Raw genomic sequence first — 72089 nt, 5'->3', positions numbered from 1 at the left:
TCTATGACCACCTCCAAATAACTTGCCTCCTTCACTATTAACAAACTCAGCTCCATAACATCTTTAGTCGTTATTTCATCCCCACCTCCACCTCCACCTCCACCTCCAAAAGACCAACGACCACCTTCACCATAAGAAACTCTTCTCAATGTCCAAAAAACTCACCTCCACCCTTAATATCACCTACATCACCATCTCCACCTCCAAAGGACTCGTGACACTTCCACCTCCAAGAAACTCACCTCTAGTAACATCACCCTCACCTCTAACAACATTTCCACCGATAACGTCACCTTCACAACCAAGAAACTCATTTCTTTTGCTGCTAACAAACTCACCTCTAACAACATTTCCACCGATAACATCACATTCACAACCAAGAAACTCACCTCTAGTAACATTACCCTCACCTCTAACAACATTTCCATCGATAACGTCACATTCACAACCAAGAAACTCACCTCTAGTAACATTACCCTCACCACCACCTTTACCATCAAGAAATTCACATCCATCTCCAACAAACATATCTCCACCAACATGTACACCTTTAGCATCATCTATGATACCATTTCCACCTCAAGGAATTTGCGATCACCTCCACCTCTAGGAAACTCACCTTCTCCACTACTAACAAACTCACCTCCACCAACATCTTCGTCCATAAAGTCACCATATCCACTATCTCCAGCTCCACTTCAACAAGCCAACAATCACCTCCACCGCCAAGAATCCTGCTTCTTCCACTGTTAACAAACTTACATCCTCCAACATCTCCATTAAAAGTACCATCTCTACCAACATCTCCATATCCTCCTCCAAGAAACTCAACTTTTCCTCCAATGAACTCACTTCCATTAACATCACCTCCACCACCTTCACCTCTAAAGAACCAACAACCATTTCCAATGCCAATAAACTTGCCACCATTTCCAACAAATTCACCTCTACCCTCAACATCACCTTCACTACCACCTCTAAGATGCATACCTCCACCATCACCTCCATCTTCAAGAAATTCACCTTTGCCTCTAATAAACTCATCTCCACCTCCACCACTAATAAGATTATCTCCACATTTCCTTCCATTTTGCATGCCTTTAGGTTTACTGATTTGTAACAACTAAACATATCCAACATACAACTACTTCCCACAAGTCATTCTTATGGCAAAATATTGTTTAACATACAAAGATTTGAATAAGAGTCCTCCATCAACATGCAATAGAAAACATCATAGTAACTTTGAACATGTGGTGTTATTATCATTAAGATGGTATAATGAGCGATCAAGATGCAAGCAAACAATAAAAAATTCCATTAGAAGAAGAAGCACAACTGCTAAGGTGGTAGATGAATGCAGTTATATGGGCATTGGGGCTTTGTCTAGATGTTCTTCTCTCTGTGAATGACACTTGATCCATAGTTTAATAAGGTTTCATGTTAGGCTTTGAAGGAAAAATTTGAAATAAGATGATGTAGCGACGTAAAAAAAATTTAGTTTCGCTTGGTCGCTAATTGTGGCGATTTATTAAACATTTGAAAACCAACTTTCTATTTTATTAACAAAGGGAGTCGCCACCGATCCTTTTTTATAGGTGTGATCGGACACCTAATAAAATTATTTTAAAACAAAAAGAAGGCCAAATTTAGGTCTACATGAAAGTCCAGAGAAAAATTGGGGTTCGGGAGTCAGTTACGCGTGAGGAAGGTATTAGCACCCTCGCGACGCCCAAAATTGGTATCTCATAAACATGTGTTGACTTGATTTTCAAAAATACGAGTTCAATATAATATTTAATCGTGATTCGATTGAAAAATGAGAATTTTTAGTTTTCGATTTTTTTTAGAAAGGGTGTCCCGTTTTTTAACACAAGCCGACGAATTTCACCCAACATAGCGATGAAATCGATGGCTTAATATTAAATCGGTACATTGCCTTATTTTTTAAATTAATTAAAACATGAGAAAAAATATTCCTAAAGTGAGAAATTAAAAATAGATAAAGGACGCAAAAAAATGATATCATTAATGAAAAATATTAACATGGAATACTAGAATATTAGAATAACAATAATAATGATATTTACAAAATAAAAACAAATCATGTACTAATAATAAAATAGGAAAAATGATATATTTGGTAATAATAATATAAAATAATAATATGTACATAAAAATACATATATATATATATGAATATAATAAAAGTATGTAATAATAATATCTACAATAAAAGAAAATATTAGGAAACGTACATAAAAATATATACATAAAAAATTTACAACAATAATATAAAATAATGATATGTGCAAAAATATATATATACATATGTACATAAAATATACACTAATATAATAATAGTTATAATAATACTAGCAATAGTAATAATTTGTAATAATAATATATACACAATATGGTATTTAAAATATATATATGTATATAATAGTATTTAAGAATATATACATAAGAAATATATAACTAATGGCATTAAAAAATATATACATAATATATATAAAATACCTAAAAAAAGAAGGGGGAAAGAAGAGAGAAGGGAGGGGGAAAGGAAATCCGGCCAAGGGGGGCCGGTCACTGGTCGATCGTCGGTCGCCGCCCGTCGCCGGCCACTACCGGCCACCGTGGAAAAGGTAAATCTTTTTTAACAATATATGTATATATAAAGAAAGAAAAAAACAACACAAAAAAAAAGAAAAAAAGATTCGAAAGAAGAGGAAAAAGAAAAAGATGCAACCTTTTTATTGATGTTTCTTTTGTGTTCAAAATTTGAAGGGATTTTTGTGTTTTTTTCCAATCTTTGTAAAAATCCCCCTTACATGATTGTGAATGGCTTTTTATAGCCATCTTTTACATGATTTTCTATTATTTCTTTTTCTATTTTGTAGGTGGTGGTGGTAGACAATGGATATCAAAAATGGGAGGAAAAATGGGGCAAGTGGGAAAGTGGCTAGGTGGCTAGGGTTTCTTGGTTTTTTTTGGGGGTTAGGTTTTTTTTTTGGGGTTAGGTTTTTTTGGGAGGGCTTAATAGGCTTTTGAATTGGGTTTAATATTTGGGTTTTGTAATGGGTTTGGGTAGATGTAAATGGGTCATGGGTTAAGGGATTTAGTGGGTTTAGAGGTTTGGTTGGGTTTTGATATAATCGGGCCCGGGCAATTTGGGCTTCTATAGATGAATATTGGTTTCTGCTAGCATATCTTATGTAAGCTTAATGTTGAAATAAGAAAATAATAATATGAAATATATAATATAAATGTAAGCTAGATTAGATTGCCACCTTTTCTTAATTTTTCTAAAAATATACATAAAAAATAAAAAAGTATTTATCTTATAATAATATTAATATTTTCTAAACATGTTTGATAATATCTTTACTAATTTTAAAAATTAATTTCTATTACATTTTTCCAATAGTTTAATAAAACAAGTATAATTAATTTTTATGAAAATTCAAGCATTTGGATTGAACAAATATGTCGTATTTTCATGACATAAAGACAATTCTACATCATATGTAACACCCCTCACTCGACCCAATCATCGGGTCCTAGTTATGGGATGTTACAGTCGTTGTCGAAGAAAATACGGACAACTAACATTCAAATTAAATATAAACCATACAATCATAGGTAATTCAGTTCATAATCACCAAACACGACCTTTTTCGGGTCTTATACAAGCTTATGTATGCTTTAAAATCAACTCAAAATTCAACAATGACTAATTTACAACATTTTTGAAATTTCAGATCAATCATATCATAAAGAAATCCTTCAAATATTCAATCATGACATAAACACTTAGATATTATGAGATACAATTAAATTCAAGTCTTAACAAGCTTAGGAAAGCCCTTTTATTGACTTGAGCATGAAATAAGACCAAATTCCAAAGTTTTGAAATTTTGGGCCCGACGTCATGACGTCACTTCCTCCATGTCGTGACGTCGCCAAATAGTTTGTCATGTCACGACATCAGACCACTCGATGTTGCGATATCACTCACTTCCGACTAACATTGTGACGAGGACTCTGTTATTGGTAAAAATTAGGCCTTTTGATACCTATTGCAAGTTAACCTTTCAACCCAACCAATTGGTGCATTTTGCACAACATTTACCTGTACAAAACCATTCTAAGATGTGCCAAAACATCATTTTTAAACCAAGTCACACTAATCAATTCATCATACCACATTTGGTTCCAAAACATGCCAATTTAACCTAATCAATCTCATTCTATACAATCATTTCTTGTAACCATTCAAATCAATATTTTCCCATTCTGATTCATTCCCATAAATTTCATTCATACATTACACCATATTACTAAGAACACATATCCACATTAGCATTAACTTTTTCAAAACTAAGCATTAGGTAGGGTTTAACAAGTTAACATACCAAGTTAACACATATAAACACTTATGTACATGCCACATAACCGGAATTAAAATGAGCAAAAGTCTACTGAATTACTGATGGGATAATGTGAGCCTCTCTATATCCTAAACTGTTACCGCGCACCACTTAACCTTGGCAGAGCTTGACTTGGTCCCTTTTAATTTCCAAATCTTTATCTACCCTGTATTTCAAGTAGAAATTTTGTAAGTTCTGAAGAACTTAGTGAGATCTATATATGTACATAGTTCATGTGAAACTGCAAAATAAATCTTAGGAAATTTAAGATTCAAGCTTAGAGTTTAACTCAGTAATTTTCCATAGGAGAATTTGCAAACTCAGTTGGCAAGGCCGATATCTTATTCACCCTACGTCGTTTATTGACGGACATAAACCTTGATACTTGTATTTGTCACTTTTAACTGTCAACGCTTAGTGTTTTTTGTAAATAATTACTGAACTTGTGGGTCCTTAAAGAATACGACCTCTTCATAGTACCTCATTTGTCTTTGGAGAACTAACGCCTACAATATAATTCTTTTAGTACCTGCTCTTCCAATCCCTTCCTTACGGCAACTTCATTAGATAGGCGGTTCCTACCTTTAGTAGTTCCTCAAGGATTTCACTATTTTTTATGGTTTTGATAGACCTTCGCTTTCCTCTATTTTCTAGCTGACTTTATTGGTCGTTCAGCCTTAAGCAAGCATTTCCTCCCACGAGACTTTTATTGACCTTCCCAATCTTTCGATTAACTCTTATCGGCTTACCATTTATGGCTGTATACTATTTTATACCATGTAGGACCAGCAGCTTCCTAGGCGGACTCATTTTAATGTACATTACATATACCTCATCATCTGAGGAGCCCTATTCTTTTTCACCCTAACTGGGTTGAGACGTTTTGTTGGACCTATTTATCATCGCTTTTGGTGAATTCTCTCATTATTACAGTAGTCTGTGTTCTTTAGACGCACCAAGTTCATTCATTCTTGTGACTTGTTGCACCAGTTACCTCACAAACTCTACTTTAAACCTCGGCGACTCCACTAGTATACTAATCCGCGAACTTCCCAGTGTAACCTTAAATTTTTACGTCTTGGCGGATTACCTCGAGTTTACTGTCTCGATGAACTCTTGATAAGTGCTGAAAGTAACATGCTTTAACTTCATTCTTAATGCATTTCTGGGTGATTATTTATTGTTAATTGTGAATTTTATGCTCTTAATCCTTTAAATTCATGTTTTGATATTTAATAAAGTACTTTGGAGCAAAAGGAGAGAAAAACGAGTGAAAACTAGAAAATTGGAGTAAGCTATAGGAGCCACACGAGCTGACCTATTCCACATGGCCATGTGGTAGATCATGTTGATTGTGCGGATTTGCACACTGAATAGTTGAAAAATACAATTTTTAGGTTTTCAGGCATTTTAAGACGTATATATTACAAAAATAAGAAGATAGGAGAGAGTCGTCATAGAATATTCAAGAAAACATTTCGAAAAATACTATTGAAGTTGATTCTAAAGCAGATTTTTGTCAAGATTGAAGATTCTCATTTGATTTCTTAGGAGATTATCATGTGTTCCATGGGTTAAAAGTGTTAAAATACGTGGTTATGAAAAAAGCCTTATTGACTAATAATGTGTTATGGAAATTGGTTTTTATAAAATGGTTAATAATTTAATATTAATATGAGAAATTTATGAAACATGGAATTAAAGTGATGAAATGTGAATTATTTCTAAAACAAGCTAAAATTTGTGAATGGTAAATGGTAACTTGATGGAAAGCATAAAAAGCACAATGTGTGTGTGCTTGGGCATGCGTGTGTGTGTGAAAATCATGTTGGGAGCACTAAGTGCTCAAATGCTTTAATAAGTGAATGTGTGACTTGAATTTAAAATATGAGGTATTGAATGGTTACAAAGAGCTTTAATGATGTGACTCGAAAATGTGCCTTGTATCTAATGGAAAAATCGGTTTAGCAAACAGTGTTTTTGGGCACAACTGAAGTTTAAATTTTTTTTCTTAAAATTAAGCATTGTGATATTTATAGTAATAAACTTTTAACTGAAATTATACATGTCTTTTGCACAAAGGCAGTCTAGGTTGTTTCCCAGCTTTCAACCGATCAATCTTCTTTGCTATCCTTGAACCTCGAATTGCTTTGAGTGTGGGCTCAAACAAATCTAACCAAGTGCATAGAATGAAAACTTTTCTTTCAATGAGAAAAAACCAAAAACTATGAGTATTTTCCCGAAAAATAGAATTTATTCTTTAAAATAAATTGCCACTATTTTTCAACAGAATATCGATGTTCTCAAAGTTATGTCAATAGGTTAACTCATAGTTCTTATTTATAAAGAAACGTATAGGAGTTTTATTAAAATAAGGTCTAATTAAATAATAATATTTTAATATAAAACATGATGTTCTATTAGAATTGGAACACAAGGGGCAGCACGACACACCCTAGGGAATACTAGGGTTTGCCGCCCCTCTCTTTTAACTGTGGCTAAAAGGCTTTTTGTGTATTGGTTGCAATTATATTTGTTAGTTGGATTTTTTTCCAACACTTATAATTTACCCAATCCAATAATATTTATTTTCTATTTTCAAAAATATTAATTATTTAAATTAATTATCCAATTAAATTATTTTCTCAACCTAATTTTAATTTCGTTAAAGTCATGACAACTTTATGTATTAGAATTCATAAGGAAACCAATTTAATTACCTTATTCAACAAATCTATGATGACTAATTAATTTAATTCTCACTTCAAACTTTCAATTATTTAATTACAAGCAATTAAATAATAATTCGAAGAAATTAAATTAATTTCTAAATCATCTTTTGTACTAAGTAAGAAAACACATTCACTACGGATAATAATACATGTGATCTATTTCTCTTACTTATCATTTTCATTCATTTCACAATTTATCGGTTCTATATGCAATTTGTTTTGGGTTGTCTTAAGCTAGTAGAGGGACTAATTGGACATATCTAATTAGGGTTCAAATAATTTGAAATTAAGTTCTGAATCTTCGTCTATTAATTACAACTTATTTAACCATGGAGTCATTTCACTATAGTACCATATTTGAACTCTCCTTTATCATATATCATTACAAACTCTACTTTATTAATTGTTTGTCCAATGGTCTTATTATAAGCATGTTACCCTCATAGGATATATTTAATCTCTTTGGGATAAAATCCAATCTCTCAATATAATCTTATTTTATATCATGGTTTCCATTAAATCTTCCAATATAAAAAAGTCAATTACTAACACATAGTAATTAAATTATTTGTGTAACATTCCGAAATAGGGCCTAAACGGAACAGTGGTTGCGAAACCACAAATCCAAGGTAGAAAAAAATTTATTTTATTATTATTTTGAGGTTCATGGTATGATTACATTATTGTGCGAAAATTTCGTGATAAAATTCTATGCATAAAGTGCTTAAGTTGTGGTTAGGGACTAAATCGAATAATTTGCAAAACTTGCATTCTAGAAGTTTTTAGTATGAAATTATTTTGGAATATTAATTAGGAGATCTTAAATGGTAATTTGACCAATTTTAAGTTCATGGACAAAATTAGGACATGGAAGGAATTTTTGAAAGTTTAGTAAGGAGGGGTATTTTAGTCATTTGGTTATTAACATTAATAAAAAGGTAAAAAGATGATAAAATTGTATCATCTTCTTCAAGTTACCAGCCGAACCTTACCTCTCTCCATAGCTGGGGTTTCTTCAACTTTCAAGCTTTATAGTAAGTGATTCCAAGCTCCGTTTTTAATGATCTTTACTTTTTTTAAGTTCCGGTAGCTCGATAAAGCTTATGCTAGCAATAATTTAAGTTAGGAATCAAATTTGGAAAAATACCTAATAGTCATAAGTACATGTTAGTGTGTGAATTTGATGTTGTCATAGAAGGGAAAAATGATCAGTATGTCATAAAACATAAGAAAATAGGATGAAGTTTAATTTACGAGCCTTGAGGCAAGAGTGCAAATATGTGAAAGTTTAGGGGCAACAATGTGATTTTGCCAAAGTTTGAGTAAAGGGTTGTTTTGATAAATGTTGATATTAAATAAGCTAAATTTGCTATTATAGATCAAGAAGAGCGAAATTCGGGAGTAGATCGGGGAAAAGAAAAAGTAAAGGACTAAATTGTAAACTTTAGTCACATTTTGTATCAAGGTAAGTTTACAGTAAATAAATGCAATATTCTTTTATTTTACATTATTATTGTCAATTTCCAACATTTATATATTTATGTTATGAAAATATTTAAAGTCGAATTTAAGGTGAAGTGACAGAGGAAAAGTGTTAGAAAGCCCCGGTTGAACCCTAGGAATGTTAGGATATTAGGGTTGACAGGATAGAACAGAAATGAGCCATGTAAGTCCATATTAGAAATATGGCTTTGGAGACAGGATTGAGCCATGTAAGTCCATATTATATATGGCATTGGAGACAGGAATAATTCATGTAAGTCCATGTCAAAGACATGGCATTGGCAGGGTATTGATAGACAGGAATGACCCTAGTATCCTTAGTATTCCGAGTGGTTTAACGGGTCAGAATACGAGTTAAATTACAATGAATTAACAGCAAAGGAAAAGTAGATTATATTTATGAAAAAGGAAAGGTCAGGTAAGAAAGAAGGTAAGGGAATAAAGAAGAAGATAGAAATTGAGAAGTAAAGAAATTTATGATGTTAGATGATATTATGCATAATTATCCATTATGTTGAATGCTGTGATTTATTTGCTTGTAGGCTTACTAAGCCTAGTGCTTAATCTCTTTATTTTCTTCTTCTTATAGTACTTATCTAGCTACCCGGGGATCGAAGGAAACGTCAGAGGCCGATCACACTATCAAAGAAATAACTAGGTATAATTAGACGTTTTGTTTTGTGTATGGCATGTATAGAAACTTAGCTACTTTTGGTATAATATGAACAATGAATGATGTGTAAATACTTGCTAGTGATTAGCTAATAAAAATGGCGGATGATATGCATGTTTATTAATATGTATGATTGAATGGTGATTATCACATGAAAATTATGAAAAATGTGAAAGTAACCTAAAAACAGATTCAAGTAACAGAAATGACGTAACTTTGAAAAATTACTAAAAATTGTAGAAACATAGTTTGAAGATGAATAATATATTCAATTAAATATTATTATGTCTATTTTCTTATGGAATAAGAAAAATAGGTAAAGGTATTATATTATATGATATATCTGAGTTTTAGTGAAACAGGGTCAGAGCGATTTTTGGATCCCCTATTTCAACTTTGGAAATTCACCATAAATTGTAAAAAACTAATTAGAAGGTTTACTTTATATGGTTATAATCCTTGTTGAGTCTAGTTTTAAGAGAAACAAACGGCTTAGTGATATGAATTTTGTACAGGAAGAAACATGGTTCGTAGCAAGAAGAGGTTAGTGCAGTCGAGTTTTGAAACAATGGAAACTTTAACTAATAAACTGTACTAATTGGCCAAGTCAAAAATCTATGAAAAAAATTAGTGGATATATATATGAGTCTAGTTTCAGGAAAAATTTACGGATCTTAATTTTGAGTTTTGGAACTCAAGATATGAATTTTTAGGCGACTACGACGCAGAATGGCAGCACATTCCGAAAAGCTTAAATAAACAATTTAAAACTATTTAAGTGATAGATTAAGTTTAGTAATGCCTCGTGCTCGATTCTGGCAACAGTCTCGGGTAAGGAGTGTTACATTTATTGGTATCAGAGCAGTTTTAGTCGGTTTTCAGAACAGTTAGTGTGAGAAAAAGTCTAGCTATACATGCCATACTTGTATTTTGATAGTGTGACGACTCCTGACAATTTTTTTTAATAAACATTTTGTTTTATAGTAATAGATCCCGGGCGAGCTGGTGATGATGATGTAGAAAGTAATGCGCCTGCTTCCACAGAAGGGACAGCGCCATCTGAGAATAGGCTAGTAATAGTTGATCAGGGAGGAGTGACTCGAGAAGCTCTCTTCCGAGCTTTGAATGATTTGTTTGCCGAGTTCGTTCGTACGAATCCGGCAGTTAGACCTCCACCCCCTCATGATTCTCAGGCTACCCATGCAGCTCAAGCTTCCCCAGTCACAGGTACAGTGGTAAGAGAAAAGCCACCAGTTGATAGAATCAGGAAACAAGGGGCAGAAGAGTTCCGAGCAACAAAAGATGATGATGCAGAAAGAGCAGAATTTTGGTTAGAAAATACTATCAGAGTCTTTGACGAATTATCTTGTACACCCGAGGAGTGTATGAAATGTGTAGTATCACTTCTTAGAGACTCAGCCTACTACTGGTGGAAGACACTTGTATCAGTTACACCGAAAGAGAGGGTCACTTGGGATTTCTTTCAGGAAGAATTTCGTAAAAAGTACATCAGTCAGAGGTTTATTGACTAGAAAAGAAAGGAATTCCTGGAATTGAAACAAGGCAATATGACGGTGACCGATTATGAGCGTGAATTTGTCAGGCTCAGTAAATATGCTCAAGAATGTGTGTCCACAAAGGCTATCATGTGTAAAAGGTTTGAGGATGGGTTAAATGATGATATCCGACTGTCAGTGGGTGTCCTAGAAATAAAAGAGTTCGTTATTTTAGTTGAGAGAGCCAGTAAGGCAGAGGAGCTATTAAAAAGAAAAGGCAAAGTTGAGACAGAGACACAAGATACAAAGAAGAGACAGATGAGCAGATCATTTCAGGCTACATCCAAGAGGCCCAAAGAGTTTTCTACCAGATCTAGCTTTTCGGCAGGGCAATCTAGTCAGAATAGAGGTAGCAGATTTAAGGATCCGAAGGCTCAGACCACCTCGACTACGAGTGTAGGTAATGTCAGACAGGGTAGATCAGGGTGTCCACGGTGTGGTAGACTTCATTATGGTCCTTGTCGAGCAGGCGAAAATGTTTGCTATAAATGTGGTGCTCCAGATCATTTTGTACGAGAATGTCCAGAAGTGGCTAGCCGAGAGGTAACACAGAGTGCTAGATCCGGAAATGCTCCTACTAGAGGCAGATCACCGAGGCAACTAGGAGTAGGAGCAAGTAACAGAGGTACCTCTAGAGATTCGGCTGTGAGACCAGATGTTAGAGCCCCTGCAAGGACTTATGCTATTCGTGCACGCGAAGAGGCATCCTCCCCCGATGTGATTACGGGTACATTTTCTCTACATGATATTAATGTCATTGCTCTGATTGATCCGGGTTCGACTCATTCTTATGTTTGTATGAAATTGTTGCCTAGTATAAGTATGCCTATAGAATCTACAAAATTTGTGATTAAAGTATCGAATCCATTAGGCAAGCATGTATTAGTAGATAAAGTATGTAGAAATTGTCCTTTAATGATTAGAGGCTACTGTTTTCCGGCCGATCTCATGCTATTGCCATTTGATGAGTTTGATGTGATTCTTGGTATGGATTGGTTGACTACTCATGATGTGATAGTGAATTGTGGAAAGAAATTCATTGAGTTGAAGTGTGAAAATGGTAAAATTCTTCGGGTTAATTCAGAAGAGTCAGATAGTTCATTTCCCATAATTTCTGTTATGTCTGCTCAGAAATACTTGAGAAAAGGGTATGAAGCTTATCTTGCTTTTGTGTTGAACACTAAAGATCCAGAATTGAAAATTGAATCAGTGCTTGTGGTATGTGAGTTTCTCGATGTGTTTTCGGAAGAACTACCAGGTTTGCCTCCTGTTAGAGAAGTTGAGTTTGGTATTGAGTTGATTCCAGGTACCACACCCATTTCTATTGCTCCTTATAGAATGACTCTATTAGAATTGAAAGAATTGAAAGCTCAGTTGCAGGAATTAACAGATAAAGGCTTTGTAAGACCCAGTAGTTCACCATGGGGTGCACCAGTGCTATTTGTGAAAAAAAGACGGATCGATGAGATTGTGCATAGATTATCGGCAACTTAACAAGGTAACAGTAAAGAACAAGTATCCATTGCCTAGAATTGATGATTTGTTTGATCAATTGAAGGGAGCTACTGTGTTTTCCAAGATAGATTTGAGATCCGGATACTATCAGTTGCGAGTTAAAGAGTCAGATGTCCTGAAGACTGCTTTCCGGACTAGGTATGGTCATTATGAGTTCCTTGTGATGCCATTTGGCTTGGCTAATGCTCCTGCCATTTTCATGAACTTAATGAGCCGAATTTTTAGACCATACTTAGATAAGTTTGTAGTTGTGTTCACTGATGATATTTTGATTTATTCTCATGATGAGACTGAGCAGGCAGAGCATTTGAGAACAGTTTTACAAATTCTGAGAGATAATCAGTTGTATGCCAAGTTCAGCAAAAGTGAGTTCTGGTTACGAGAAGTTGGATTTCTTGGACATATTGTCTCAGGTGAAGGTATTAAGGTTGATACGAGTAAGATTTCAGCCATTGTTGATTGAAAGCCTCCTAGAACTGTATCAGAAGTTAGAAGTTTTCTTGGTCTTGCCGGATATTATAGACGATTTGTGGAGGGATTTTCCATGATAGCTACCCCGTTGACGAGACTGCTACGGAAGGATGTTAAGTTTGAATGGACTGAGAAGTGCCAACAAAGTTTTGACAAGTTAAAGGCATTGTTGGCGGAAGCTCCTATCTTAGTATAGCCGGAACCGGGTAAAAAAATTATGATTTACAGTGATGCATCCTTGAATGGGCTCGGTTGTGTACTCACGCAGGAAGGAAAGGTAATTGATTATGCCTCTAGACAATTGAAGCCACATGAGAAAAATTATTCGACACATGATTTAGAGCTAGTTGCTATTGTATTTGCATTGAAGATTTGGAGACATTATTTGTATGGTGAAAGGTGCCGGATATTTACCGTCATAAAAGCTTGAAATACTTGATGACTCAAAAAGACTTGAATTTGAGGCAAAGAAGATGGTTGGAATTGCTTAAAGATTATGAGTTAGTGATTGATTATCACCCAGGTAAGGCAAATGTAGTTGCTGACGCTTTAAGCAGGAAACTTTTATTTACATTGCGAGCTTTGAATACCAATTTAGCCATGTCAGATGATGGTTCTATTTTAGCTGAATTTAGAGCTAAACCGGTATTTCTTGAAGAGATTTGTGAAGCTCAGAAAGATGATAATGAGTTACAAGCTAAAAGAGTTCAATGTGAGTCAGGCATAGAATCAGATTTCTGGATTGGTTCTGATGGTTGTTTGATGTTTAGAGACAGAATTTGTGTACCAAAGAATGATGAGCTTATTCGAAAGATTTTACAGGAAGCACATAGCAGTTCTTTATCTATTCATCCAGGCAGTACAAAAATGTATAATGATTTGAAGAAATTGTATTGGTGGGTAGGAATGAAAAGAGATATTTCAGAGTTTGTTTCTAGATGCTTGATTTGTCAACAGGTAAAGGCCGAACATCAGGTACCCTCAGGATTATTGCAACCTGTGCTAGTTCCGGAATGGAAATGGGACAGAGTTACTATGGATTTTGTGACAGGATTGCCGTTAACACTGAAAAGAAAGATGCAGTATGGGTTGTGATTGATAAGCTAACTAAGTCGGCTCATTTTATCCCAATCCGTATGGATTATTCACTTGACAAGTTGGCCGAGTTATACATTTCAGAGATAGTTAGACTACATGAAGTGCCATTATCGATCATTTCAGATAAAGATCCAAGATTTACTTCACGGTTCTGGAAGAAGTTACAAGAGGCTTTAGGTACGAAGTTGAGTTTTAGTACGGCTTTCACCCTCAGACCAATGGTCAGTCAGAGAGAGTTATTCAGGTACTTGAAGATATGCTTAGATGTTGTGTATTAGAATTTCAAGGTAGTTGGGAAAAATACTTACCATTGGTAGAGTTTGCCTACAATAATAGTTATCAGTCAAGTTTGAAGATGGCACCTTATGAAGCTTTGTATGGACGTAAATGCCGCACACCTTTATATTGGACAGAGCTTAAAGAAAGCCAGATTTACGGGGTTGATCTAGTTAAAGAAACAGAAGAAAAAGTGAAAGTTATCAGAAATTGTTTAAAAGCAGCTTCAGACAGGCAGAAGTCGTATGCAGATTTAAAAAGAAAAGAGATCGAATATCAAGTTGGTGACAAAGTTTTTTTGAAAGTATCCCCGTGGAAGAAAGTTCTCAGATTTGGCAAGAAAGGCAAACTAAGTCCACGTTTTATTGGACCGTTTGTAGTGATTGAGAGAGTCGGACCATTAGCATATCGGTTAGCTTTGTCGATTGAGTTAGAGAAGATTCATAATGTATTTCATGTGTCTATGCTACGTCGTTATCGTTCAGATCCATCACATGTGATTTCTCAGACAGAGGTTGAGATTCAGCCAGACATGACTTACGGTGAAGAACCGGTAAAGATTCTAGCTCGAGAGGTAAAGCAATTAAGGAACAATAGTATTGTACTTGTGAAAGTACTATGGAATAGACATGGGGTAGACGAGGCTACATGGGAACCCGAAGAGGCTATGCGAAAACAGTACCCATATCTCTTCACAGGTATGATTTTCGGGACGAAAATCCCTAAAGGGGGGAGAAATGTAACATTCCGAAATAGGGCCTAAACGGAATAGTGGTTGCGAAACCACAAATCCGAGGTAGAAAAAAATTTATTTTATTATTATTTTGAGGTTCATGGTATGATTACATGATTGTGCGAAAATTTCGTGATAAAATTCTATGCATAAAGTGCTTAAGTTGAGGTTAGGGACTAAATCGAATAATTTGCAAAACTTGCATTCTAGAAGTTTTTAGTATGAAATTATTTTGGAATATTAATTAGGAGATCTTAAATGGTAATTTGACCAATTTTAAGTTCATGGACAAAATTAGGACATGGAAGGAATTTTTGAAAGTTTAGTAAGGAGGGGTATTTTGGTCATTTGGTTATTAACATTAATAAAAAGGTAAAAGATGATAAAATTGTATCATCTTCTTCAAGTTACCAGCCGAACCTTACCTCTCTCCATAGCTGGGGTTTCTTCAACTTTCAAGCTTTATAGTAAGTGATTCCAAGCCCCGTTTTTAATGATCTTTACGTTTTTTAAGTTCCGGTAGCTCGATAAAGCTTATGCTAGCAATAATTTAAGTTAGGAATCAAATTTGGAAAAATACCTAATAGTCATAAGTACATGTTAGTGTGTGAATTTGATGTTGTCATAGAAGGGAAAAATGATCAGTATGTCATAAAATATAAGAAAATAGGATGAAGTTTAATTTACGAGCCTTGAGGCAAAAGTGCAAATATGTGAAAGTTTAGGGGCAAAAATGTGATTTTGCCAAAGTTTGAGTAAAGGGTTGTTTTGATAAATGTTGATATTAAATAAGCTAAATTTGCTATTATAGATCAAGAAGAGCGAAATTCGGGAGTAGATCGGAGAAAAGAAAAAGTAAATGACTAAATTGTAAACTTTAGTCACATTTTGTATCGAGGTAAGTTTACAGTAAATAAATGCAATATTGTTTTATTTTACATTATTATTGTCAATTTCCAGCATTTATATATTTATGTTATGAAAATATTTAAAGTCGAATTTAAGGTGAAGTGACAGAGGAAAAGTGTTAGAAAGCCCCGGTTGAACCCTAAGAATGTTAGGATATTAGGGTTGACAGGACAGAACAGAAATGAGCCATGTAAGTCCATATTAGAAATATGGCTTTGGAGACAGGATTGAGCCATGTAAGTCCATATTATATATGGCATTAGAGACAGGAATAATTCATGTAAGTCCATGTCAAAGACATGGCATTGGCAGGGTATTGATAGACAGGAATGACCCTAGTATCCTTAGTATTCCGAGTGGTTCAACGGGTCAGAATACGAGTTAAATTACAGTGAATTAACAGCAAAGGAAAAGTAGATTATATTTATGAAAAAGGAAAGGTCAAGTAAGAAAGAAGGTAAGGGAATAAAGAAGAAGATAGAAATTGAGAAGTAAAGAAATTTATGATCTTAGATGATATTATGCATAATTATCCATTATGTTGAATGTTGTGATTTATTTGCTTGTAAGCTTACTAAGCCTAGTGCTTAATCTCTTTATTTTCTTCTTCTTATAGTACTTATCTAGCCACTCGGGGATCGAAGGAAACGTCGGAGGCCGATCACACAATCAAAGAAATAACTCGGTATAATTAGACGTTTTGTTTTGTGTATGGCATGTATAGAAACTTAGCTACTTTTGGTATAATATGAACAATGAATGATGTGTAAATACTAGCTAGTGATTAGCTAATAAAATGGCTGATGATATGCATGTTTATTAATATGTATGATTGAATGGTGATTATCACATGAAATTATGAAAAATGTGAAAGTAACCTAAAAACAGATTCAAGTAACAGAAATGACGTAACTTTGAAAAATCACTAAAAATTGTAGAAACATAGTTTGAAGATGAATAATATATTCAATTAAATATTATTATGTCTATTTTCTTATGGAATAATAAAAACAAGTAAAGGTATTATATTATATGATATATCTGAGTTTTAGTGAAACAGGGTCAGAGCAATTTCTGGATCCCCTGTTTCAACTTTGGAAATTAACCATAAATTTTAAAAAACTAATTAGAAGGTTTACTTTATATGGTTATAATCCTTGTTGAGTCTAGTTTTAAGAGAAACAAACAGCTTAGTGATATGAATTTTGTACAGGAAGAAACATGGTTCGTAGCAAGAAGAGGTTAGTGCAGTCGAGTTTTGAAACAAGGGAAACTTTAACTAATAAACTGTACTAATTGGCCAAGTCAAAAATCTATGAAAAAAATTAGTGGATAGATATATGAGTCTAGTTTCAGGAAAAATGTACGGATCTTAATTTTGAGTTTTGGAACTCAAGATATGAATTTTTAGGCGACTTCGACGCAGAATGGCAGCACATTCCGAAAAGCTTAAATAAACAATTTAAAACTATTTAAGTGATAGATTAAGTTTAGTAATGCCTCGTGCTCGATTCTGGCAACAGTCTCGGGTAAGGAGTGTTACAATTTGTCTTATGACAAATGACCTGTGGCCACATTCCTTTTTCATCATTCATGTAATGTCAATGAAATGATATTAGTTACCCTTATAGGATTATGATTCCACTATTATGGAATGATACTACATCATGTAGAAGTCGTATACTATACATATCAACTTTCAGTTCCTAATCTATTTGAACTTAGGCTTTCATTTACATCAAAGTATACAAGTCACACATACATAGCCCATTATCCACTCAAGATTAAGTTATGTCATACTATGAACATCACAAGTAAATAAATCCATAGATGGGTTTAGGATAAATTCAACTTGGGTCATGTTCGATGTATTGTCAATTCAGACAATGGCATCTATGTCTCTGTCTTCTGGGAGTCGATCTAATGCCCTAGACAGCATCCCCCCAATTGAACTTGATAGATGGCATAAATAGTTTTTCAATTAATTTTCTTAGTTTTGATTAGACTACAATCTGTTTAGATTATCTACTAATATAAGTTATCTTTTTGCATTATGATCCAACCATATAATACTACTTAATATTAGTTAAACATTAAATAAGTAATGAGTCAATATTTGCTTACATTTTGCTTTGTGTGCAAAAATCGTTGAGGACAAATACATATGATATTAGTGTATAATGGAATTTTAGATAAACCAATATGTTCGAAAGATTACAAGTATAAATGTATGAATATACTACACTTAGGACACTAGATCTCAATAGCATCATGAAATATGATATATCTTTATTTGTATGAAAATATGGAAATCATGTTATAAGTGTAATGTGATTATATTGTGAAATGCCCTAGTAAACTTAGTGATTTGTGATGATACAATTAGCATGCTAAATGGATTAGTTAGAGTGTGTGTTTGAAGATTATGGTTAGAAGATGCCTTCGAGCGCATCACATATGTGCATTATGGATCTATTTCTAGGGTGTTCAGATTAATGCACTTCTAGCGTTGTGTTTCAAGGTGATCAGTTGAAATCTCACATATCTAAATTCTGTTATGCTAAGATTTACTATGAGTGAAACGAGTTAAAATATTAACATTGAGACTTTTTATAAACGTAAATTGTTATATCTGATCTAAGTGGTATACATTAAGGAATATGAACCAAATAAGTGAATAAAAAGCATGCTAAACATGAAATAAGTTGTGATATAATGTTCTAATATTTGTACTATAAATGAGAATAAAGAGAACCATGAACCACTATATATACATATGGTCATAAAATAAAGATTTGAATTTTAATGCCCTAAATAAGAAGTGAATATAAACATGGAATCTGTCTAATTGTATGAGACAAAAAGAGCTATAACAGAAATTCATGTGTAGTGATGATAATAATTGTGTACTTGTCCTTAGGAGCCATATGTGTGAATTACATAATGAGATAAGTATTCAACCATAATTATCTTCATATGTACATAAAGACATAGATAATATTTTATATTGATAATTGATTTGTAATTTAATTCCTTTGGTATTTTTAAAGGAACTTTATTCTATTATTTAATTCGAATAAATATATTTTTTTGAGTTTAAAAATTTATTTACAATAATTTGAAACTTAATTATATGTTTTGGTACTATTTAGAAATATTTTAGAGTTTTTAGGATCAATTTTTAATTTCAGGAGTTCAATTATTCGAATTTTGACTCTATTATTTAAAACAACTTAGTTAGAGAGTAAAAATAGACATATTAGAGCAATTGTACCGACACAACTCCCCTAAGCCTCAAACACTACATTGTTTTGGCCTAGTTTGACTTCCTAAGACACGTTTTGGGTCCCAAATAACCTTAATCGCTTTTGAATATTTTCTAAATGATTTAAAATTTATTTTAAAGTCCCAAAACAATTCATATTTGATTTATGATTTTATAAAAATATTTTAAGATTGAAATTTTAAATGTACCAAAACTGAGTGAAGGGTGTTGCACAAAATACTTTTCTTATAAGCTCTCAAAAGACCCAGGAAATAGATGCAGGATATCACATTAAGTGGATATGGATATTGTTGAGGCCCAATTTTGGCCAAAGCAATAAATCAACTACCCACCCAATACAACCCAAAACCCAATTGTTAAACCCATTAAGCCCAAAACAGTACAGCCCAAATCAGAAACAAAACAAAATGAAACCCATCAGCCAACTAACCTACCCTAACCCAAACCAAAGTACCCAAATAACTAAAAACCCTAAGCCCACTAAACCAGCCCAATACCTAAAACAAAAAAAAAACAAAACAAAATTAGAAAACCCTAGCTCACCAAGCCGCCGCTCCTAGCCTCTGCCACCACCAACTCCACTGGCCACGCCTGCAGCACGCCATCGGCCTTGTCACTGTCCAACTTGCACCTGCAAATGAAGAAAAGACATAAACAATAAAAAATACTTTGTAAATGGCTATATAAGCCTTGCCATATTTTGTATTTTGCTCTCTGGACATTTTTTTAATACAAAAAAATAGAACAAAAAGAGACTCAAGCACCAATAGAAGCATTCGATCATAGCAAGAAATACTAAAACAGAGGAGTTAGATTCGGGATAAGGTGTTATTTTCGGTCTATTTTCATTTTTATTTATTTACTTTTCGTAACTATATATACATATAAAGATCCATTTATTTTCTTTTACCATTTATATATACGAATATTAAAAAACATAAAAAAATACAAAAAAAAGGGAAAAAAAGAATACCTTTTGGAATTCCGCGGTGGCTGGCGACGGCGGTGGTCACGACGGCAGTTTCGCCAGAGCTCCGACCGGCCTAAGGCATCGTTTTGAGCCTTAACCCACGACCCGACCCGCTCCAGGCCTAGGATCCGCGTGTTTTCAACGGAAGGGCTAATTCCATTTTTAGCCCTTCTGCCTTTTCATTGTTTTAAAATCAAGTTCTTTTGGTTTTTAAATGTGCCCTGTAATTTACTTTGGGTTTTCATTTTGGTCCTCCCTTATGCTGCTTGTTTCAGAAGGGAGGGAATATTGCACTTTTGGTCCCCCACTTCTTTCGCGCATTGCAATATGGACCTTCCCTTTTCATTTTATTTTGGATTCGCCCCGAACTCCTATTTTAAATTCAATTTAGTCCTTTTAGTTATTTTTCCTATTTTACCATTATTATTTATTTAATATTATCATTATCATTTGCTAAATTTATTATTATTATTATTATTAGTATATTTTGTTTATTATATATGTATATGTATATATTTTTATACATAATATTTTTTTTTATTACTTTATTTTAATATTTTTATACTACATTTGCTTTTTGTATTTCAATATTATTATTATTATTATTATTATTATTATTATTATCACTATTCTTATTACTTTACTATTGTATTTTAATGTACTATTAATATTACTCTTATTTTCATTATTATTATTACTACTATTATTCTTTGTTGTCATGGTTATTGTTTTTATTTTTATAGCTATTATTTTTTATTACTAATATCACTATTGTTATATTTAGTATTACTTTTACTTTCATTATAGCTACTACTATTATTATTATGGTTTTTTCTTTTATACATTTACGTTTTATATAATACATTGATTTTATTATTTATTCGTTTATACTTTTATATAATTTCAAACTTTGAAATTTTTTCATTATTATTTTTATCATTTTTTTTAAATTACAAATTTGTTCACTTACTCATGTGTTTATTTACTTACTGTTTTGTTATTAATTCATTAATTTATTGTTATTAACATATTATTATTAATGTAGTATTATTACTATTTATTATTATTATTATTAATATTAGTGTATGTTTTATTATATGTGTATATATATATTTATATAGTATTATTTTTAATTACTCTATTTTAATATTATTATTATATTATATGTTCTCCTTTTTGCGTTTATTTAGTTATTGTTTTATTATTAATTAATTTGGCATTATTAATTATTAATTATTATTGTCCTTGTTAACATGTCATCATTTTATTAATCTATGATTGTTAGAATTTATAATATATACTTTGACTTGTCTTGTCATTATTATTATTATTTCTGTTATTATTCGTGTATATATTAATGTTATTGTTTTTTATTTATTATAATATTGTATTTTAATATTTTTCATTAATTGTATCATCGTTTGCATTATTTACAAATTCCTATTGCGAATAATATTATTTTCTATGTTTTTAATTAATTTTAATAAATAAGGCAACGTACCGATTTCAACACTAAGTCACTAATTTCATCGCTATGTTGGGTGAATATCATTGGCTCGTGTTAAAAACGAGACGTCCTTCTAAAAAACCAAAATTTCAAATTTTCGTAGTTCAATCAGATCGCGATTAAATATCAAATTAAACTTGTATTTTTGAGAATTAAGACAACGCGTATTTAACAAGATACCAATTTTGGGCGTCGCGAGGGTGCTAATACCTTCCTCGCGAGTAACCGACTCCCGAACCCTATTTTCCTCTAGATTTTCGCGTAGACCCAAATTCGGCCTTTATTTTGTTCAAGAATAAATTTTCTTTTCTAAAAACGAATGTTTATTAGGTGTCCGATCACACCTAAAAAAATGGTCGGTGGCGACTCCTTTTCTTTTTAAACTTGAAATTTCATTTTCAAATTTTTAAATAATCGCCTCAACTAGCAACCAAAGCAAAATTTTTACGTCGCTATAGATATGTAGTCGAAAATAATAGAGTCTATGGTCGGATTGTAACATATTAACCAAAAATAACCCAAAGACCCTAAGATAATACCGTCCTCACTTGTCTGGAACTTAAGCATGTAGGAATTGTTTTCTAGTTTAGTTCCGTGAGTTGGATCGATGTTGACGGTTTCTCAATGGAGTAAATCTTATTCAGCAAAGCATTAACCCCAATCTTCCTTCTAAGCAACTTGATGATTACCGTTTTGCTCATACTTTGTTCCATTAGAGAATGAAATCTCTCAAAAAATTTTATAGAAGGTATTCCATCTCTGGTTTGAGTCAACACATCACCCTCTTTCAATGTATTCCTCTTTCAATGGTTCTTTTGAATCTGTCTCACCCTCATGGTAGTTAATAGTGTATATTTAAAAGAATGCAGGCGTCTCCCTATTGCAATTCCCTTCCTTTGAGGGATTATTTTCTCTTCTCTTAAAATTTTAGATCATATTGGTTCAGATCAATTTGATTGTCATTGTGGACTCGAGCCTTTTTCAGTTTGAGGCGTTTAAATTTTAAAGTTCAAGTTTTTATGTCATATTATGCTTAGTCTTAAGTCACTTTAAGGTTAGATTATTTTTGGGTCACTTATTTGATCATTTTAGCTTCAAATCATTTCGGATTCAAGTCATTTCTAGTTTGAATTAATTTTATATTCGGATTGTTAACTTATAATCAAATCAGATTTGACTAAATTTGAATTTATCGGATCAAGTTTTTTCGAATTAGGATACTCATTCTCAGGTTGTACACACATATGGTACTATATCTTTATTTGGAAAATAAATGAGGATAGATTGAATCCAAGAAATATACAATCTAAATGGAGCATTGAAGCAAGCAAGATGATGTCTTCTACCTTGCTTTGCTTTTGCTTTTCCATCCTTAAAACAAACATTGAATCTAACATTGCATTGGTAGAAAATTAACGGCGAGGCACATTAGCTTTCTCGCTGAAGCAGCAAAGCTTGATTGATTCATTGATATCCATCAGTTGACTCCAAATGCTTGTTCCGCAACATTCGCCACCTTTTCTTCTTCTTCATCCCGAATGCAGGCACATCTGAATATAAAGATTGTAATATAATCTGCACATTATCAATATGCTCAAACAATACATGGATTTAAGAAATGAAAGATTCATAATTTCATATTACTAGTTTGGCATCTTCTTCTTTTTTTTTCTTTTTTTTTCATTTCTTAAATGCATCATCCTTTCTAGAACCCATGGTTTGGGACTCTTGAGAACGTAGGGTTATAACAAAACTCTTTTCTTTTTCCTATTGATTTGAAGATGATGATGATAATAATAATGTTGGCTATAAAGCTTATGTATATTAGGCTTTCTTGAAAGTAAAGTTCGCTTTCTGGCAAATAAAGTGATCTAAACCGTAACGATATCTAATAATCCGAGTTATTAATCTTTACATCTAATAATTATAAACAAATCAAGTAATAAATAACATAATATGTATATATATATATATAAAACCACGGTCAAAAAAGGTACTATTAAGCTGAAGTGCCTCCGGCAAACCAACTTATGCGACTACCATTCCCTCAAACCAGAATATCTCTGACTCGATGTTTTCTTAGTGAGTTTATTGATTTTGCAAAACTTGGGTGTTTAAGGCATATGCTAGGTCATCTTTCCATCTATCTAATACTGACTGAAAATCTTCTAGAGGATGAAAAGCGACTGGTCAACTAAAACCCAAAATAAAAAAGGTCAACTTGATCTATAATTGAAGCAGCTTTAGAATTTAGAGAGCAGGCTCAGCTGCATTCAATACAATAAACTGGTGTATTTCTAATATTCACTGGCTAGAATGCATGTAGAAGTAATTTCCCAGGGTGGTATTTACCTCCAAATGGATATATTGAGTTGTAGTGTACCTCTGCCCAAAAGCTCAAAAAAATAACTGCAGAAACCAGACCAAACTGATTATTTTGTGATATAAATTCCCACCGAATAGCACAATGTTTGAGCCGTAGTGTGCATCTTTCTTCTCTAGAAAACCACTAGATAAAAACGAAGGATAGAAAATCTACGAAGTAGATATTTTTCGATCAACCATCATCATAAACTAAATGGTCAGACGGCAGCTTGCACCTCTAACTATTGAGATATAACAAGAGATGCTCAAATGCTAGGAAGAAATTTTAACATGACATTCAATGTATTAATTGCAATCAGAATCATGACGATAAACAAGAAAAATAACTTACTAATAGAAGCTAATACTATAGACTATACCTCGTTTTGACTTTTGGACATTTGGAAGAATCTCAATGTAGCAAGTGTCCTTGAAAGATGTTATGACAAATATTTTAACACCATACTGCAACAAGCAATTAGCATGCATTAGACAGCCACTGTTGGCATATTTTAACAAAATCACAATAACCAATACAGTTTTTCTTCCCATATTGTGCACGATAAAGCAGCAAACTGAAATTGGCATAAACTAATCTTTTGGATGTCTACTGAATCATAGAGAAACTGGAGGATTGACAACGGAAAATTGATATGCAGGTTAGGCAAATTGAAAAATATAACAAAAATTTAAGGGAGGGGGAATGTGAAATCTATCACAAACAAGAGGGTAAAAGAAAGACTTAATTCACGATTTGGCCTCTAAATTATACTCATTTTTCCACTTCATACCTAAACTTTTTTTTCCATTTTGGTACCTGAAATTTCCATCCCAAGTTACCCAAAAAAAATTGCCAATAAACACATGACACATTCTTATTGGACGCTGGTAATTTCTGGGGGTAAAATGGGGTGAAAATGATATTTCAAGTACCAAGGTGGGACCAAAAAAATTTTAGGTACCAAAGTGGGAAATCAGATATAATTCAACGTCCAAATTATGAATAAAGCCAAAAAGAAAAGACAGGTGGAGCATACCGAATCTGCAGCAGCCTGCAAAGTGACATGATCACCCCATTCACCACTCCTATAAGCATCAATATGATGAAGCAAGGTCAAGAAAACTAGAAAAGGAAGAATAGTTAAGTCATGGAGGAACAGAAAAATACTCGGACATCTTCTCCAGGTAGTCACTGTATGCCATGGGAACATACCCCTCATATATATCTGGACAAGACTTAAGCTGATTGTGCAAGATATAGCAAGAAAAGAAAAGTTAACATCAAACTTTATTTGCAATGCACAATGATTTCAATGAACGACTATACACAAGCCCAACAAACAAAAACGCCTAACTTTGCTATTGTATGTTAAAGGCCAACCTGGTCTACAACTTGCTGCCTCACAAACTCATGATGCTCAGGAGTTCGATAAACTTGATCAGATAGAGCACGGAACTGGCAACATCATGAAGCTAATGAGACATCAGGCATATAATTTACATGAAGCACTGCAGTAACAATTAGTAAGCTTCCATGATCACTGGGAAGAATGTCATAGGGGATGAGATTTTATGTCGGTAACAACATTCGAAAGTTTTACCAACAATGGAGTCAAGACCTTGGAAATTAATGTTAGAAGGGAACCAATATCAAAAGGCACCCGTGCTTTTATATGGATACATGAAACCTATGCATAATGACAGTTTAGACACAAAACAACTTCAACCATATTGATGCTATCTAGCTCTATTGATGTTAATATCCATGCTTTCAACTTTTAAGCTAACCTGACAGTTACCGTCTCCTTCAACTTTAAGCTCCACTAAATTATAGACTTGCAATCTGTTACAGTAAAAGAATTACCAGAACCATATATTCAGCAAATAGGCCAACCAAAGGGGAAAAAATGGTAATAGAATTAGAAAATAGCTAGAAAATATAAAGATAAAGAATTCAAAGAAAAGTCCAATTCCAAGTTCCAGGAAACAAAACAAAAAAAAAAATGCAAACCTCTCTAGTAGTCTTTGATGATCTAAAGTTGCTTCATCAACAGAGGGTATCTCACCATTGATTCTTGGAATATGCTACACACAACCAGAGATAAATCTAAATGCATAACTACGACACTACTTTATAGATGTCATAATCAAGAACTTAAACCTTATAGTCACACTTACAGGAACAGGAACCATCTGATTTAGCCTTTTCCCAACTTCACCATCAAGAGCAAACTCATCGGTTAGCTCCAATGAATATGACCTATCCTCTTCACATAACAACTTCTCTTCAGGGCTAGAACATGAACTAGAAGTTGTTATTTCATCTTGCTCTTCCTCACCACAACCTTGCCCTACAAATCACAAAACAGAAACATATAAATGCAATACATTAAAGACATATCAGCAACTTCAAACCGTTGAACTCGAAAATTCAGAAACTTCCTTATACCAGAACCAAAGTCCCCAACAGCCTGATTGATACAATCTCGAGTGTAACCAGACACTTGCAACTGCAATTCTTCTTCGTCCCCTTGGCTTGGAGATCCCACCACTGCAAGTTTTGACAGTTCTTGAAGTTGAAGAGTATGAGCAATAGCCTCATCATTTTCCACATTACAACATTCTCCTGCGTCGTAATGATCATCCTCCTTGAAACTATTTCCAGTGTAATACTCTCCATTTTCTTGAGTTAACACACCACAATATCCACAATTAGCATAGGGATCACTATTGAATAGTTGCAAACCCCACTTAACAAAATCGTGTTCTTGCTCAGATGTCACCATCCTCTCTGTAGATAAAATCTCTTAACCCCCAAAATCTGCTTCCTGCAGTGATGAACATAGACAAAATATATATATGATAATAAAGTTTAGTTATTTAGCAACAAATTGCAATACCCAGATTTTATTATAGCTTAAATACTTCTACTTTATGTAAAGGTTTGAGCTTTAACTAATAGATTTGCAGCCAAAAATGGCCAAATAGACCCCCCCCCCAACAATATCAAACTAAACAATGAATTAACAACAAATTGCTCAGATTAGAAAACCCAAATTGTCCCTTAAACAATGGCATTATAGAAAATTAGAAAGAATTAAGAATACAAGAAAAGTAGCAAACACATTCATTAAAAAAGAAATGAGAACTTCTCAACATACCAGATTAGCTGAATGATATTAGAAGGAAACTAATTAAGATAATTTATCCATGAAAATAATATCAGAAAAACCCATTGAGAAAAATAAAATAAAACAAAATAAAATGCGGGGTCGATACGCCGCAGAGACGAGATGAGTGGGGAATACTTTAAAATGGAAGGGAAAAAATGCAAAAAAAAAAAAAAAGTAATAATAATTACAGGAAGGAGGGTCAGTTCACGTGGTATTGTACTAATGGTACTATTACTTTGCTTCCGTCAGGTGATAGTGGTGGAGACTAACAGTCAACGTTACGTGACGGCTACGGCATCTTCATTCTTCTTCACTCGTAGCCTGTAGCAGTATTTTGTAGGGTATTGCTCTTCTTTCTGACTGGAATTGTATTTCCCAGTTGCTAATCTCCACAAAGCCCAATCCAAGTGAAATTAGGCGCTGTACCTCTAAAGTTAGGCAGATAAAAACACCCCCCGCCCCACAAAAAAAAAAAAAATTTGCTGTTACAGATTGCATAGGTACATTAAATCCCACGTGAAAACCAAAATAAGGCACATTAATCTTTCATAAGAAAAACATTGAATATATAAACCAATAAGCTGCACATCATCTCTTTTTGAAAAAAATTTACTTAAAATGTGTTTCAATTTTTTTTTAAAAAACGAAGTAAAACATAATATAATGCATTTTTTAAAGACTCATTAATTGTAAAATTATATTTGTAAATAATAATTTTTTAAACGTTAACAATTATAATTAAAATATCAAAATACAAGTACATGTCCAAATAACCACGTCTAAATAACCACTATTAACTGAACTAAAATTCAGGTTTGGCGATAATGTATGGTGAAACTGAAAGTCCACGCATTTAATTGTGCATGCCCAAGACCTCTTAACTATGCCAAGGCCTCGTTGTGAATAATAATTAAAATGAAGTGAAAAACATGGGATTTCAAGAAAGCACATTCAGAAGTGGATTGCAGCAATAAGATTTTTACTTAAAATGCATAAAGAATAGAATAAGGTACAATGCTTGAAGACGAAACGTCAAATATTTGAAGCTAATAATATTGTTATAAACTCGAAAACTATTGCTATACTATTATTCTGACTTGCAACGATATATTTCTTCAATCCTTTCTCCGTGTTGATGGCAGCGTAGAGCCACATCAGGCACCTCCTCGATATCCTCTGCAGGCTGGTAACAAAAACAAACCATCACTTCATGTATAAATGTTAAGTTCTGACCCAAAACTCAAAACCTGGTCCAACCATCCAACACGTCTAGTCTTAAACATAAAATGACCAAAACCTACAAAGCCACCCAAACCCGAAATGACTCAAAATCAAAATGAACAAAACTCGACATGGTCCAAACCCATAATGACTGACCCGAAAAACCATAGCCTCAAGCCGAAAACAACCCCGAACTGGAATAACCGAAAATGACCCTAAATGACCAAAAAATTTTAAAACTTGAATTGAATCCAAATTGAGCCGATTAAAAACCAAACTGATTCACCCAATTTACTGATTTAATTTTCCGGGATCATACCAAAAAGAAAAAAAAACACCATGTACCTGCAATAGTTCTAACAGACGCCATATCAAAAAGTCGATTATCATAACCAAGCAAAACAGCTTGCCTGCCCAAGCTCCACATGAAAGATACCTAACAAAACATGACCTCATTAGCATCCTTGGTAATAACTCAAAAATAATCTACTGATTTTACCAAATATTTGAAAGTTACAAGCTACCACTTTGTATATTACTTGGATTCTCCATTGTCCCTGAAGTACCCATGTCCGACACAACATAAACAAGAGGGTATCAACTTTAAAATATAAAGAAAAGCTTTAAAAGATTGGTATACCCATAAACAAACACATAATTATGTTCAATACTCATCTCCAAGTCCTGTTCACAACTAGATAATGCGAGCTTGAGTGTACATACGGTTGATGATTGCAAGGTTGTATGTAAGTTTTTATTTAATTACTTAATAAGCGAACTTTTAATCTTCCTGCCTTCCATACTAAAAGCACATAAGAAAATATCCATGCCATACACTCAACATTATACCAAAAACCTTTCAGTGAAATCAGAGGTGCTTGAAAAGCATGACACCATCTTATTGGCTAAAACAAATTTGTGAGCATCATCTTCGGGGAAAACATTCAATGGCATACCTGGAAAGTCGTTCTAGAAGACTCTGATCAGAACATTTCAAGGCACGATTATATACAATCTCAGTCCTTTCAGCAACATCGTTCCAATTATAAAGTCTCTTCATCTTGCCACAAAAAGAGAAATATGCATTTGTCCACCTCACGCAGTTCAAAATTACTATATGAAGTCAATGAAAATTACTTACTCGATCATGCATAACCTGTGGATCAATATTAGGAAGGATAGATATTGCCTTCCTAATTGCATGTACCATGTCACTAGGATCTGGTTCAGCAAGTACTATCATGTCATCGGGTAAAACCTAAAACAAATAAATGGAAAATTAGAGGATATCTTAAATAAATTTCAATCCTTTTAGGTGCAAAAGCATAAACCAGTTTGGTATGTCTAGGTTAATGACAGTTTGAAGTACATGCCTCTGGGACACCTCCTACACGTGTGCTGACAGTTAATAGTCCACAACTTGCAGCCTCCAATATGGCTATACAAAAAGCTTCAGTTAAAGAACTGTCAAAAGGAAAAGCAATTAAGTTCATCCGCCTTTACACTTGATTATCAAATGATCAATGAATGTTAATTTGTCTTCTTTGTGTTTCTTCTTCTTCTTCTTCTTCTGTTCCTTTTTTTTTTCTTGGCTTCTGGTTACATAAAAAAGAAATAAACTAAAAAAGGGTGGTCTGTAGGAACCAAAAATTTACCTGTTTAAAAAAATGTGGCCAGAAATCAGCACAGACCTTACAGAAGCATGTGGTACAGCCCCCAACATCTCAACTCGATCTTGGAGAGAATGCTTTTCTCTCATCTCTTCCAACCGCACTCTTTTAGGTCCATCTCCACCAACAACGAAACGTACCTTCGCAGGTGTTTAAAAATGAGAAAATAACTCAAAATAACAGTGCAGACTAACATGTTAGAGTACAGTCATACTTTCTACTAAATACCAAGTCTTCATCCAAATGAGGAACTATAACCAACACACTGAAAGATTTAACTAAAATTTAAAACATGACAATGGATCAGCAATGTGTAAGTGTAGCAGAAATTCAGATGTCTAGATGTAAGAGGCTTGTGTATGTGAGAGAGAGCAGGTGCAATATGGCAGTTGGCTAAACATACTAATTTTTGGGCCTATAACTGATGAACCATCATAATTTAGAAAGCCATAATAAACCCTTTTGCAACTAACTCCTCTCATGCTAACTGCAGAAAGCAAACCAAAAGAATGGCTACTGAAATATTTTCCAAGACTAAAATAAATTGAACCATAAAAAAGCAATTACATTCATCAAATAGGAAGACACTGCTGAAAAGGCAGGATATTTATTCTACATAAACATATCTTTTGTATGTAAATAGGGACTATACACCAAATTTACGTAAAAATGGCCAACAGTTCATATGGATATATAATGGGGGCCATTTTATGCTTAGTCTAGCCAGTAGCAACAACACTAACCATCATTGCAGAATATCAAACCAAAGGACATAGGTAATAAAAACATTCAACCATCTCATACTCTTGCCAGTAGCTGGTGAAGCAACATAAGAACTGGGTGAACTGCTCATTTCTAACTAATACCATGACAACTGACTAGTAACAGAACAAGCCAATAAATCAAAATCTTTTCAGCAACAACATGCTCTGAGCAACTCACATTGGGATACAAACGACAAACTTCCGGAATGACTTCCACAAGTAAATCTGCACCCTTCCGATAAACCAACCTACTTATCACAACAATAACTATTTCATCACGGCCAAGGCGCTGTTGAGCAGGTTTGAACATAGCTGTGTCCACAGCATTAGGTATCACAAAAACCTTTTCAGGCGGCAAACCTGACCGTAGCACTGTATTTTCCTTGCTTGTATGCGAAACACATATGGCCCGGGTTACATCTGCCAAAGTAAATTGCAGAACCTTGTTCATGTGGATGCTTCCCACATCAGCAAAACCATACAATGAATGATCAGTAAATACAACCTTGTATCCCATAGTACGTGCGTGCATCAAAGTCTCATGGCATAGAGTTGAGAAGGCTTGATGACCATGCACAAGTGATATCTTTTCCCGAAGAAGTATAGTCCTAATTATTGGGAATGTTCCATAGATAGTCGGGAATGTATTCTGCATAAGAAACGGCCGCCACGGTACATAATAAACCTTCAGACCACCTGTCATGTATCTCACCCCAGATCGATTTCCATAAGCATGAGTCAAAACAACCACCTGCAATAATAGAGTAAATATATCATCCATTTTAGGGAAATAAAAGGACTGAAATTTGGTACCTATTGCATTGAGAGTTCGAAGAAAAAAGGAAACATTAATTTGCAGAAAGGAACATAAAACGGAATTGGACAGAAAAAAGGACCAAGGAATTTTAAAAGATGATGTCTCTTATCGACCAAAGAAGAAAAACAAAAGGATATCAGGTTTAGTAAAAAAATGCAGAGCAGAGAAAAGGAGAAAGAAATAGAGAGAGAACCCTTCCAGAGAGGGACATTATAGTATTCTTCTACCTAAGCAACGGCATATCTAAAACCTTCTTTTGAAAAAAAGATTTCCTCTTTATAGTAGTGGACCTAAAATCATTCCCCCTTCTTTTCTGGGGAAAAAGAAAAAACATCATTCCTCTTTTCCAGTTTCTTTGCTCTTGGTCAAATAGAAAAAAGTGCTCACAAACAAGAATTAGAACCTACAAACTTACAAAAATTTTCTGACCTTGTGACCAAGTTTTAGTAGGCATTGTGACAGATAATAGATGTGATTCTCGACACCACCGAAGTTGGGATAGAAAAAATCAGAAACCATAAGAATCCTGTGCTTCAGATCAGCCATGAAGGCAATCACCTGCAACAATAATAGTAAGATATTCTTTGTTATAAAAACATGAGAAAAACAAGCAGTAGATAAGAGTGATGAAAATGGTGTAATCTAAACAACAACAGCTGGAAATGATCCCCAATACCTAGCATGCAAGAGCCACATGTTTTTTAATTGCACAGAGAGAATGCAGCAGAGCAAGTTGGGAATGGGGAATGGAAGCACAGAAACTGAATGTTAGTTAAATGGAAATAAGCTCTGTTCCTAATAAATACAAATCAAAATACAGATTTATTCTAGCAAATATTAATATTGCAAAAAAGACAAGTAATAGTTTATGCAGCCATATTAGCAAATTCTGCCATTTGTAAGGAGCATTTAACTATTTATGCAGTAAGAAGCAGCTTATAGGACACCAAATGACTTGAAAAAAGAAAAAAGGCAGGGAAAGAAACACATCAGTGGTTTTTTTTTCATTGGAGATGATCAGCAAATAGTTATTGGTAATGCTTTGGAGGTGCAACTATACACAAATGGTTTACGCAAAATGCAGGAAAAACATTTTACTTTGGAAGTGCACGATTGAAAAGGGAAGTTGAATCAAAAACATAAACCTATGTAAAACTTCAAGCAAACCTATCTTCCTCATATATAGTACATCTAATCACCATAGACAACCACTGCCAAATCAAAACTTTGGTGAACAAAAACAGTCATCAATGTTATTCTAGGCAAGTTTTTAAGAAGGTTAAGTGTAAAAGTTTGATGCTATTATAGATCAAAACAAACTTATCATCCTCAACTAAGAGGTTTCTTTCTCCCCTTTTCTTTCTGTTTCCCAAAAAGTGTCATCTTTTTCATAAAAGCAAACAAATGAGGAAATTTATAGCAGAATAAACCAGTATCAGATCCATCTCCTGGCACCAAGCAAAATTCAGAACTCGGAATTCAATTACATTCTTATAAGAAATAAAGGATATAGGAGCAGAAGCAAACACAGATTAGATTTATAATTTTTGTTACAAACCACAATCAAACTTTAGGAATAAAATCTTATAGAAAACGTATTTTTTTGGCTATTAGCAAAACTGAGAAATAATCTGCCCGCTACACTGTAGTTTAATCCTCCAGGATTATTCAATACCAAGCCTATTGAGTGGATTACGCACAAACAAGTTAAGAGACCTTAAGATCCATATATTAAAGCTATCAGCACCATTAAGAGGAGATCTAAACATATATCAAGGGATCTAATAGGAAATTGCTCTAAGAGTTCTTAGATAATCAACCAATAAGCTAATATAATGCATGCAACTCCAAATTAATTTGTAATCAAGAAGCCATTTCCAGTAGATAAAAACAGCACCGCAGCTATGGCAGACCAACTGGGCATTGCTACTATAGGACTCCTTTGCATCAAGCATGTATGGGAGATATCAATTAGCAAGAATTTCAACTTGTTCAGCAAAAGACTTGTCCCTATGCGGGCCACAGTGATGGCCCATCCAGTTCTAATGTTTTTGACATGAATCTCCAGACCTATTCTCAATAAGATTGTGCCAGTCCACATCTTCCATGGAGAAAGCATCCAAGCTTGATAGAGAATCCAGCATGTTATCAGCATCTGCCCATGTGCCTTCTGCTACCATAGAATATGCTAAGCTTCCATATCATTTTTTTGCAGGTTATCACCAAAACTGGTCCAACAGATATTCTCTTACAACCTTTCAAGCTTTTTTTGTTTCGCATCCTTTTTGCTTTGTAACCAAAGTTGTTCTCCAGAAATGTTACCTCGTTACTTTCTTGTCCCATGCTCTCTTTTCCACCCAAACAAGCATCCATTGAAATCTCTCTAACTTCACCAAATGCATCTTTACTTTTCTTATAATTCTTCTGATCCTTCTCAGCTTCCTTTTCATCTATATAAAACTCTGATTTCCTCTTTTTATTCGGTCCTTCTTCTTTTCATTGTTATCCTCCTTTTCTCTTATTCATACCAGCCAGCTCTATTGATCAATTGGAAACATCATTCGTATTCTCAGCTGACATATCCAAAATACCACTTTCTTTTGCATTGCCTTCTCCAGCTTGTAATTCTCCTCTCATACCTATCTTTTTCAGGTTTCTTCTTACCATTGTTGACAATAGCTTAACTAGAAAATCATTTCCAGTTATCCCAAATCCTAATGCAAAACTGAAAGCAATACAGAGAGAAATATGTTAAACGGGCAGTGCTTTAGTTGAACCCCCTACAAATAAATCCTAACTCATCCAGCTTTCACTCAAATTCTTTTTCTTTTTTTTTTCTTTTTTTTTTTGTTTTAACTACAAAACATTTGTACTTATTCCAGCAGTTTTGCATCAATAATGATAATTACCAAAAAAAATATTCCAAGATTCTGTTCACACTAAACATTACAATAAGAAAAGCAGCTATCTTGTTTTGATGCTTCCAAAAGATCATTTATTCATTAATAACCATTGCAGATAAACTTTTAAGATGAAGAAAAAAAATAGGCATTCAAGAAGTCACATCCTTTGATCCCTCCCACCTACATCAAAAATCAATGGTAAACACAACAGTACTGTAACAGAGGAAACAATGATATTGCTGAATTTGAAACCAAGCTAATTAAACATCAAAAGTAACATGAGAATTAGGGGTGAGCGTTCAATCGAGTCAAGTCGAATCAAGTAAAAAAAGTTGGAGTGAGTAGAGTTGATGAGTCCTATTTTATCAACCAAACTCAATTTGAGTCGAATGATATGAAATTATAGTTAAATCGAATATATTTGTTTGAGTTTATAATAGTTCAATTAACCAAAGGATATAAGTAAAGAATAGTAATTGAATAACTCTTTACTAAAAAATAGATAATTAAATCGTCCTTAATTTTCATCTAACTGGAAATGATAATCAAATATTTATCCATTGAAGAAGCTGATAAGATCAGCTAACTAACAAACAAGTATTTCCATTTGTTACTAAATTTCCATCTTTGACCCTCCAATGGTAATATTTGGTGGAAATTCATGGCAGCAATTATGCTGCCAACATGAAAAGAAAAAAAAACAAACTAAAGATGAAAGGAAAATGCAAAGCAGCCATGATTACTCAAACAAAAGATCAAATTAAAAAAATAAATGAAAGCTATAGACTTTTTAGAAGTGAAGATTAAAGTTCTTGGGGACCGGTTAGCGTAGAAATGCATTAATGTCATCCCTGAAGAATATAACACTGGGATTTGAGGGATCATTAATCTATCTTGTAACTTAAAAAGAACTTTTAAAAACGTGCACTTTTATCTTACTATGGAAACAAAGAATATGAAGGAGATAGTGGCATTGAGTATTTAGAACCAAATATATTAGCACTTACACAGAACTTCATCATTCATAAGAACATGATCCTATTCCTTCATGCTTAATAACCAATGGATGGTCTCTTTGTCGCTAACCTATTCTCTCACTCTTCTTGCCTCTTTTAAATACCTCATTTCTAACTATCATTAGTCAATTTAACCCCAGAGTGCTTGATAGATAGGAAGCAGAGAAGAGAAACAAATTACAATTATAAGACAGAAAGAACAAGCCAAAAGAGACACCAGCTATCAGTTTCAAAAACATAAAAGAATAAGGGCACTTTCATGTTTCTGCTCATTCCAGTTATGTTATTTAATCTAGGATTAATCCTTTACGATAAAAGGTAAAGCAAAGCAAGAAAGAAAACCCCAAAAGAGATAAACCAAGGAAAAACGAAAAAGGAAAGTTGAAAGATACCTAAAATCGACCGGAGTGCCAATGAACACAGACGGACAGAATGGAATAGAAATCGGGAGTCAGGAGAAAGTTGGGGTTTCAAAATTGGGGATGGGTTTTTCCTAATCGGGAAACAGAAAACTGAAGTGTAAAAGTGTAAAAAACAGAATTAAAATTAAAATTATAGCTTTAATCCAAAACTACCTCGATTTGCTTAATCCGGATATTTGATCTCGTTCCAATTCAAAAAACCGAATTACTAATTGGAATTGGTTAAAAAACTGAACAACTCAATTAGAATAATTTAACATTTGAATTTCTTTTTCGATTTTTTCTGAGTAAAATCTAATTTTACTTAGAGAATGTACCTCTATGATATTCTTTTCACTCTGTTACTGAAGACACCATCATTGTCGCTAATAGATCCCCTAATGGCCCGGTTTCTGTTAAAAACGAGAGACTCCAACTAAAAATGAGATGATGGCCAAAAAAAGAAAAAATTAAAACTGAGATGAAACTAGTATCAGCTCGCAACATAAGAAACCAAAAATGTTTTACAGTTCCAAAATCACCTTTGGTACTAAATTTATTAGATTTCAGCAACATAAAACAATTAACAAGGAATCAAAATGCACCACTCAAGAACTTTCAAATCAATAGATAAACAAGCTCAATAATTCATTAGCATTTGATTGATAAAACTCCAGTTCTCACCGGTCAAAACTCTCGATTGATCCACAAATTCTTTAGCGATTCAGATTTTAATTTGTAAATTATAACAGCCTCACCGTCGCCGTAAAAACACAATTAATATTATTTATATATGATTCAAAATGCTCGGAAAAAATATTTTAAAAGAATCAATCAAGGTTTTCATTGTATGCAGAAAAGAAAAATTGGGAGGAAATGCAAAATTTAAGGAAAGGGTAAAAAGCTTTGAATATCCATTGGGTTTAGAAGAGGTGATTACAAAGATTGGGCCTTAAGGTCTGAAGTTTGTTGGACTTCGTTTCTATTTCTAGAAAATGGTAAAAAGCTTATCATTGAGTTAGTTGCATAGGTTTTATTTAGTTTAATTTTAATTGAGTGAATTTGAGTTTTAAGATGGTAAACTATTAAAATAGTTATTTTTGTTTGTCTCAAGTTATATTTTAGTTATTTATGTTTGAAATGTTATGTTTTAGTCACTTACGTTATTGTGTTGTAACATTTTACTTACTGAACCGTTAATCACTGTCAATGGTGTAACGGTAAGCTAATATGACACGTTAAATCATCATTTCAAACAAAAATTTTAGGTTAAATTCTACAATTAGTTCCTATATTTTTTTCATTTTTGAGCATTTTATTTTTTTATGTTCTTTTAAATTTCCTTTTCTTTTAATTTTTCATTCTCTTCTTATTCTCTCTTTGTTTTCCTCATTTCTTCATTTCTTTTAACGTAGTTTTTCTGTTTTTCTATTTATTAAAACTAGTCCACAAGCTCGCCTCACTCGAAAAAATTAAATTGTTCAAAAAATAAAAAGTATAGTGACTAGTTTTAAAAAATAGAAAACATAAAAAAACTATGTTAAAAGAAATGGAGAATGGAAGAAAACTGAAGGAGAATCAAAAGAGAATGGAAAAAAGAAAAAGAAAAAAAAGGAAAGTTTTAAAAAATAAAAGAAAAATTGCTCAAAATGAAAAAATATGGGGACCGATTATATAAATTAACCTAAATTTTTCGTTTGAAATGATGATTTAATGTGCCACATCAGCTTACTGTTACACAATTAACGGCTCAGTGACAAAATGTTATAACACGATAAAGTAAGTGACTAAAACATAATATTTCAAACAAATATAACCTAAGATAAACAAAAGTGACTATTTTAATAGTTTACCCTTTTAAAATTATTAAGAAATTATAATATTGTAATATTTAGATAATTTCAAGTCAATTTGTTTTTTTATTATTATAGGTTTAAGTTCCATTATGTGTAGGTCATACATAAATTTATTTTAGTCTAAGTTCAAATACATTCAGATTATGAGTTTGTTGAGTTGATATTTAATTTTAGTTGATCGCATAGATATTATTTGTGATTTGCATTATACTCGTTGTAATTTCCTTAAAAAAAGCTATTCTTTGTAGATTTTTTTATGCTTCATAAATTTTTCAAACTTTTAATTTAAAATATACTATATGCTCAAACACACTTGAATAGAGGTGAGTAAAATTTGATTTGACTCGAAAAAGAAAAATTGAATTTCAAGTTAATTGAATCGAGTTTTTCGATTCTTTTGAGTCAACTTGAATAAGTAATTCAGTTTTTCTAGTTTGGGTCGGGTTGAATTTTACAATTTGAATAATTCGAATAATTCAAATGATAGATTGATGTAAATAATATTTTGGTCCCTATCAATTTCGAAAATAAACAAATTGATTTCTTTAAAAAAATAATTCCAAAAAAATTTCAAAAAATAAAAAATAATTTTTAAAAATTTAAAATATTTAAAATTATAAAAATTAAAAAAATCTAATGGAGTATATAAAAAAATTTAAAACTTTAAAAAAATTCCAATTCAAGTTTAACATATTAAAAGTATTCTCTCTTTTTTTTTAAAGAATTTTTAAAAATATATTATTTTAAATTTATATATTCTAATATAAAATTAATTATAACTGAGCAATTTCACTCATTTACAAAATAAATTCAAATTGAATTGAAATTATAAAATAAAACTTAACTCGATTAAATTAACTTTTGAACTCGATTCAATTTACACTCATCCCTATACTCGAACCGATAACCTATGTATTAGGGAAACGATAACGACATCAATTGTATTCCATCCGCACCGTTGGTAGTGAACTTTAATTTAGAGGGGTCACAACCATGGGCGGTTAATAATTAATAAATTATATGTATTACTTTAAGATAAGATTAGTTAAAGTCGTTAATATAAAAGCCAAAAACAACGGGCATTGAGATTCTCCCAAAGTGCATTGAACCCTCTACATTTTCCAAGTCTTATTCAATAAAACCAAATAGTCACAATCACAAAATGAATACTTTATTAAGCCAAGTGGGTCCCCCAAAGTGTTGTTTAAACCGTAAGAAAAAGATGTTTATTTCTCCTCCATAAAATTTAATATTTCAGTAAGATTCAAATTCAAAATACTTTTTAGGGATGAAAATTAAATTATAAATTTTTGAGATATTAAATATAGATTTAATTAGTATTTTATTATTTTTTTAAAAGATTAAATATAATATTTTATTTTTGAGGAATTAAATTTGATCATTTATAAAGAATTAAAATGATAAATTTTTAATGAATTAAGCCCTATCCGTCCCCTTGTATCCACCCCTAATTTGAGCTAAAAGCTTTATCATTGTAATTTATACTAGCTTAATTTTATGTTATGATTATTTGGACATATCTCTTTGAAATAGTCAATTTTTCAAAAAAAATTATTCTCATGATGTTAATATGGGCTGCAACTTGTTACTAGTTAAATTAAATTTCTTAAAATTTGTTTTTGGATAAATAATTTTATAAATTTTTAAAATATTAATATTTTAGAATTTATCATTTTAAAATTTTAGAATTTATAATTGCTTTGTTTGGATAGATAATTGATTTAAAAAAATTAAGTTATTAGAAATTTTCAAATTTAAAAGAAAAAATAATATTTATATAAAATATATTCAATATGGATATTATTATATTTTTTAAAATTTTATAACTATTTTTAGTAAAATAAAATTTTTAAATATATATTATAATTAAATAAAAATGTTTTTAAATTATTTTTTAAAAATTTTATAGTGGGATCACATGTATTAAATCAAATAAAATTATGAGAAATTTTGAAAAATCACCTATTTAAGGAGAATAAAAGGAAATTAAGCTATTAAAATCTCATATTGGAATTATTTATAAATTTTGAAATTCTCTAATATATTTACTTAAATAAGTAAATTCATTTTTAAAATTTTGAAAACTTTGATACAAATGAAATTTCTCTTACAAATTTCTCACCCGAACACACCTTTAATGTTGAAATAAGTAATTTTAAATAACTCTTAAAATAATTAGTTTTTAATAAGTTATTAATAACTTAATTTCTTAAAAATTGTTAATGTTTTAAGTAACTCTTAAGAAATTAAGTTATTTACCCAATATTTAAGGATTACTTAAGTAATTTTTTCATGATTTAAGACCTAATTAATTTGTTAAAAGCACATTAATTTTTTAAGTAACCTTTAATAAACCAAGTTATTTACCGAAGATTTAGTAATTACTTAATTTTTTTTTAAAAAAAAACTCTTTAATGTTTTAAATAACTTCTTAAAAGCTTTTTAAAGTTTTAAGTAACATTTAATAAATTAAGTAATTCACGCAAGATTTAAGAATTACTTAATTTCCTTCAACTACTTTAATGTTTTAAGTAAAACTTAAGTAATTTCTTTAAAGTCTTTTAATAAATATAATCGATTCCACATAGATTCTAATTGTATCGGTCGGTGTGCACCATTTCAATAACAAACTAGAATAATTATTTCTCTTTTTCGTACTAGTATAAAATTCGATCTGTATTGATTGCACTACCTCGCTTTGGCCAATTTCGATCACACATGCCAGTGCATGAATAATGTTAAAAAATAAATAAAATTACCTTCTTCTTTTTTTAACCAGCTTTAATATTTTTTATTAATCAAATTTAAAATTTAAACTTTAACCAAGTTCAAGGGGAAATTTTAAATTTTTTCAAATAGAAAATTAACGAATAATAAAAAGTAAATAATTTATATAATAATCAAACTAAAAAGGAAAAAAATCTAAATGCTTGATGAACACAATATTTTATGTATGTTTTTGCTCAACTTTCATTTTATATATTTAGTATGTGATAATCTTATTATAGATTTCTTTTAAAATAATTTTGTTGTTTAATATGTGAGATGTTTTTGTTTTCCTTTTTTTACTTATTTGTTAAATGATGAAATTTTTTGTGAAGTTTATTGATGAGTATTTATATAATCAATTAATATTTTCATATTTGAAATTATTTTATGGTGAAAACAAAACAAAATTACATCATATCAATTGTTCAAAAGCACCACAAGCTTTATCTTGTTGAAGGGCCCCATCACCTCACAAGGAGTCACATAAAGAATTTGTAAACTTGACTTCCATGTAAGGCAGACCTTAGCCAAACAGTTTGCAATTAAGTTTGTTTCCTTAGGTACAACTCTGATCTGCCATTTTCCTTTAGAATGCATAATCCTTTGAACCCTTCTAAGAACTATGATGCCTGAATCTTCCAACCCCTTATCGGACAGTGCATTAGCCACACTTGAACTGTCTGTTTGAATTGTGGCCCATTTGTATCCTATGTTTAACAAAATGAGTATCCTATCTAGAATACCCCAGAGTTCTGCCTCAAAAAGAGTACAACTTCCCAAGTATCAATTATATCTCAAGATCCAATTACTAGCCTGATTGCGTATCACTCCTCCGGTAGAAGCAGTTCTAGTGACTCACTCCACTGCACCATCAGAGAAAAGATAGACCCACGTTCCTTCAGAATGCTTTTAGTATCCCAATTTTAAGGTATTAGCTTTATAAATGTTCTAACATGATTTGAACTATTGTGCCCAATTAAGATAAGCTTTAACAATTTCAACAGTTGACCAGGTAACATTCTGAAAGATTAATAGATTTATATTCTTCCAAATTTGCCAAGTGATATGACCAAAAAGACACGATTAGAGAACTCCATGTTTCTGCAATATTATGTGGCAACAAATATTGGAAGCTAACCAAGTATGAAAACAACTATAAAAGAACTTGTTCTGTTGATTAATTGGGACCGCATGCTTCCATACGTCCTTTGTAGTTGAATAATCTCGAAATACATGAAGAATGTTTTCTATTTCATGGCCACATAAAGAGTAAGAGTTGTTATGACCCAGTCCTTTCTTGGTACGTTCTGAATTAGTTAGTAATCTTTGTTTCTGAATTGCCAAAGGAAAATCCGAACTTGCTGAGGTCATTGATACTTCTAGATATTCTTCCAAAAGATATTTGTGCTATTCCAGAAATCTTGTTTTAAGGACTAGAAAGCGTTACGAATAGAAAAGCAACTTGATGCCGATGCTGCCCAAATTACCCTATCCAAGCCCAATAAATGATGTAGAGGAGGAATACTTACAATTCATTAGATCACCTCTTTAAGCAGCAACATATAGAATAGATTAAGATTCCAAGTTCCATCGGAAGTAACTAAATCACTAAAGATAGAGTCCAAGTCTAAATTGGCATGTGCAGGAATATGCGAAAGTAAACAGCCAACTATCGGAATCTATGAATCCTTCAAACATCAAATACTTGTATCATTCCCCACTGACCAAGCTAAGTTCTCACATAAAAGAGGGCATATTTTAAAAAGAGACAGCTACTGGTGCGAACATTGGCTTCTAGAAATAAGTTTCTGAAGATGATCCTTCAGTACGTATTTCGTGCGGTGAACTTGTACCCATAAGGCATTATCCTTAGTGACTAAGTTAAAACTAATTTCATAAGAAAAGAATTGTTCTTGTTATGTAAATGTCAAAATCCTAGCCCACCTCGAGATATAGGCTGACAAATGGAATCCCACCAAACCAAAGTAAGTTTTGGATAACTACTGGCACACCCCTAAATAAACTGTCTTACGATTCTCTCGATCTCTTCGAAATAGCAAGGAGAACAGATTGGGCCAGAGTGACTCTTCCAGCAATGGACAATTTTCTAAATTCCCAATTTTGTAATTTATGCATCACCTTTTCCACAACAAAACTTAAGGTACTCTTAGTGACCCTATCATGAAAAAGAGGCACACCTAGATAAATGTCAAGGTTTTGAACAACTTAAAAGCGAAATAATTGATTGATCTGATAACAAATACCACATTCAACTCATTTGGAGAAATAATTATTGCTCTTTCGAGTACTGAACTTGTGCCTAGAGAATGCACAAAAGTGATTCAAAATGTACACTAATAATTGAGCTTGATCCAACTCTACTTTACAAAAAATGACTAAATCATTCGCGAAAAAAAGATGAGATAAAGTAGGCCCAGATCTTGAAATACGAATTGGACAACATTTACCTTCATCAATTTTTGCATGAAAAGTGTGCCCTAACCATTCCATACATAACACAAAAAGGTAATATGGTAATGGACAACATTGTCTGATCCCTCTAGATGGTTTGAATTTCCACAATCGAATAAGAGATAGCCATTATGATTACTGAACTGAGAAAAATTAGGATCCCTACAACCTGTAAATAAACACCTATAAATTCTCAACTCACTCTCTCATAAGCCTTCTCTAAATCCAACTTGACCGCCATATATTTTTCACCATCTCATTTTTTTCTGTATACAATATATGACTTTTTGTATTATAATAACATTATTCAAAATATTATGCCATGCAATGAAACCAACTTGCTCTTGTGAGATAAATTTAAGAAAAACTAATTTAAATATATTAGCAATAACTTTCATCACCAATTTATACATTATCGAACACAAACTAATAGGGCGGAATTGGCTGAAGTCTTTTGGGTTGTTATTCTTTGAGATAAACAATATCAGTGAGTTATTCAGCTCTAGGTTAATACTGTAACCAGTGAAGACTCCTCGAACCCATTTACAAATTGTATTCCTTACAATATCCCACTGATTTTGGAAAATATGCGCATGAAAGCCATCACTTCTCAGAGATTTCAAGGGATCCATGTCAAATAAGCTTTATTAATTTCTTCATCAGACACCGATTTTTCCAAAAACTCAATGTCCTGAGTCTTGTGGTGAGGGAAAATTTTAGAAAAGAGATCCTTCATGGGCTTTGGCATTTCCTCATAAAGCTTCTCGAAAAAACCAACTACCCCAGTTTTAAGGATGTTCTGATCAGAACACCATTCATCATTATTAATGCGTAGGGCCGTGATACGGTTAAATTTCCTTTTTTGGATTGTTTGACTATGAAAGAATTTGGTGTTATGGTACCCAAAATAGAGCCAGACACATTTAGCTTTTTACTTCCACAGAAGTTCCTCATAATTCAGAAAGTTTTCCAACTAAAGTAACTTATTAGAGGCAGAATAATCCAGAGCCTTTTAAATATTAGAAAGCGACCTCATAAGATGTCTTTTTCAAGAACCTATAAAGCTATAAACTGACATGTTCCATTCTTTGACATGCAAAGTAAATTTAGAAAGAGAACTAGCCATATTACTCAAAAACTTCTACTAATCTTTCACAAATGAGGGAAAGTTAACATGCTTCATCCACCTTGTTAAGAACCTAAAAGGTCTCCCTATAACCACATTAATATTCGGTTTGGTCCTCAAGAGAATGGGCCTATAATCAGACTTAGTCCTCGGCAAGTGGGAAATAAGGCATTGTGGAAAAGCTTAAATCCATGAATAATTAGCCAATGCTCTATCTAATCGCTCAGACGTGCCAGTTCTTTGCTAAGTAAATGATGGACCGATGAATCCCAAATCCTACAAATTACAAGAATCTACAAAATTGCCTAAAATATTACATCTCTTCTCTATGGCGTAAATACTTTTTTTTTGTTAGGTGAGAGAATAACATTAAAGTTACCCAAAATTAAACATGAAAAAGAATCATGAGGCAAAACAGATTTTAAAGCTTCCCAAAGTGCCTTACGTTTCCTTATGTCCGGGCTACCATAAACAAAAGATATAAAAATGGAATTAGATTGAACATTACTAGATACACAAAGAAAAATTAAATGTGGGTGATTTTGGATAATTCTAATCCAAATAGATTCCTTCCAACCTACCCAAATTCCTCTTGAAACTCCAACAGCTTCAACACTATGAAAATTAAAAAAATCCTAATTTATCAATGATAAAATTAACATTTTTACCACTTACTCTCGACTCGAACAAGCACACAATATCAGAGCCATATTCGATATTGTATTTGCAAAAAACACGAATAAATTTGCTACTAACGTAGCCTTGGCAATTCCACAAAAAATGGTCAGATTTAAATCCATATAAAACAAAAAATAATAATAACCACCAAAACCTTATTGTTTAGGGAATTCTCTCTTTTCTTGTTGCCCGTTCTTTAAAGTTAAACCACCCAAGCCCAAAGCTTCAACAGGCTAAGATGAAATGGCTTCAGCCAAGTGGGCTATAAAGCCTTGCACATGTTGAGCACATGTTGAAGACACTCTACATTTTTCCTATCAGCTTTACAAAAAAGGATGAGGTCATCGCTGAAGAACAAGTGTGATATGCCTAGCCCTCGACGTGATAGAAACAATGGCTCCTAACTCCCATCCCCAACTGCAACTTCAATCAAGTGACCAAGGCGCTCCATTCCTAGAACAAGGAGATATAGTGATAAAGGGTTCCCTTGACGATTTGAAACTATGAGTGAGTGTTCCATTCCAAAGTAACTTCATGGATGAGGAAGTTACGCAGTGCATTATTGTATGGATAAGAGTAATAGGTAGACTTGTGTCTTGCAATATGTCTTCTAAGAAATCCTATCGAATCCTATCATATGCTTTCTCTAAATCCACCTTAATTGCCAACCATCCCTTCTTACTCTTAATGGTTTTCATAGTACAAATTTATTCCTGTGCGATAATAATATTGTCAGAAATATTACGTAAATGTATGAAGCTTGATTGATTTTGCTTTACCAGAGTTTGCATCACTTGTTGAATATGGATGCTAATTGTTTTTGTAATCACCTTGAACAAGATATTGCATAAGCTAATTGGTCTGAATTGTTGGATGAACTCTACATCAAATTTCTTTAGAATAAGTACCAAGAGATTACAATTAATATTGGACTACATTTAATAATTTTTACTTATAGTAATTATACTAAATCATATAGTAAATACTCTATAGCAAAATTTTAACATAACTTATGGTAATTGTAATAGGCCAATTTTGGCTCGGACCCAGAATACAAAAATAAAACAAATTTAAACCAAACAAATAAAGTCCCAGTCCATTCACAACAAACTTAAACCAAAATTGCAAATCCAATTACAGTCGAAATAAATTAAAATCCTAGCAGTGCAAAATGGCCCAAAACTAAATTAAGTTTTAGCCAAAAAAAAGAAAGGAAGAAACCCTAGCCGCAAGCTTCTCTGCCACCACTGCTGGCTTTCGTCTCTACCACCGTCACCCTCTGTCACCTACAAAGAATAACCAACACGCAATAACAGAGACCATGTGCAAGCAACAGTAGAAAAAATAGTAAAATATAATATATAATGTTGGCTATAAAGGCCACAACAATCAATGTATTTTGGGGACAGAGAAATAAAAAATAATAGAGATTTTGAAAAAGAGAAATCAAAAACTAAAAGGTGACCTTTTACTTTCGTTTTTTATATTTTAGAAAATATAAAGTATAAAATAAAAGTGCAAAAACAAAATCTTTACCTTTTGCCGATGTTTCGACCTCCATATTGGAAGACCGATGGGCCCTTGGGGGTTCTCGAACGGTCGCCAGAGAAATAAGTGGAGACGAAGACTTCCTTTGCTCCTTTTTAAATTTTGAAGGCTTTTTGGCCATTTTAACCCCAAATCGGTATTTTACTCGCAAAAGTAAAAAAGAAGGTCTTTTTAACTTCCAGGCCATCGTGGACGGCGACGCCGTCACCGATGACAGGCGGCCGCCATTGTGGTCCGGCGACCCCTAGGCCGAACGTGGGGAGGCATTTGAGAGAAGGGGGAGGGAATTTTTTTAGATTTTCTTTTGTTTAAAGGGGTGAAGTGAATTTTTTTTTTGTAAAAATTTTAACTTAAATAAGCATATGAAATGGCGCCGTTTTGGGCCAATGCGCACAGACGCTAAAACGGCGTCGTTTTACCTTTGACCCAAATCGATCCGACCCGACCTAGCAGGATCCACGTGTTTTTGTTTAAAGGGAATATTTCAACTTTAATCCTTCCGCCTTTCGAGTTGTTTTAATTTAATCCTACTTTCGTTATTCTTATTTTTAGAAATTTTGCCATTAAATTTTATCATCTTTTCAAATTAGTCCTCTATTCTCTGAGCTCCTGGAGAAAGGACAGGTGTCCTAGGGGTTGGGATTATTTCGCATTTAGCCCTCATTTGTTTTTGCTCTTTTCATTTTGGTCTTTTACTTATTTATTTTTTCTGTTTTGTCCTTTAATTTCGCTCAATTTATGATTTAGGCCTATTTTTCACCCTTTTTGTATGCTGTTTCTTTTTATTTTCATATTTATTTTTTACTCCTTTTATTTTACCCATCTACTTGCGTATTTACTTATTTATTCATATGCTATTCATTTTTTTATTTTTTATTTTATTCTTTTATTCATTTGTATGTTATTCCTTCATTTTTAATACTTAAATTTTTCTTCATTTCCTTTTACCAAGTATTTATTCCTTTTTTTTTTCTTCTTTGTGCCTTTATTATTATTACCATTTTATCATCTGTTTATCTAACTATTTATTACTTTTTAATTTTATACACTTTTAAAATTAAATCGCTTACATTTTTATTTTTATTTATTTGCACATTTATTATTATTATTTATTTATTATCCTTTATATATATATGTATATTTTAAAATTTAGATTATTTGTGTTTCTTTACTACATATATTATACTTATTATTATTATTACTATTATTATTCATTGTCATCATTATTTATGTACTTTATTATAAATTGTACTTCTAATTTCATTCATATCGTAATTTAGTCTTTATATTCTTGATATTTCTTAATTATTTTCCTTAATATTTATTTATTGTATTTATTTATTTATCCCTTTACTCACACATTTTATTATTATTATTTTTACATAAAAAATCTAAATTTGACAATATATATCTATTTTACTTACTCATTCATTTATTATTCCATGCATTTTAAACATTTCTATGCTATGATTGCTTGTTTTTATATCATGAATTTCTGTTTTACTGCTTTACTTATTCATAGAGACCAATCCACTAATATTATATTCATCTTTATAATATCATCATTGTTATTGTAATATTTTATCGGATGTTGTATATCACTTAAAATATTGCATTAATTTTCACCAAAATTCATAAAAAAGAATTCTTTAATAAAGGCAATATTCTGTTTTTAGAAATTCGAGAGATCGTGCCCTAACGTTCTAGGTTTCAATTTTTATCGTTTGATCTAAATAACCGAATAACCTTTTAAAATTAAAACGCATGAGTTTTGAAAATCAAAAGACAAGCTTTTTCTTGAGGGTTTAAAATGTTGTGTCCTAATGTACTGGATGTGACATTTTATTATTCGGGACAATAAGATCTTTAGCATCTGTTTTGATTTACTCAAGCAAATTCTTTGTAAAAATCAACATTAAAAAAGAGGATCGTATTTTTAATTTTTTTCGGGTTTTCAACTTCCAACGTTAAGACATTAATTAATCAATTAGGTACTAATTTTGGGCGTTACGAGGGTGCTAATCCTTCCTTGTACGTAACCGACTCCCAAACTTGTTTTCTCGAATTTCGTAGACCAAAATCGTTGTTTTAGTAAAACAAAACATTTTATTAAAACAATCAAATTACGAGGTGATCCGATCACACCTAAACAAAAAAGGATTGGTGACGACTCCCATTTTTTCATTTTCAAAACCAAGTCGACCCTTTTCAAAAAAATGATTTTAACAGTAATTATAAAAATTATATAATATATATTCTAGTGCAAAATTTTAACATAAATAAAGAACTTTACATAAGTGCAATTGTTTAATTTTTGACAATTGACCTACCAGATTTTTATAAATTTCCTTATTAGCTGGAAAAAAGTGAACCCAATTAATTTTAAATTAAAAAAATTAGTGTTTCATTGTGAGAGTTTATTTATATTAAATCACAATAAGTAAATATTAATTAAGTTGTTTTAAGTTTTTATTTTCATACTCACTTAAACAAAATATTTTAATTGAACTTGAAAAAAATCTTTATTCCATCTACTCACATTATATTTTTATACTTTTAAACATTTTGGGTTTAAAATTTATATTAATTCCTTTATATTTTCTTTTTTCACTAATTAAATAATTCATTTACTTTTTAATCAGAAATTTTAAAATGAAGTGAAGTTAAAATATTTTAAATCATTATTTTAATATCAAAATACAAATACAGTTTTATTTATTTGAATTTATTTATTTATATTATTAATTAAATAAAATATACAATATACTGTGCATGGCATTAAAAAATTATAGTAAAATTAGTTATACTCGATAGCAGCGCGAGTTTGCAGGCAAAAACATGTGGTAGCCACAAACCGAGACATGTGTCCGATAGTAAAGAGTGTTCTCTAGTTTTATGTCTCCAGCTATATTTTACTCTATCTTTACTTTAGTTGCGGTCCAAGGTCGTTCCATTGTAAATTAGATCCGTCGGTGAGGGGAAATTATAAAAAAATAAAGTAAATGAGATTTTTACTTCGAATAATATGTACGTTCTATTTTAAATTATTTTGAATTTAAATATCAAATGGATTTGTATTATTTGTGTAAACTTTTTATTAAAAAATAAAAAATTATCAATTTTACAAGAAAAGTAAGAATATCCAATTTATAATATCTTTAAGATTGAGACTTTGATTTAAATCATGTTTTAATTTATTGGTTAGAACTGTTAATCATATCCCAAAATCGTGAACTCGATTTGTAGATCAATATAAAGAAAATATTTTGATTATTAATTATTTTTCATTTAATTGCTAATTAAAAGTCAACTATGTAATTAAAGAGATTAATTATCGTGTTTTACTTTTTTTAAATCGCGAGTTAAAAAGTCAATTATTTACGTAATTAAAGATATTAATTATTAATAATTATGGTTTTTTTTATATATCTTAACTTTAAATTTTAGGAGTCGGTGCGTAATACTTTTCTTTAATGGCTGTAGTTAGGGTGTTAATTTGGTTAAATACCAAATTGAACAATTAACTAAAATTCCATTTATTTTAACCATTAACTTAATAATAGAATTACTGAATAATAATACACTACTAAAAAGTTACCCAAAAGTTTTTCTTATTTAAAATTTAAAATAAACTAACTAAATAATAACTCATTTAAAACAAATTGTTTAAAAAAAATTTCTCACCTGTATAGTCGTTGATAAATTAAAGGAATTAAAACAATTTTGGTTATTTTAGTTGACTAACCAGTTAATGTACTAGATAAAAATATAAATAAACCAATAAAAAGGGTATTCTGCGTCAAGTCCTTTTCTCTAAGCCTCCTTTCCCTTCTTTTCCTTAATTACACATCAAGGACAAAACGGGATTTTTCACTGCTTTCATTCTTTTACCCTCTTCTTTTTCCTGAAATTGCTTCAATTGCCATACCTTGATGATCGTGCAGTAGAACGGGCCCCACACACTAATTCATCTAAATACCCTTCCCCTTTCCCTTAAACCAAAACAGAGAAGTACTGTACTTAAGCACTGATATTGAGGGTATTTCGGTCTTTTAGAAAACCCGCGCAATTCAGAAAAGGGGGAAAAAAAGGAGAAAAAGTAAAAACACAAAAAAGGACTCGTGTAAGCTCTGCTCGCGTGATGCGTGGTATAGTGTAAGTGATGACACGGCCAAAGAGCTTAAAAAACCCTTTCACTCGCTTCGAAAATGGCGGTTTCTTGGATTTCATTCATGATTTATAGAGAAAATCCAACATTCCAACCCTAGCGATCTTTGTTTTTGGTTGATTTAGCTGTGAATTTATTCGGGTAAGATTCTTTTTGTCTTCTTCGTTGATTCTTCTACATTGCGTTATTTCAGAAGGTTGACGTTTTGATTCTTCTTTTTTTGATGATCACAGATAGCGCGCGCGAGAGAGTGAAAGAGAAGAGATGGGAGAGATTCCGAAGGTATTGTACATAATGGTAGTGGACGAAGGCGAGAAGAAGGAGAAGGAGATGTCGTCGTTTCGGTACACGCGTCCCGTTCTTCAGAGTACTCTTCAGCTCATGGGATGCAAAGCTCGTCATGCTTTCAAGGTTTTCTCTCTTTCTTTCTTTTTTGAAATTTGATTTTCTTTTAAAGAAAACTTCAAGCAATTAGGTTGATTTCGCTTATTTATGGATTTTCATTTTATCCTCGATTTCTTTCTATTCGCAAAATATTATTACGAATTTACGATATCATAGAGTAAACTCTGGATGATTAGTTGATAGATCTGGAATGCTTATCACGTGTTCTATGAAATTTCTTTCCAAATTTACATTTTTTTTAAAAATTCGGATTTAATGCTGAGTCTAGACAGTTCCATAGTCGCGCTTTTTTTTTTTTTTTTGGCTTCTCTATTTATCCAGAAAAAAAAAACCAGCATCCTGTCGTTGTCATGGAATGGTAACGGAATATTTATCTCCTCGTTAGATTTTTAGCTTCCTATTTGTGTCTGCGCCTTTCAGATCTTTGCAAATGATCGAAATCCATATAGATGAAATCAGTTTGGATCAGTTTTATCTTTTCTGTTGGCACCTATCTGTTGTGGATTTTTTACCACCATGTGGTCCCATCATCGTTTTCTGTATTTATTGTATTAGTGCATGTTATAGGTTTGATTTTCTGTTTGTATTTAATATCTGCTTCCTAGTGGGTGATAGAAATCTTCGCTTTCGTGTCCAGTGAGAGGTTGAGGCGAGTATTAACTTGGAGGCGTTTGCTAAATTAGATATATTTATAAAATTCTTGTATAATGTGGACTGCCCAGATTCTCTATCGTGCTGTCACTTTTGGCATTATTATTCGTTTAGCGTCAATAATTTTATCGTTTGGAGTTTTTGCATGTCATTCCATATTTAATTCTCTAATCTGACATGATTGGTTTTTCTCTTGTTTCTTTGATTGTTATGGCAAGTGGATCCTTTTGCTAAATGTATTCTTTGTATTTCTTACCAGATTAGCCAGAGTGTTTTTGAATTGATAAGAAGTGATCCATTTTACAAGTCTCTACATTATGAGGGAAACGAGACCTTAAATTCTGATAGTTTCAAAGGGAACTCTGAAAGGGAAGACATTCGTCCCACTAATGGTAACCTTGGCGGAGCAGAGGGCGGCAGCTGCTTTGTCTCAGATAAAGATGATGGAAATAAGACCATACCATTTGAGTTGTACAAAAGACGTACCACGGTTGTTGTTAGAAGGGAAACTTTCTTGGATGTTGTCTGTGAAGCTCTGGCTGAATATAAGTATGTGGGTCCAAACCAGAGAGCTGACTTGATTTTGGCAAGCAGGTATTGTGCAACTGTGACATCTTATACTACCAGAAACTTTTGCAATGAAAATGGCCTGTAATTAATTGCTTGCATGTTGAATCTGCAAATTTTCCTTCATTTTTTTTTCTGGTAATTTCATGGGGAGTTGTGGTAGCTTGTAGATTGGTAATTCACATTTCTCTCGGATTCTCTTTATTTAATGTGACAAACTTTTCATAGAATTTATTTCAAGAGACTATTGAGACTCGAGTTTCTCCATCAAATTTTCAATTGTCTGTCAACTTTCTTCTTTTCCCTCCTTTTGCTGGTTTTGCCAACAAGATAGAGTTCATAATCCCAAGTTTCCATAAGTTTCTAATGTAAGGTGTATGCATATTTTTATCTTTAATGCCTAGTGCAGGTAATTTGCTTGTATGGTTTGGCATGGGCTTGTGATGGTTTTAGAACGGTCTTGTTCTATGTCCTTTGCTTGGGGGCTTCAGATTAGATGCAAAAACCTTCTTGTCTACCCTTGTAACTGTATTTGGTCTTCACTGCAGAATACGAGAGAGGAAGGAATCTGTAACTGTGCTGTTGTGTGGCACGAGTGGTTGTGGCAAATCTACTTTGTCTGCTTTGCTGGTAGGTTGTGCTTTTCATGTTAATGTTGTGGCACTAGTGGTTGTAACTGCAATTACAAAATAGCTAATCTTTTGTAATGTCGTGCAGGGTGGTAGGTTGGGAATTACAACTGTGATTTCTACAGACTCTATTCGCCACATGATGAGGAGTTTTGCGGATGAGAAGGAAAATCCTCTACTGTGGGCTTCAACCTATCATGCTGGGGAGTGTTTGGATCCTGTGGCAGTTGCAGAAGCGAAGGCTAGAAAACAGGCAAAAAAGTTGGCAGGCATTGCTCAATCACTTCCCAAGGGTGAGGTAGATGATGGTTCTTCAGCCAAGGGGCCCAATCCAATGGAGGGTAGTTCTGCTAGTACTGAATTGATCAGTTCCAAACAGATGGCAGTTGAAGGATTCAAGGCACAAAGTGAGATGGTAATAGACAGTCTAGACAGGTTGATTACTGCGTGGGAAGAGAGGAAAGAGTCTGTAGTTGTCGAGGGTGTTCACTTGAGCCTTAATTTTGTTGTAAGTATACTTTTTTGGGGGGTTTCCTACAGCAAAATGTTTTTGTCCCAAACTTACTTTATTCTCGTCTTAAATTGTGATCATGTACAGATGGGGCTTATGAAGAAACATCCCTCAATTATACCATTCATGATATATATTACAAATGAAGACAAACACTTGGAAAGATTTGCAGTTCGTGCGAAGTACATGACTTTGGACCCTGCAAAAAATAAGTATGTAAAGTATATAAGGAATATTAGGACGATACAAGATTATCTATGTAAACGAGCTGACAAGCATTTGGTCCCCAAAGTAAACAACACAAATGTCGACAGAAGTGTGGCAGCCATACATGCAACAGTTTTCAGTTGCCTTCGCAGGCGTGAAGCTGGGGAGTCACTTTATGATCCTATAACAAACACAGTTGCTGTTGTTGATGAGGAATACCGGAACCAGTGTGCTGCCAATTCACTGAGCTCCAAGGGTATGTTTCAGTTGATCCAGAGGAAGGGTTCTTGTAGGCAACTGATGGCCCTTCTTAACACTGATGGATCTGTAGCTAAAGCTTGGCCAGTTGAATCAATTGATAGCAATGGAAGGCCCATCTCTGGCTATGGAACTGAGGGTGGAATAGGCATTCCTTTATATGGACCTTTAAAAATTGGCAAAGCCGAACCTGTTAATCTTCAATTTGGTCACTTTGGAATTAGTGCCTGGCCTAGTGATGGTGGCACAAGTCGTGCTGGGAGTGTGGATGAGTCGAGATATGATGGGACTGAAAATAGCAGTAGATACCAATCTTCTTGCTGTAGCTCACCGAGGATGTCCGATGGTCCAGCAAAAGAGGTAGCCTGTTGCAATGTGATTTTCCTTTTCCAAGCACTCTTTATCTATGCTTTGGGTTTTATGTTTTAACATCTATACTTCAAAGTAGATGAAATGAAAAGAAAAATGTAAGTCACCGTTAGTTTAGTACTAATATTGTGGATTTTTTTAATGTATATAGTTATTCTGTGCTTGTTTTGCTGTTGGTTTATCTATTTTTCATCTTACAGCTTAAGGAGGAAAACTCAGTCTATGGCAGCGATGAAGAAGTTGATGATCAACCTGAGGTGGACACTGATGAGGATTTTAGTGATGATGGTGATAAAGAGGTCCATGAAGAGGTATGAACTTGTGTTAGACCCTGCAATAGGTGTGTGTATATTTATATAATTATCGCATTGAGTTTAGAGATTGAGTTGCAAACTACCATGCAATTATACCAAGAGGAGTCCATATCGGTTCATTGTTTGTGCTCTGTGGAAGATGTTTATGACATTGCTTATTGTTTGATTATCGTATCATAAGCTTCGTTCATTAATTTTTTTTTATGAGCGCTAGATGATCGAAATGGCATGAGATTCTGCTTTATAATTTGAATAGATTTTTTTTCCAACCCCGACTCTTTCATGCTTTATTTTGTGTAGATTTTGCTCTAAATCTTCTTCATTTTCTGTTGCAACAGGTAGGTTCAGTTGATGAAGGCTCAACAAAGTCAGACGAAGAGTATGACGATTTGGCATTGCAAGATGGAATGAAGACTGGCTACAGCCCTGATGATGACGGCAACTACAATCGCGATATCGTAGTGATGTTTTCCGGGGACCAACAAGCAACTTCCTCAGAAGGGGATAAATATAACAAGAACTTGGACCTCTTCCTTAGAAGTATAAGAAAGCAGTTTTCTGAGCCGCTATGCTCCTACTCTTCCCTTCTCACGGAGAAGATCGAGAAGGGCAACGTTAAAATGCGAAAACGGTCTCTGAGTATTTCAGCCTTGGGGAATCGTGGATCAATAATAGGGGATCCCATACTTTCACGGGCACCTGAGAGATGGCAAAATAGTCTAGTTCATGGCATTTAGTTTATGTTGTTTGCTTTTTTTTTGGTTTATAAGGATGTGGCTTTGTCGTTAATTACCGGGTAATCTATCCCAAGTTCTTACCCTGCTCACTTTCTTCTCTCGTGCATAGTGGGCAAATGGCAATGAGCTTTGATGATTTGGTTTTCTGATCAAATTTTGGGTCTAAATTTCAAAGCTTGAGTTGGCCTGAGTAAATTAGTATCAATAATTTGAATTATTCAATAATTTATAACCTGAATAACCAATAATTTGAATTAGAAAAGTACTCGAATCAGATATGATTTGAATTTAATTTAATTTGAGCAAGTAAATCGAAGTGAGATAATACCAAATGCTCGTTGAATAAACTTGACTAGAAAAATGACTGAATTTAAAATTTGAATTTGTCTTCAAACTTTTCAGAACTATCACTTTTATTATAAATTTTGGTTAAAAAGGCGTTGGCTGGTATTTTATAAAAAAATTTGTTTTAATTTTTTATTTTATTTTTTAATTTTTTTAATTTGTGTTATATGTAAAAAAATTAATTTTGTTGAGATGGGAAAGTTAATATCTATTAATTTTGAATTTTGTTAAGGGTATGTTTACTTCAATGATTTAAAAAAATTTAAAAATATAAAAATTCTAAAAATGTTCTAAAATAAAAATTATCAGAAAGAAATAAATTTAAATTATTTAAAAGTAAGTTATTAGGAATTTAGAATTTATTTAATAATAAAAATTATTCTATAATATTTAGATTTTTTATAAAGTTGTAATTAATTGTTGATGTGGTATACATGTGGACTATTGTGTCAGTAATATTAAATTTTTTATTTATTTCAAGATGTTTTGACAAAAAATATTAGTTTAAGAGTTAAAAAGGATAAAAAATTAAATGAAAAACTAAAACAATTTTTTTTAGAAGTTGAAGAGTTAAATAAATTAGTATGCCAAAAAATTAATGGCGTTAAAAAAAGTGGCACCTATCAATGAAAACGTATCATATGGTATTCATTTGCACATAGTAATTAATAACGTGTCACGTGATATTCCTTTAAACATAGTAATTAATGACATGATATTTATTAAAGAATTTTAAAATTTAAATAAAATATAAATGTTTAAAAGATCTATTAAATTAAAAAAGAATAAAAGATATAAATCATGTAAAAGGCACAAAACATTATATAAAATATAAAAATTCAGAACTCTAAAAATGTAAAAATATATTAAATTCATAATATTCAAAAAAATTCTAATATATAAATTATATATTAAAAAATCATAAAAACAATATATAAAATGTAAATAATTCAAAATTGAAGAAATTTTTTTTTTCTAAAAAGCCATATATTAAAACTTAAAAAATTAGTCAAACTTTTAAAAAACTACAAAAAAGTGTAAAAAAAATTGAAATACATATTTAAAAAAAACTCAAAAAATAATATTATATTTAATTTTTAAAAAAATCTTAAAAATAAAAAATATATAATTCTTTCAAACTCAAATCAGTCTCCTTCCAACTCAAAATTAACCCTAAACTCAATACAATTCAGAAAAAAAATTGTAATTTAAATTAAGCCCACCCAAAAATCAATCCAATTCCATGTGCAAGGGTGTTTAATTAGTTGGTCCAAATTATCCCAACAAAAAGTAGGTCACCATTTTTGCTCTCACGTCATCTGAAATCATGAAATGGCATCATTGTTTTGCAAATTGAGTGGATTTTAAATATAATTAACATAAAAAAATCATATGAAATAGAGATGTTATATCTTTTTAATAATGTAATGTTATATCGGTATTTTTATCTTGAATTTTAGAAATTTAATTTTAATTTAATTTTTTTAAGATAAAAATGCGATGAAAATATTGATATAACATTAAACTATTGAAAATAGATACAAATAACATAACGTTCTTATTTCATACAATTCTTTTTCAACTAAGATAAGTCACCCCAAAATTAATGGATATGATGGTTTGTTAAAAAGTTAAATATATTTTTTTGGTACTTATAGTTATTTAAAAAAAAAAATTAGTATCTATATGTTTGGCTTCCATTACACAAAATGATATATAACAATATTAACTTTTCATATTGTTCAATAAATATTTGACACACGGTAAGTCCCATATTTGACGTGTGATTACGAAGACATTACAATGAAATCACATTAAAAATTCAAAAAAAAATATAGAAATTAAAAATATTTTTATAATGTTTCATTAAAAATAAAAAATATATAAAAAATTATAATTTTCACAAGATTTTATAAGAAAAGTATAATTTTTTAAATAAAAACAAATTTATAGAAATAAAATGTTTTTATAAAAATAATATTTTTTATAAATTTATAAAAGATTAAATGAAAATCATGAAAATATTCATGGGGTGAGTTAATTTTTTACAATTTATTATGAAAATAAAAATTATATTTTTTTATATAAAATAGTTTTTAATTATTATACTTTTTAATTTTCGGATGATCATTTTATGTCAAATATTCATTGCACCTATAAAAAAGTTAACACTTCTCTAGGTACCATTTTATGTAAAAGAATCCAAACATAGGTATCAATTTGAATAAAAAAACATAGGAATCGAAATGAATATAGAAGTCAAACATAGATACTAAAAAAGTATATTTACCCTTCTTAAAAAAATACAATGATAAATTTAGCTCTTAACCATTATCAATTTTTTTTTATCATTTTGGTACTCAAACCTACAATTTTTTCAAATTGCTTTTTTTTTTTTAAATGTAAAAGTTGATTGACCTGTAAAAAAAAATTAATAGTACTAATATGCAAACTTTTCCATCTAAAAAAGCAATTTAACTAAATTTTAAAAGTTAAAAGACTAAATAGCAAAAATAATAAAAGTTAAGGGTTAAATTTATTATTATACCAAAGTTTCATATTTGATCTCTTGTGATTGTAAAGTGACCAGTTAAATATCAGCACTCAACCACCAAAACTGCACCCTTCAAATGCGTTCTTATTGATTGACTGACCACGATGAAACATATCATGTAGGAGACCGATGGCAGGCCCTTCACTTCGCATGTCTGCCACGTGAACACCCATAGGTTCTATCAGATGAAACTACAATTACAACATTAGGGGACCATTATTTATCCTTTTGTCTTTTGGGTCCACTCAAACCAAAGCCTTGGTTTGTATCGCATTCATTTCACCTAAAAGAAAAATATTTGTAGGGGAAATCCATTTTTTGCTTTAATTGTATAATTTTGGTTTTTCGTATGCATGACATTTATACCATAGCAGCTTCTTTGCCCTTACAAATACAATAATTTTGGTGATAACTCAATTTTGGGATGCCTTTTGATATTTAAAAAAAAAAAAAGAGAAACAGGAGCGGATGAGGATCTTTCTAGAATATTTATACCTATTGTTTGAGTTGTCCGGTGTATGACCATTGGTTGCTTGCTTGATCAAGCAAGTGAGCTTGTTTAAGCATGTTTCAACGATGTAACAATGGCATCATACCAACTGAACTAATGCATATGTTAGGAGTGGTTAACAAATCAAATTCCATTACCATGTGATAACTATATAGGTTTTTGTCTTTGACAGCCCAAACATGACTCATGTAGTACAGAACACAAATAAAATATATATATGTGTGTGTGTTGATACCAGGGAGTGGTTGAAGACGGTTGACACAGTTGTGCTGGAAGTTGTAGAAAGGTGAAATCTGAGGGAAATTCGGTAGAGTAACAACAACGGAAGTCTCTTGTCAATGGTTCTTAGCTAAGGGGAAGTTATAGGTTTGAAGTGGTGGTGGAGGAGCCAGATGTCAAGGTTCTTGCAGTAAGCTGCTAAGTCATGACTGATCTTCAGCACGTTTGCTTAGAGTTTATGGAAGGTCTTGTCTTCATAGACTGTATTCTAAGTAAATCTTTGATGTAAGTTGGCGAGGTTCCTTCATGATGGGTGAACCTCTATCGGTCAACGCGGTTGACTCCAAACAAAATAAAACTCATAGTAACAATATTTTGATTAATTAAACCTACCTGCAAAAACGTAATCTCCAGCAATTCATTATTAAGACAAGGATCAAAGCAGTGTATATCAGTGTATATGTATAGGTGCATAAGTTTAGGAGAAACAAGTGGATACGTGTACAACTGCACAAGTGTGTACTAGCTGGAACCAGTACATATTCATGCATCCATGGCTATCTATCTTTTGAAGTAACAAAGAGAGAAAATCTTGAATGGAGACCGTCAATCTCAATGATGCAGAGACTTCAATTTTCTAATATCCATTCATCTATTTATACTTCACTTTTTTAACACTAAAGGATCAAGCAATTACTAAATACATCAATCAACCCCCTTTGCAGATATTTGGTAAACTAGTCTGCTAGTGCATGAAATATTCAACAATATATAAGAAGGCCTATAAGCAAACTGAAGCGAAGAACCGCATACATACATATATATATCTTCTCTTCCACATTGAAGTTTCCAATATTCAACAATATCTACTAATTTCCAGAACCAAAGAACTTGCAGTAACCTATTCATCTGAATATCATCAAAATCCCATAAGCAAATCTAAAAAAACCCCATTTCTCTCACCTCCAACTCCAAAGCACTCTCATGGGATGGAAACATCAGCAAACCACCTTGTTGGCTTTAGTAAAAGCTCATTACATCTGCAATGTACAAATATAACACAACAAAGCACTTTTTTTAAGACACTATTACCTTACCCTGCAATGTAAAAAAAAAACAAATAAAACATTACTTATGGAGATATTCAGATACCCTTTATTATTATTAAAGAAAAATACCCCCAAACATTAACATTGAAGTATGAATATATGCATCAAATTTATTTATATATATACACATACCACCTGACAACAACAGAGAGTCTTCTCTCATCTTGTCCTTGCTGATGCTGTGAAGTGCAAAGTGAGTAACTTTAAACTGAGAAAAAAAGGGGAAAAGATTAAAGGGTCTTTTTTTCCCTCTCTTTTCTGTAGTCGTTTATTGCCGGTGGAGCATCATCAAGATTCTCAATTTCAAAGTACTTTTGCAACAAAAGTTATCAAATTTCAAATTTTTTACCTAAGCTATTTGAGTTCGGGTGAGAGTATTCAATATGTATATTGAATTTCAGTGTGACTATTGAATATGTATATGTGTTTAATATAGATATAATTAGTTTTTCTATATTTTTCTATACATTTGAAGGACTTTTCGAGGTCATATTCTCATATTGGTGTATCGTACACCAGCATCAAACACGAAAAAACAAAGAGGCCGAGCAAGATAATTTTTCATCACCTCCATGCATTTGCATGTTAAGCTTGATGATGCTACACTCGGAAAAAAGTACCTATTATTTTCTTTTCCTTTTATGAACTAAGAGAAAAACCCTTAATGCATGTAGCAGAGAATATAAGTATAAAAGCTTAGAAAGCGATTGAGGGCTCATATATATATCCATAAATTTCTAGAGTGGATTATCATTTTCATGACTGAAGGAAGCAAATTTTAGAAACTATGAACTGAATAGAGATAGATAAAATGTTTTAAGGATCCACTAACAATATTAAATAAACAAAAAAAAAATGACCAATGGCAGTGTCCCATAATTACTAGTTACTACACCATTTATGATCTTGAAAGCTTCCAATATTCAACAATATCTACTAATTCTTTAAGACAAAAATCCACTTGGAAGAATCCCCTTAAAATTTCTATTTGAAGACAAAGATATGGAGGAAAGAACCAATTTGCAGCAACCTAGTTATTTGATATCATCAAATTCCATAAAGAAACAAAACCTAAAACTACTCATTTCTCTGTAAGAGTGCTTCTTTGCCTATCTGCAATGCAAAAACCATTAATGAAATAATAGGAATAAAATAATCAAAGATCTACAAAATACCAACAAATGGATCTAATTTCCTTCAATATAGCATCAACATACATAAACACAACAAAGTCTCTCAATATAGCTTCATATGTTAAAGTACCCAATATTTCCACTACAGCAATATATTTGGCTCTGAAGAATAATTACAGATCTGGATCTGCAACTAGTCCTTTAAAAACAGCTAACTAGATACCCTTTATTTATTAAAAGATTAATACCCCATAAACTAACATTGAAGTATGTCCAATTGTCTACATGTATCATATATATGTATATGTATATACTCACCTGACAACAACAGAAAAAAAAGTGCCTTTTTTCTGATCATCTTGTTCTTGTTGATGTTGTGAAGTGGCGAAAACTGTATCCTTTGAAACTAAGGAGAAAAAAAACAGGAATTAAAGGGTTCTTTTCTTTTAATCTCTTTTGTGTAGTCGTTTATTGCCGATGCAGCATCATCAAGATTCTCAGTTTCAAATAACTTTTAGCAATATAATTTGCATGTGAATCTTGATGATGCTACACCTGCAAACAACGACTGTCAATCTATCTACTTATCCAAATATCCCCATGCACATACACACATATTGTATACAGTTTTGGGATTTATATAAAAGGAGAGGAAATAAAAGAAAAAGAAGATTAAAAATTTGAATATGACCCCAAAGAGCCTAAAATCATGGAAAAGCTTCTGCAAGAAAAAAAAAGAAAGAAAATTAAACAGGAAAAAGATTTTTTACATATAATTTCTTGGAAGAAAATATGTTCGTACTCTTAGCATCAAAGAGGGGGCAGCTGGCTAGGACCAGCTGATCTGGCTTATTACCAGTGGCTGAAACATAAAGTTGATTACGTGAGATCCACCCAACAAGAATCTAACCAGTTGAGACTACTCATCTTTATAACAAAAACAACCACAAAAACCCTACTAATTTCCTTCCTTTTATGAACTTCAAAAAAAAAAAAAAAAAGAGAGTTCCTATGAATTAAACTGGCAAAAATATGATGAGAAGCTAAGCTGATTGTATCAAAATCTTATGAAACTCTGATTTCTCTTTGATAATGGAAAAAACCGCATGTTGAAAAGTAGATTTATTGACATAGAGCTTGAACAAAAAGAACCAAATCCCTTGGGGGAAAAAAGAACATTAAAACTAGCAAGAAAGATATGAAAAAAAGCTAACTAGAGAAGAAAGGAAACGATATGAATATTATATGTATATTTATGTGTATATATATAGCAAAGATGAGATCTAAATCCAACAGTGGGAAAGGGTTTGGAGATTTATAAAGTGAAGAAAAAGAAATAAGATATAGGACAAAGAGAGAGGGTTTGGATTTCATTTTCAAAGGGGGGATTGTAAGTAGTGACACGGAGATAGGTTAATTTATATTGCAGTCTCCAATTTTAATTAGGGCTTGGAGTGTCACTTTATGTGTGATTTTTAAAAATTTATTTTAGCAATAATTACTTAATTTACTTGAGATTAATTAGTTGATGAGTTAATTTACTAGAATGATTGTTTTTAATTAGATTTTTTTATATAATAAAAAATAATTAGGGATTTAAATGAAATTAGTTGTAAATTTTATTTGGGTTTCTTTTACAAATTTGTGGGTTTTTTATTGGTTGATGCTTAGCTGTATAGTACGCAGCACTCATGTTTGCTGCAGTTACACATCGCCATCTTCCTCAAGAGTCTGTCTAGCCCTAGTTTTTATCTGCTGCACAAATAATAGCCAATTTTTAAAATAAAAATAAAAATATGCTAACTTAAAAAAAAATAATGGTAAATGGTTATAAAAATTAAATTTATTATTTTTTATCGAGAAAAAGTTTAAGTGAGTGAAGGCTACTTAATTCAAGATTAGGGTATATCATCCATCAAATGAGATTATTGATAAAACTCGAACCCTAGTACTTACCAAAGCTTTAAATGAGACTACTAGTAAAACTTGAACTTTGATGCTTGTCAAAGTATCAATGAGTACCCGATCAACTACATTAACATGAACCCTTCTCGATCACTTACTAAATAAAATTACTAATGAAACTCGAATTCTAATACTTAATAAAGTACTAAATATTACTCAATAAATTAAATTATCAAAACTCTTAAAAATATTTAAAAATAAAGAAACAATAATAAATAAATAAATAACAAAATGAAGTATCAATAGTCTTTTAGAACTGTAATGGATGAAAAAAAAAACCCAAAACAGAGTGGCCATTGACTTGGAAATAGAAGATGATCAGAATGATCATTGCCTCCTCCATTCATTTTCTTGAAAACGAAATTCAAGAATTTGATTCCAAAATGTCTCACCAATGGAAGCAAATAACAATGAATACAGACCCATTGATTGTTTGCAATAAAAATTTGTCTCATGAATCAAGCTTTTGGAATCAAAAGACTTTTATCAATCATGCTATTTTTGAGAGTTTAATTTATGAGTTGTTTTGTAAGCCCTTGAAATTTATGGGTATGATTTGCTTGTTTAATTATTTGTTCGTGCTAAATTATAGAATAAAAGTTTTTAGTTTCTATTTATTTCATACTTTTGAAATTCAGCCTTCCAACTATTATATTTAAGAATTTAATTTCTCTACTTTTTAAATTTAAAAATTCAGGTTCAGATACCACCACTATTAAATTTTTTTGTTAAGTTCATTATCATAACATTTTAAAATAACAATAAAATATTTTACTTGATAGTGATGTAACATAAAATAATGTTGAAAATATTGATATGGCCTTTTTTGAAAGAAAAAAAAACTCATTTTAAACCATCATCATAAAAGGAATTTTTTGTTGGAATGCTCTTCTTTAGGAAAAAATATGTCATTATTGTAATCAAATTAGTTAACAGTATTAATTATTTAAACTAACTAATGATATTATAAAAATAGAGAGACTAAATTATCTAAACAATTAAAATATATGGTTTAAATCCAAGTTTTATCATAGTATAAAGATAAAAATTAAAATTTGACCATTATCTTACAAGGTAAAAGAAAAACTACCACAAACTCAAAAGATGTGTGAATTTGTAAGACTTGAGGCATTTAAATTATACATAGCCACTTTAAATATTAATAGAATAAAGAAAACTAAAAATTAATATTTTCTAATAATGTAAAGAAAGAAAAAGAAGCATTCATGTAGCAACAAAAGGAAATCCTAACAGTAACGCAATTAACGTAACTCGAATCCAAATTACACGAGTTTCTCTTAAATTAAGCTTTTAACCTTTTACTTATACTAATTATTCCATAAAATCAAATTTTACTTATACTTAAATAATGTTTAACATTAATTAATTAGTACTTAAATAAATCAGCATTTCACTTAATATAAGACCATAAATGGTGTTGTATAAATCCAAGAAATTCAACACTCATTTTTCTGAAGCTGTAATTATTAGTATAATAATAAATCTTTTGGCTAAGAAATTTTGGAAGCAAAAATTACAATAATGATGTCACCTGACAGGTTTGCAGCCAACTAATTACATGGTACCTAACGCATCCACATAACATGCACGATATGTAAGAAACCTATAGACTTTATTTACTAGTTGGTCCGTAAATTATATTTATTTTCCATTTTAGTATTTAATTTTTTTTTCTAGATATTTGAAATATTATTTTTATTTAGTTTAACTCCAAAAAGTATCGGTGTCTAATAAGAATGTACCGCATGTCATGTTATTATTGAAAAATTTCTTTTTTTAGTAAATTGAAATGAAAATGATTATTGTTTACCAAAGTGGAAAAAAAGCCGAAATGAAAATTTTGGTATAGTTGAAGGCGAAAACATGAATTAAGCCAAAATTATATTAAAAGGGATTAATTTATAGAAGCTTTACACAGATAAAGAGTAGTACAGGTTGAACCGACGAGGATGACAACAACAATGTCATTCAATTACTTGCTAGCTAGAGTACCACAACAGAGACTTAGCAACACATTCCACCTACTAGACAATCACGTCAGAAATTAAAGACACAAGCATAAAGGATCCATAGAAGCAGGATTTTTGACAACTAAATTTGGCAATGAAATTTTGTGTGGTTGTGTAATAGGTTGTATAAATTGGAGTATTTGCAATGATTTTGAAATGTTGCTGTTGAACTTCACTTTTAAGATACTAATTTGAATAGTTTGTGAATTCTTAATAAATTATGTAATGAGAAAATAAGTTATTGTCAAATGTTAAATATTAAAAACAATCTCGTTACATAATTTAATTTTTCACTTATTAATTACAACAATACAATTAGTAAATGTTAAATATTACTCGTAACCTTAAAATGATATTACATTATTTAATTTCTAGGTTATTAATCACAAGAATACAATTTATTATTGCAAATTGTTAATAGAATGCATAGCACCAAAATAAGTTGCTGGTAAATAGTTTTTTTATTAGCAATTTGGAACCTATAATTGCTTAAAAATAATTGTTTGAATGAAACACACATGATTGTTTATACAGTTTGATTTTTTTATGCCTGCAGAGCCTAGTTTAGAGAGTAATTCTATTACCTTTAATCCACATTAGTATAAGTAAATAAAACTCTATCATTCTTTGAGTATAGAGGCCTCACTTTTGTACTTGAATATTAGAACACTCATTTCTAAATTCTCAGGTTGTAAAAATAGTCTATTTACTCTTCAAATGCGCTCACAAAATAAGTTCCTCAATAAACAATAAAGTACTCTCTTATGCTCTCATCCAAAACCTTTTAAAGTCTCTCAATATATAAGTTTTCAAGATTTTCTAACATACTAGTAATCAATTACAATACTACCCCATAATAATAAGGGTTATAAAATAGTAAAAATAATATACTAATAAATCTAATGTAAAGTGAACTAACGAAGATTCATTCTCCAAAGAAGTTTTCAATGTGATCCTAATTGGTCCTCCAAAATCCAAGAGGTTTAATTGTTTGATCCAAACCAATTCAATCTTCAAGGATAGTTAATTTAAATGGATTGGTCTTTAAAGTCGAGCTTCCATATATCCACTATATCAACACAGTTTAAGGCTCAAAGATTTTTTTTTTAATAAACTGCCAATTCCAAATACGGCAAGTTGTTGGACTCTCACAAGAAGTGGTCACTTATAACTAAAATTAGCGAACCAGTTCAAAACTTACCTCAACAGTCTGATTATTAATTACAATAGTACAATTTCTCAATATAAAATCTTAATCAAATATGTAATAATAAAATAAATTATTGGTAAATGTTATTATATTAACAACTTTAAAAAGTTGCTACAACAAGACAATTTATTGTTGTGAGTTGTTAATCAAATATGCAACAAAAGAATTAGGTCCAATTAACAACAAAATATTTAGGTTTGGTTTTGAAAAATTCAAAAATGATACAGTAATTATTTAATGGAGTTGTCACTGAGTTGGTTGAGTTGAAGTAGGCTTGTATGATGTCCATTTTGCAGGCATTGCATAATTTTATTTGTTTCTTTTAGCTTTATCTCCCCGACTGAGCAAAAGTGCTTGAATTAATCCTTGGCTTAGAGTGATTACCACTCATTACTTCCATATTTGTATCATAGTATATATAAAAAGATTGACCTCTATATAAGAGGGATCAATCCATTTTCTATAGTTTTTTTTTAATTTAAAAGTATTTATATTTTAATTTCAGGTTCCTCAAATTAGTTTCTTCCATAAAAATCATTTCTTATTTTACCCTAATTTAATCTCTTCTATTTGGAGTTCATCAAACCCCAACTGTTCACAATTGAACAAGAAAGTTTCTTTTTCAATATTCATGGTTAAGCTTCTCCATCTTTTCGACTATCCTCAATAAAATTTATATTTAGATAGTTTTCTTCTAATTTCATATATATATATATAGGTGAAAGGGGTATATAATCAGATAAAAAAATCAATTAAGTCTATTTGTGAAAAAGTACACTCAATTAAATCCTTAACTCTCAAATAACATTAATTAAACTTTGTAAAAAAATAAAATATTAATTAAGCCCTTTAACCAACTTTTTTTTGTTTTTGATAGTTAAAGCGCCAATGTCGTCGTTAACGGTGCTAGCATGGTAATGTCATGTTAACTGTCAAATCAACAAAAATAAAAATTTAATTTTTTTTAAAATAAAAGTTTTTTTGAAATTATTTAAAAATTTTTAATGGAATGAACCCGGACAATCATTTGTTAAGATTTATTTCAGACTTAAAATTTTTTAAAATTTTTTAAAATTAATTCTTTTTAACTTCTTTTATAAAATTGTAAAATATTATTAAAATTTATAAAAATATTAAATAAAACTCAAAATTTCAAAAAAAAATAAAAAAATTGATTAAAAAAATTTAAAAGTTAAGTTTAGAATGACTTTTGACATATGGTTATCCAGATTCATTCAAGACAATTTTTCTAAATTATAGAAAGTTAAAAAATATAAAAAATATTTTTTTTGTTTTAAAAATATCATATGTGTATCAATGTTTTAATTCTATTGGTACCTTTTAGGCTATATAAAAAGTAAAAAAATATTTTAGCAATTAAATATATAAAAATAAAATTTAATTTTATTAATCATATATGTAAATTTTTTTTTAAAGTGTAATATATCCTACTATTTAAACACGACGTTACGCACATGAGAAAATAATTGACTCACCTTTTAGATTATACATGTAAGAAAATAATTGATGCACATATTTTATTTGGTTACATTCACATTTTTAAAAAAACTTTACACGTACGATTAATAAAATTATATTTTATTTATATATTTATTTTTTATATATATTCTAAAATTTATCAATAGAATTAAAATATTGATACATATCTCATATTTTTAAAGGAAAATATTTTTTAAACTTTATATAATTTAGAAAAATTATCTTGAATGATGAATTTGGATAACCATATGTTTAGATTTTGTCTGGACTTTAACTTTTAAATGATTTTTATAGTTTTTGAACTTTTTAAGTTTTATTTAATATTTTTTTGAAGCTTAAAAATGTTTTAAAATTTTATAAAATTTGAGTGACTAGAACAAGTGAGAAAATGGAGAGAATTTTTGCTCATGAGAATAGCAAAGCTATTGTAAAAATGAAACTAATTTTAATCGTTCCTTTCTATGAGTTTTTGCTTATCGATCTATTTGCTATCATGCCTTTAAGCTATTATCCTTTTAAGGCGTCCTCTTAGTTCCAATTCTAATCCCTATCTTTTGAACATTCACCCCACTAGTTTTCTTTTCCTTACAAAATAGTGAATACTTCAAAATTCTGATTTCCTAGTTCTATTAAATTTAATGACATTTAATAAATACAATTCAATTATATCAGGTCATAAAGAAACTCAATAGCCATTCTCAAAAACCTCTTAGTTTAACTTCTTGAAACAAATCTAATTTCTGACAATACACTTATGAATTTTTCCAACTCCAAAAATGTTTTAATTCGTTACATGATTTCCAATACTGAGCGCTTGCAAGGTATGGTGTAGTTTACCCCTCGCAAAAGGGAAGCAACAAATAATAAGTATCACGGTGAGCAATTTCCACCTTGACAAGCACATGTACACCTTTATCAAGAAAAGTTCAAAAGGGAGCTTAATTTCCCAATTAGATGGTATACCTCAAGTAGCGAGTGTTTTGGCAAGATTCCAAACCTAGAGAACATGTTCAAGAAAGCCTAGTATACTCGTTATAAATGGGGTTACCCATTGAAAATAGAAGGATTGGTGATTGTGGAGAAGGTTTGGAAATATTATTTAGAAGAAAAGATCCTTAATGGCTTTAAGACAAACAACCTCAGGCGAAGTATTGATATAGTGACCTGGTGACATGAGAGGAGGCATGATTGTGAGGTGCTAAGTATGAGTTGAGAATTTTGTTTGGAAAAATAGAAAGGCCTAAGAATTTTCTTTACACATATTGTAAGTGTCATAAACGTGAGTAGCGCTATAGAAATTCTTCCAATGAATATGCTTCACTGTTGACAATGATGTTATTGCACATGCTGGCTTTGCCAGAGCTGGTGGTGTTGTGATGAAGTAGTTGAACATGAGGTCCCTTTCTAAAAAAAATTATAGCAAGCCATTCCAACATCCTTGGGATATACTTAATTGCCTTGAATGATGAAGAGGTTTTGGACATTCGTGATTTTAATAACACTTTGGATTTTTATGAACTTAGGAGAAACTAAGGTCTTGACACAAATAGTTCTAGTGTGTGTCAAAATTTAATGGTTTACAGGTTCTTCATTCTTTGGCTAACCAAGTTTATACTTTGTTGTTGGAGGATGTTCATCAGTAGAGGCTTTTTAGAAAACCTTGAATCAGAAGGAAACTTGGATATTCTTACTTTAGAAAAAAGAATTTTAAGAGAGAAATGATCCAAGAATGCTAGCCCAAGTGCTGGAGAAGACCTTCCAAAGAAACAAAAGGTTACTGTAAGTATAGGAAGCCATGCATACTCCAGGAAAGACCCTACTTGAGAGAGGAGAGGGTTTTCTCAAGAAACCAATGAGTCTCTTCAACAAGGCAAGAGGGATTCTCACCAAAAAAAGGATAAGGCTCGGAAATCAAACGAGGAGCCTCTCTAGAGAAAGGAGAAGGCTTGCAAAAAACGAGATCACCTTCATGGAAATCATTGTTGAGGGATTTTTGACTCCTTCAAGAGAAGTCTTTAAAGTCTCGTTTATTTGGAGCTAGTGGATCCCTCAACATGTTTGGTATTGTCCTCGGTAGGGGTTTTGTAACAGCTCGATTTTCAGTAGTGACGGAATAGTGATTTCGGGACCACAACTTTCCATCGTGTCGACTCATAATTATTATTTTTAAAATATTTTTAGAGTTATTAAATCCATATTAGAATTTGATTTAGAAATATTAACATTTAGATAGTTAATTAATGAAAAAGGACTAAATTGAAAAAGGTGCAAAAGTTAATAATTAGTTTAATTAAATGATTAAATAGATTAGTAATTACATGATGAGGGACCAATATAATAATTAGTCCCTAATGGATAGTGTTGGACAGAAAGAGAAATTAAAATGATAGATTAATAAGATTTTAATGGCTAGTTGTAAATAAATAGAAATTAAATAAAACAAATTAGAAGAAATAAGTTTTTCTTCTTCATTTCTTTTTATGCCATTTCCGAAACACCATTGAAATAGCTTGGAGAATCGGTTGAGCATAGAAGCTTGCATGTGAGTTCAATTCTTACCCGTTTCTTGTAATTTTTATATTTTTGAGATCGTTGCAATTAGGTCCAGCAAGCCCATGCCTTCGTTTTCGATTCTATTAAAATTTTTGGAAGTTTCCATTGATTAATATTGAATTTTTTTTATGAATATAATGTATTTTGAGTCTTTATTATGCTATTTGATGAATTTGTAAAGAGATTTTTTGTTAAATCTTGATTTTAGGTTTAAATTGTGAAAATGTCAAAATATTAGGGTTTGATAGTAAATTTTAGGTTTATTAGGGGCTTTTTGAGGGCCTAGAATCTTTGGATAAATTATTTATTTGAGAAAATTAGTTAATTTGATGAATTAAATAATTAAGGGATTAAATTGAAAAATTGTAAAAGTTTAGAGTAATTGTGTAAATTTAAAAAATAAAAGGGTATTAATTGTAAAATATACTAGAAATGAAATATATGCTAATAAATGAGTAATTTTATATTTTAAATCAAGATCCCGTAGATACTCGTATAAAAGGAAAAATAGCGGAATAGTTCTTAAACTTCTACAATTACTACAATTCAATCCTGGTGAGTTCGTACAGTTAAACATTTGTATAAATTGATGATTGGTATTATGTATATATTCTATTGTTGGAAATGAATTATTGTTTGAATTATAATATTGAATTGGATATTATGTTTGAATTGAATGCGGGATTTGAGTACATTCGTGATTTGGTGTATGACGGGGGTTTGGAGTGTAGATGGTATTGGAGGGAAATGCCAGCATTTTACCCAGGTAAATCGCGGTTTAGCATTTATTACGAACTCTCATGTTTTACTTTCTATTTTGCGTGATTGGGTGAATTAGCTCTCATGAGCTTCTATTCAGCTCTTATGAGCTTCTGTTGGCGTATTCGGGAGGACCAACTCTTATGAACTTCTGTTGACGATGTACTCTTACCCATAAGTCGTTCTTCGAATGGAAAAGCTCGAAAAGGTAATTTGTTTAATGAATTTGAAAGACATGTTAGTTATTTTTGTATTGATTTGAATATGGATGTATTTATCGACTGAAGTTGTGAATGACAAAGAGTTTTCTTGGATGATTTTTATTGTTTGAATTAGTATAGTTAGTTCGGTAAGATTTATCGTTTAACTCGTCAAACTTACTAAGCTTAATTAAGCTTACTTGTGTTGTTTATTGTTATTGTATATTTTCGAAAGGTTGGACGATTGGACCGCTGATAAACTGTAAATTATACATATTTTTACCCTATTTTTAATGCATTTTATGGATGATTTCCCATTAGAATTGGTGAATTCGATGCTCATAATGCTTTAATTTTATGTTTTATACTTAGGAGAGCATAGGAGAGCAAAATGAACGAGAAACGAGCCAAAAATAGAGAAAATGGGCCAAAGTACGAAATCAACACGGCCTGGACCTCCTCACACGGGCAGACCACACAGCCGTGTCAATTTGGCAGGCTCGAACACGGCCTAAAGTAATCGAACACGGGCATGTGCCATGGGCGTGTCCCTTCCGAACCCAAGTTGAGTCTAATTCGGAAAAGGCTAATTTTGAGGGCTTTTAGGCATTCCAAAGCCTATAAATACACTCTAGAGGAGAAAGAAAAGGAGACGAGAGAATAGGGAGTAAGGAATTACTCTAAGAAAGCCGATTGATCCATCTCAGAAGCCGGATTCATTATC

The 72089-nt window shown here is 31.6% G+C and overlaps 3 protein-coding genes and 1 long non-coding RNA gene across 26 annotated transcripts; 1 reads left to right on the top strand and 3 right to left on the bottom strand.

Annotated features, from left to right (window-relative positions):
- Positions 1–22897: 22897 nt before the first annotated feature.
- Positions 22898–27630, bottom strand: LOC107963899 (OVARIAN TUMOR DOMAIN-containing deubiquitinating enzyme 12). 8 transcript variants are annotated; one of them, XM_016900439.2, is made up of 11 exons: positions 27388–27630; positions 26476–26854; positions 26205–26377; positions 26038–26111; positions 25815–25869; positions 25408–25482; positions 25195–25268; positions 25064–25112; positions 24407–24491; positions 24015–24071; positions 22898–23212 (listed from the first exon to the last, which is right to left on the bottom strand). In XM_016900439.2, the coding sequence occupies exons 2-11, from the start codon at positions 26810–26812 to the stop codon at positions 23127–23129; spliced, it is 1065 nt and encodes a 354-aa protein (XP_016755928.1). In that variant the 5' UTR covers positions 26813–26854; positions 27388–27630; the 3' UTR covers positions 22898–23126. The 8 variants fall into 8 exon arrangements, with proteins under 8 accessions (XP_016755928.1, XP_016755929.1, XP_016755927.1 ...); XM_016900440.2 differs by having other exon boundaries at positions 27435–27630; XM_016900438.2 differs by lacking the exon at positions 27388–27630 and adding an exon at positions 27188–27387.
- A 531-nt stretch (positions 27631–28161) lies between these two features.
- Positions 28162–36840, bottom strand: LOC107963897 (phosphatidylinositol N-acetylglucosaminyltransferase subunit A). 14 transcript variants are annotated; one of them, XM_041106787.1, is made up of 11 exons: positions 36676–36840; positions 36330–36404; positions 33569–34396; positions 32101–32229; positions 31033–31605; positions 30076–30230; positions 29794–29884; positions 29562–29678; positions 29377–29480; positions 28766–28856; positions 28162–28382 (listed from the first exon to the last, which is right to left on the bottom strand). In XM_041106787.1, exons 3-11 carry the CDS (start codon positions 33824–33826, stop codon positions 28287–28289), a joined length of 1614 nt encoding a protein of 537 aa, XP_040962721.1. In that variant the 5' UTR covers positions 33827–34396; positions 36330–36404; positions 36676–36840; the 3' UTR covers positions 28162–28286. The 14 variants fall into 14 exon arrangements, with proteins under 14 accessions (XP_040962721.1, XP_016755913.1, XP_040962739.1 ...); XM_016900424.2 differs by lacking the exons at positions 36330–36404; positions 36676–36840 and adding exons at positions 35983–36083; positions 36166–36295; XM_041106805.1 differs by lacking the exon at positions 33569–34396 and having other exon boundaries at positions 36330–36427.
- A 13557-nt stretch (positions 36841–50397) lies between these two features.
- On the top strand, positions 50398–55431 carry LOC107887523 (P-loop NTPase domain-containing protein LPA1 homolog 1). Of its 2 annotated transcripts, none has more exons than XM_041106784.1 (8): positions 50398–50770; positions 50863–51040; positions 51945–52279; positions 52801–52882; positions 52970–53389; positions 53480–54217; positions 54427–54537; positions 54879–55431. In XM_041106784.1, the coding sequence occupies exons 2-8, from the start codon at positions 50894–50896 to the stop codon at positions 55275–55277; spliced, it is 2232 nt and encodes a 743-aa protein (XP_040962718.1). In that variant the 5' UTR covers positions 50398–50770; positions 50863–50893; the 3' UTR covers positions 55278–55431. The 2 variants fall into 2 exon arrangements, with proteins under 2 accessions (XP_040962718.1, XP_040962709.1); XM_041106775.1 differs by having other exon boundaries at positions 50537–50770; positions 53480–54232.
- Positions 55432–58802: 3371 nt separating this feature from the next.
- On the bottom strand, positions 58803–62897 carry LOC107963900 (uncharacterized). 2 transcript variants are annotated; one of them, XR_005921660.1, is made up of 2 exons: positions 59724–62897; positions 58803–59299 (listed from the first exon to the last, which is right to left on the bottom strand). It is a non-coding gene; the product is annotated as an uncharacterized lncRNA (long non-coding RNA). The 2 variants fall into 2 exon arrangements; XR_001702072.2 differs by having other exon boundaries at positions 59870–62897.
- Positions 62898–72089: the final 9192 nt, after the last annotated feature.

The sequence above is a fragment of the Gossypium hirsutum genome, chromosome A03 (genome assembly GCF_007990345.1).
Source record: "Gossypium hirsutum isolate 1008001.06 chromosome A03, Gossypium_hirsutum_v2.1, whole genome shotgun sequence".
Taxonomy (NCBI): Eukaryota; Viridiplantae; Streptophyta; class Magnoliopsida; order Malvales; family Malvaceae; genus Gossypium; species Gossypium hirsutum.
The sequence above is the reverse complement of the archived record's forward strand: the minus strand, read 5'-3'. Positions and strand labels throughout refer to the sequence as shown.

What these genes read in the sequence shown, in the direction of transcription:
- LOC107963899 (XM_041106821.1), bottom strand. Translation starts at nt 26,812, where the DNA reads ATGGTGACATCTGAGCAAGAACACGATTTTGTTAAGTGGGGTTTGCAA. An exon ending in ATCAGATGGTTCCTGTTCCT is followed by an intron (nt 26,112 to 26,204) that starts GTAAGTGTGACT and finishes GGTTGTGTGTAG; the next exon opens with CATATTCCAAGAATCAATGG. An exon ending in AAGGAGACGGTAACTGTCAG is followed by an intron (nt 25,483 to 25,814) that starts GTTAGCTTAAAA and finishes TGATGTTGCCAG; the next exon opens with TTCCGTGCTCTATCTGATCA.
- LOC107963897 (XM_041106787.1), bottom strand. Translation starts at nt 33,826, where the DNA reads ATGCTGATAACATGCTGGATTCTCTATCAAGCTTGGATGCTTTCTCCA. An exon ending in TTTGTCGTTTGTATCCCAAT is followed by an intron (nt 30,231 to 31,032) that starts GTGAGTTGCTCA and finishes ACACCTGCGAAG; the next exon opens with GTACGTTTCGTTGTTGGTGG. An exon ending in CACAGGTTATGCATGATCGA is followed by an intron (nt 29,481 to 29,561) that starts GTAAGTAATTTT and finishes TTTTGTGGCAAG; the next exon opens with ATGAAGAGACTTTATAATTG.
- LOC107887523 (XM_041106775.1), top strand. Translation starts at nt 50,894, where the DNA reads ATGGGAGAGATTCCGAAGGTATTGTACATAATGGTAGTGGACGAAGGC. An exon ending in GACTTGATTTTGGCAAGCAG is followed by an intron (nt 52,280 to 52,800) that starts GTATTGTGCAAC and finishes TCTTCACTGCAG; the next exon opens with AATACGAGAGAGGAAGGAAT. An exon ending in AAGAGGTAGCCTGTTGCAAT is followed by an intron (nt 54,233 to 54,426) that starts GTGATTTTCCTT and finishes TTCATCTTACAG; the next exon opens with CTTAAGGAGGAAAACTCAGT.